This window comes from Pristiophorus japonicus, chromosome 8 (genome assembly GCF_044704955.1).
Source record: "Pristiophorus japonicus isolate sPriJap1 chromosome 8, sPriJap1.hap1, whole genome shotgun sequence".
NCBI lineage: Eukaryota > Metazoa > Chordata > Chondrichthyes > Pristiophoridae > Pristiophorus > Pristiophorus japonicus.
This window is the reverse complement of record NC_091984.1, coordinates 44418056-44489779: the sequence shown is the minus strand read 5'-3', so window position 1 is coordinate 44489779 and position 71724 is coordinate 44418056. Positions and strand designations below refer to the sequence as shown.

General features: G+C 44.1%; 3 protein-coding genes across 4 annotated transcripts in view; all 3 read left to right on the top strand.

Moving 5' to 3' along the window:
* The window catches only part of pigb (phosphatidylinositol glycan anchor biosynthesis, class B), a 38074-nt gene extending 22828 nt beyond the window's left edge, over positions 1-15246 (top strand). The window contains exons 5-12 of the mRNA XM_070886723.1: positions 1-116; positions 3461-3601; positions 4922-4973; positions 5630-5841; positions 8601-8665; positions 9234-9450; positions 12661-12841; positions 13647-15246. The exon at positions 1-116 is cut by the window's left edge and continues 15 nt beyond it. Coding sequence (XP_070742824.1) covers positions 1-116; positions 3461-3601; positions 4922-4973; positions 5630-5841; positions 8601-8665; positions 9234-9450; positions 12661-12841; positions 13647-13778 — 1116 coding nt within the window. The 3' untranslated portion in view covers positions 13779-15246. The remainder of the gene's footprint in view (positions 117-3460; positions 3602-4921; positions 4974-5629; positions 5842-8600; positions 8666-9233; positions 9451-12660; positions 12842-13646) is intronic.
* A 6133-nt stretch (positions 15247-21379) lies between these two features.
* uqcrh (ubiquinol-cytochrome c reductase hinge protein) lies at positions 21380-31996 on the top strand. Of its 2 annotated transcripts, none has more exons than XM_070886721.1 (4): positions 21380-21500; positions 26419-26451; positions 30839-31000; positions 31758-31996. In XM_070886721.1, the coding sequence occupies exons 1-4, from the start codon at positions 21456-21458 to the stop codon at positions 31788-31790; spliced, it is 273 nt and encodes a 90-aa protein (XP_070742822.1). In that variant the 5' UTR covers positions 21380-21455; the 3' UTR covers positions 31791-31996. The 2 variants fall into 2 exon arrangements, with proteins under 2 accessions (XP_070742822.1, XP_070742823.1); XM_070886722.1 differs by having other exon boundaries at positions 21381-21500; positions 26422-26451.
* A 5235-nt stretch (positions 31997-37231) lies between these two features.
* Positions 37232-45956, top strand: nsun4 (NOP2/Sun RNA methyltransferase 4). The gene is made up of 6 exons (XM_070886719.1): positions 37232-37762; positions 37857-38320; positions 40153-40307; positions 40640-40800; positions 43895-44019; positions 45188-45956. Exons 1-6 carry the CDS (start codon positions 37658-37660, stop codon positions 45462-45464), a joined length of 1287 nt encoding a protein of 428 aa, XP_070742820.1. The 5' UTR covers positions 37232-37657; the 3' UTR covers positions 45465-45956.
* The last annotated feature ends 25768 nt before the right edge of the window (positions 45957-71724 follow it).

The window sequence follows — 71724 nt, the reverse complement described above, 5'->3', positions numbered from 1 at the left end:
TGTTCCTGGTTCACCTGGTATTGCAGTACCCGGACTATTACGAATAGTATGGAAGCTGTTCTAACCAGCTTTACACTTTATTACTACCCTTTTCAGGGTACAAAGACTGGGAGTAGGTCAGGAAAATGTTTGCTTATTCTGAACCCTTTTTAAATGCTATTGTATAATTTAGCATAGTATGTTTGTGTTATAGAATGCAAGATTTGTGCTCCTAATGTCCCACACAGATTAGCCTGATCTCAGCTCTACTCTCATGCCAACCTATTGAACAGAGTGCTTTTCCTTAGAGAAAATAGGAGGCGGATTCACTTCCCAACTTTTTTTTTAAAAAGAGTGCTATTGTCCACTGCTATTGAAAATATCATCTGCATGCTCTTTCCTCAAGGGCATGTTTTGTGGACAGGATAAAATGAAGGGTTTATAGAAGATACAAAAAAAGCATCAATTTATAAGAAAAATACAAAGGGAATTACACTGAACTAAGTTTATTGCTGATCAAATATTCTTGTAATCAATTTGTTTACACTGGGGATTCCTGTTCTGGAAGCTAGTCATTATGGAAGACCATAATGGTCTAAAAGGACAAGGGCAGCAGGTACATGGGAACATTACTACCTCCCAAGTTCCCTCCAAGTCACTTGGAAATATATCACTGTTCCTTCATTGTCACATGGCCAAAATACTGGAATTCCTTCCCAAACTGAACTATGGGAGTACCTTCACCATATGACTGCTGCAGTTCAAGAAGGCGGTTCACCACCACCATCTCAAGGGTAATTAGGATTGGGAAATAAATGCCAGCGACATCCACATCTCATGAATGGATTTAAAAACAATGTCCCGGTGACGCATTTATTTTGAGCATTTTGCATAATCAGACATGCATTAGGAATGTGATTGTGAAAAGGTATAATCATTGATGTATTTTGAGTGGGTTTATTTTACAGTCATGTATTTTTTGTATGTGTGAGGGCCATTAATTGGCAAACATAGTATGTGTGATTTGAAAAGTATTGAAAGAACAACTTGAATGCTTTATCACATGATGTGATCCTCGCTTGAGGTTTCTAGGGGATTCTCCAACGGCAAATTGACAAAACCCCAGAGAAATGGTGTAAATGCTAAAAGTGACTGTTTAGAAACATAGAAATCTACAACGCAGAAGGAGGAGGCCATTTCGGCCCATTGTGTCCGCTGCACGGCCCTCGGTCAGCAGCCCTGAAGATTACATATAAACCAATGAACAATGGCGGAAAGGTAAAGAGCACCCAGCCCAACCAGTCCGCCCCACACAACTGCGACACCCCTTACACTGAAACATTCTATACTCCACCGCAAACAGAGCCATGTGATCTCCTGGGAGTGGCAAAAACCAAGTTTAAAAACCCAGGCCAATTGGGGGAAAAAAATCTGGGAAAATTACTCTCCGACTCATCCAGGCGATCGAAACTAGTCCAGAAGATCACTCTGGCCGAATTTGATTCCCTGCAGTACTTACCATCATATCTGCACTGGCCAACAAGAGGATTATCTAGTCTAATCCCAATTACCAGCTCTGGTGCAGGTTATGGCACTTTTAAGTGCCCACCCTTTTAATTGTGGTTAGGGTTTCTGCATCCACCACCCTTCCAGGCAGCGAGTTCCAGATCCCCACAACCCTCTGCGTGAAGATGCCACCTTTAAAATTCCCTCTGAACCTTCCACCAACCACCTTAAAACTCCCTCATAATAGACCCCTCCACCAATGGAAATAGGCTCTTGCTATCCACTTTTTCCAGGCCCCTCAAAATTATGTACACCTCAATGAGGTCTCCTCTCAGCCTCCTCTGTTCCAATGAGAACAAACCCAGCCTATCCAATCTGTCCTCATAACTAAGGTTCTCCATTCCAGGCAGCATCCTAGTAAATCTCCTCTACACCCTCTCTAGTGTAATCATGTCCTGCAGTACTCCAGCTGTGGCCTAACCAGAGTATTATACAATTTAAGCATAACCTCCCTGCTCATGCATTCTATGCCTCAGCCAATAAAGGCAAGCATTCCGTATGCCTTCTTAACTACCTTATCCACCTGGCCTACTTTCAGGGATCTGTGGACAAACACTCCAAGGTCCCTTTGTTCATCTACACTATTAAGTGGCTTACCACTTAATGTGTATACCCTTTCCAATTAGTCCTCCCAAAGTGCATTACCTCACACTCCTCCGAATTAAATTCCGAATTTGCACGGTTTCTACCGATCTTCTCCCTAAGTTACAGTTAGGAGATGAAATGAACCCTATGGAAATTCAGGACTATTGATGGGGACTCATGGGGCTGGATTTTTGAGAGGTTTGCGACCGGGTTTTCGCTGCGATTTAACCCTCCGTGGCGATAACCCGGTTGCAAAGTCCGGGCGAGATCCTCGGGTACCTGTTTGCGGCGGCGCTTCCACGCCGACGTGGAACAACTCTGATTGCGTTTGCGATCGAATTTCAGCATGCACCTGACCCATACGCTGCGCCCTGAACACAAATCAGAAAACCTGCAAAAAAGCTAAGTTAACGCTTTCATTAATTTTTTTGCAGCGATTAATTAGTTAACGGTCTTGTAAATGTTTTTGAAATGTTTTTTGGCATTATCCTCCCCCTCCCAAGGCGCCTCTCTCGCAGCGCTCCCGACCCCGCACTAAAGTTGGCGAGGATCGCGTTTTTGAGCTGAGAACACTTGTGCAACGCCTCCCTTTGCGAGACCCAAATGCCGAAAATTAGGCCTTAAATCGTTAGCACAGCGAAAACATTAATTTTCACTTATCGCTTGCGTATTCACCCCAAAACCCGAAAATCCAGCCCTTGGAGTTTAAAGTCATTACAAGCTCTGTGCAGGAAGTGGTAATATCACTCCCATAAATAATTTGGTTTTCCTCCACTGCTTTCTTTCCACTCCCTTACATTATACTCCTTGCATCTTCACAGTCTAAATTTGTTGAGTTGATATTTTAGTGCACAGACGTCTCTACAGATTCTCATTACAACTTGAGGTTGGTTAGAAGACAGGACCTTCAGTCCACTTCATCCCAGTTTTTTTTCCTGTCCGGACAACACCAGGTGGTTACACTGTGGACTAAATAAAAGTGCGCAGATCAATCTGGATAGAGATTTGAATTTGGGCTCTTAATGAAGAGTCCCACTTCCTAGCATTGTAATTTATTTATTATTTTTTATTTATTTTGCCATTTTTGGGTTAGAGGCCATGGAGTTCAGTTTTTCTCCTTTTGAGGTTTTACTATTGATTAATATCTCTCCTCGAGAGAAGAAATAAAAGTCCCTTGAAAAATTGGTCTTTATTTTTTTGTTCTGCACAAATCACTGTACCTTTTGTGCGATGACGTGTCTATAGTAATGCCATTTTGTTTTTGTGATAACATTTAAGGGCAGCTTTAAGCAGATCTCATTGTGTCTGTTTTTATATTTTCTATCTGCAGTTCAAAATATCTGGCTCTGACTGCTTTTGCAGTTGTTGTGCGCCCCACTGCTGTTATCCTTTGGCTGCCACTGCTATTTTCACATTTCTGGCAGGAACTGAAGAAACTGGATCTACTCTTGCACAAATGTCTACCAGTTGGGTACGTACAAAAGGGGGGAGGATTTTGTCCCATATCAGTCCAGACTTTACAATTTCAGACAAACCAATTCTGTATTTTCTGCTGTTGAATACTATTTGCAACCAGCAACTAGATTACTTTACTGCAGATTCCCTGCATTTGCATTTCACGTCAGGATCAGTTTGTTGAGGAACAGAAAGGAGAAAAAATTAAAACACTAACTGTAAATTATTAGTTGTAAAATGTCAAGTAGGGAGCAGTTTGGCTCTGATCTAGATAAAGATTAGTGGTAAAGCAGTACAGTGCCTCCCATGATTCTGGAATCAACTCACAAAACACTATTGCTGGCATGAGTTGCATTCCCATTTCATATCCACACCATCCAATGTTGGTGGCTCTGTTATTGCTGACTTGCCTGGTTAATAGGGTATAACCCGGAAATGCAGGATGACTATGTTGTCTGCTCTTGGAAAGTAGGTGAAGAGGATGGGTTGAGGCAGAGATATGGCATTAACAGGAACAGCAAGCAATTTCCCACCAATATTTCAAATCAAGTTTGTTTCATGTTCATACTGAGGATTATAGTTCCTGCCTGGACATTCTGGGACTTGACTCCCAGATAACCCTGACATGAGCAGGGATTTCATTTTGGACTTGATGGAAATTACCCAATGCACAGGTATGCTTAGGATTCCAGCTCCCACCGCCTAGGAGGATTGCCTCAAGTACTTTTTGAGAGAATCTGGGTCAGCTGTGCATTAGTCTCGTCCTAAGAGGCGCTCTTGATCCCTGAGGAATCATTGTTTACAGAGCTTGTGGCAAACTCCTCTGTAATTTTTCACGCACAAAACAGAGAAAATCCTCAATGCAGGACCAGGTCTCAGCTGCTCCTGTAAAGGAGTCTGGAGGGTTGTTTAGCTGGGACAGACAATTGTATCTAACATGCGGTGGCAGAGATGTTAGGATGTAGAATCATGTTTCTGATTTTCTGTGTAATGTTCCCACTTTTGGATGTTTTGAGGTGGGGACAGATGTGGGTGGGAGGCTGTTTCCATTGCAGGTTGTGTGCCATTCCTTGTTGATGCTACCAGTCTTCTACCAATATTGTTCTTTTGCACAATTCTCAACAGTTGGTTAGAGTGGCTTAAGCTGACTCATTCATTCTTCGTGGCACAGCCAAGATCATGAACTTTTTGTGCAGAGGAAATCGGGATGGAAATGTGTGTCCTCCAACGCTGAGGCTATGTGTTGGTGTGCCAGTTATTTTTAAGAGAAACCTAATAATTTTTTTCCTAAAAGATGAAATTTATTCCCGCTATGAATATGGTGTTTATTTTACAGGTGCTTAACACTTGGGATTTCTCTGATCATTGACCGAATATTTTATGGTGAGGTAGGGTGGTTTTTCATATTTTTGATTGGTCTTTCAAAAGCTACTGTTGAGCTGCGTAACACAACTATGGTAGTGTGGCTAGCCTACGATAAAGCCACTGGCCTGGCCTACTTTGGAGCAAATTGTAATGTGTTGAGCATCTTATTTTTAATAGATCTGGTGCCTGTTATTTTCAGCTTTATAGATTAAATAATTTTTTGCTTTATTTTTTTAAAAAAACACTCTCAAATTGCTAAGTCTTCTGCTTCAACAAAGCAAACAAAGTAGTGCTCTTAATCTGGCTGCCAGTGCATAAAGGTAGTTAGTGAAGGGATTACTGTCCATTAGTTTCATTGATTCGTTTATAAATGCTAACTGTTCAGTTGTGTATCTATGTAAAATGATGATTCTGTACCACTCATTTCTTTTCCTAGCATTTATATATCTTTTTAAAAAAAAAAAAATCAATGAAGCTGTTTGGATTCAGAAATGTACATAATATGGTACCCCAGTTTTGAAGAAAACATTCTAGGGTAGGGCTACCTAAGATATTTGCCTTTTATCCCCTGTTGATAATATCTATGTTGTTATCTTGTTCCATTTACAACAGCCATAACAGAATATGGTGCCAATTTACATTTTGTTCCTGTCATGCTTTGCTTTTTTCACTCTTTCAGTGGGTTATGGTTCAATGGAATTTCCTCAGATTTAACGTGATTCAGAACATGGGAGCATTCTATGGTGCACACTCGTGGCACTGGTACTTCACTCAGGGATTTCCTGTTATCATGGGAACACATTTGCCCTTCTTCATTCATGGATGTCTGTTGGTGCCCAGGAAGTACAGAGTTTTACTAATAGCGGTGATGTGGACCCTCGTGGTGTATAGGTGTGTACCATTCAGATTAGGGCTCTCTGTGTAAAGTCTAATAGCTATCTGGGATTGAAGGCAGGACTAGAATCCTAATCATTGGTTTGAAACTATTTCAATCTTGAGGTTTTACAGATATTGCAGTCCTGAGCTAAGATTCAACCTTATAACTCCCTCCTTGCTCTCTGATTTTGTTTCTGTAACCACCTTCAGTGGAGTTGCTGCTTTTGTGAAATACTCTGACAGCTAAGAGAAGCACAATATGATCTCCACAAGAAGGTATTAAAGGTGCCTGTTGTTAATGCAAGTTCAATAGAATTCTTTTTCCGAGAAATTCTTTGTCCAGTTTAATATTTGTGTGTAGGTGAAGCTGCATAATCTCACAAATAGGCATTCATAAGTTATTGCCCTATGCAAAAAAATATTTGTTTTTATCCTGTTTATTTACAGATATACCACTTAATGTGATGCTGCAAACCAATCATCATCATAGGCAATCCCTCGGGGTCGAGGATGACTTGCTTCCACACTAAAAATGAGTACTTGGGTGACTGATTAACTCATTTTAAACGGTGGAAGATGCCTGTGCGTGAATTCTTTTAACGTGGAGTAGCTGTTGCACACCAGCCACCACACGGGGTTGACAGAGCAAGGTCTTGGTCCAGTGGCAAGGGGATCCAAAACGATTGGAGACCAGGCTTCGCCGCATGTGCCAATACATATACACAAACTCAAATATACTCCTACTGTCCTCCTTCCTTCCTTCTTCCCACAGGTCCGCTCTCTACATGGAATTCATAGTACACAATGTGAGCCTCACGACCTTACAGCCTCGCTTATTGGCCCGTGCTGCGCCTTCCCTTGGTCTTGTCCACGCTGCTCCACCTCTGGGTTCCAATAAGATGCAAACCAATAAGGTGTAAATCTCTCCTTTCTGATTTAAAGTTTTCCTGTTTCTCCTCCCTCCAATTCTTACTTAAATAGTTGTTTCCCGATCTGGGAACACATGAAGTGAAAGCAAGATTTGGCTACACTGAACGATAGAAGCTTACAGCACAGAACGATTAAAGACAAGACCACTATCCTAATCATGGGTTTCCAAACTATTTGACCCAAAATGTCTCTACCAGGTTTTTGCTAGAGCAATCCATAACTAATCTTTCTGCCCCTGCTGTCTTCCCATAGCCTTTGTATCCTCCTCTCTTTCAGCTATTTATCTACTTTTCTCTTATAATATGCACTGTTCATAATGTAGAAGAATTTGTTGTTTTGAGACTTACTGCACAAATTTAGAATTAGAAATGTAAGGACAGGTTGAGGAGTTACTGTAGATACTTGCTACATAAAGGTGATAATTAGGAGGTAGCTTTACATGAAAACGCATTACTGTCTTTCCTCCTCTTCACAACCATTAGTCTCCAATGTTTTAGTATTAAAAAAAGAAAATAAAGAAATACTTGCATTTATAGCACATCTTTTACAACCTAAAATGCTTTGGAACCAATAAAGTACTTTGGAAGTGTAGCCACTGTTGCAATATAGGAAATGCTTCAGCCAATTTGAGCACAACATGGTCCCATGAACAGCGATTAAATAGATAAAACAGATAAATCTGGTTATGTGTTGTTTGAGGAATAAATGTTGACCAGCACTCTGGGAGAACTCCCCTGCTCTTCATTGAATAGTATCATGGGTTCTTTTACATCCATTTGAGAGGGTAGACAGGGACTCGGTTTAACTTCTCACCTGGAAGACTCCACCTCCAACAATGCAGCACTCCTTCAGTACTGCACTGAAGTGTCAGCGTAGATTATGTGCTCAAATCTCTGGAGAGCAACTTGAACCTACAGCCTTCTGGCTCAGAGTTGAGAGTGCTACCACTGAGCTACAGCAGTTTTAAACACAGTTCTACCTTTGCAGGGTAGTGAAAGTGGAGAAGTTCCTTCACTTTCTTCACCACCTGCACCCTCCCCCACATTATGAAAATAAAATGATTTGGGTAGTGTGTGCTCTTGGCACTGGCAAAAGCCCAATTGGGCATCATGACTCGGCTGGTGCTGGAGCCATATATTGGGCACTGTGTGGCTAAATTGACCTACTAAGACGTAGTTATAACGGGTAACCTACTGTAGTGAATAATCATTCTGTGAGAGCAGGCATGCAAGCAGTTCTCTGCTTTGAAGCAGACACTAGGAGGTACAGGAGTGGTTGAGTTGATTACTTCTTCCCCTTCGCTCACTGCCTCGCTCAATCTGGATGTTGTGGAGAAATTGACATTTGGGGATAAAAACAGAAAATGCTGGAAATACTTAGCAGATCAGGCAGCATCCGATAAGGGGTTATGGGGAGCGGGCAGGGAAGTGGACCTGAGTCCATAATCGGATCAGGCATGATTGTATTAAATGACGGAGCAAGCTCGAGAGGTCGTATGGCCTACTCCTGCTCCTATTTCTTATGTTCTTATTAGAGATAAATAGTTAATGTTTCAGGTCGATGACCCTTTGTTAGAACTAGCGAAAGGCTCTCGACCTGAAATGTTAACTCTGTTTCTCTCTCCACAGATACTGCCTGACCTGCTGAGTATTTGTAGCATTTTCTGTTTTTATTTCAGATTCCAGCATCTGCAATATTTTGCTATTGTATTGATATTTGGGGAAATGTGTGGCACAGCATGCTGATGCACTGACATATAGCATTACCAGGTATGCACATGCATACTTTCAAATATCACCTCTTGAATACCTACATTTAAAAAATATATATATTCTTTATTACAGTTTCTTAAGCCACAAGGAATTCAGATTTATTTATCCAGTAATGCCTCTCTGCATGGTGTTTTGTGGTAAGTATCCTCTTGCTAATTCGACCTCAAATAAGTAACCCACTTGACTTGTGTAACTGTTGCTGTTTAGATTTTAAAACAAAATATCTTCAATTAAAAATGTTTTCCACATGAAATACTTGGCTTTGAAAAATGTAGAATGGATGAGCATTTTTACGATTTTTAAAAGGAAAAATGCTTTTGAATGCTTGTTTCATGTTTTTAAAAAGATATATCTCTTTGACTTCAGCCTGTTTATTTCCAGAGGCAGTTTGATGCAGATATTTGTAACTCTTCCCTGTTGTGACATTATGAATTAGTACTTTATATGGTTTTATATTTCAACTTTCTAACTCGGGTATTGTTGAAATACTCTGAAATTATGCAATTTGTAACTAAAATTTGAATATAAATCTGGTAAATTGCATAACCTATACAAAAGTATGCACTTAACTGGAATAAATAGTTGAAGTTATTTACTCCTGTTTTATGTACAGAAAATGTTATAGGCTTTAGATTTCTTTACATTGGTATTCACTTAAGTAGAGTCGTGTAATAAATGCTTAGTTTCATTCCCTTTTCTGTATAGGCTACTCATTGGCTAATTTGAAAGCATGGAAGAAGCCGGCAGTCTGTTTTCTGCTTTCTTCTAATGTATGCCTAGTTCTGTATACTGGCTTAATTCACCAGCGTGGAACACTGGATGTGATGCAGCATGTTCAACAACTCTGTAAGGACACTCTGCCGGAGAGAGACGAGCCCTCCTTGTTCTTCCTAATGCCCTGCCATTCAACACCATTCTACAGGCATGTTAAGTATTATGCAAAAACAGCTAATATAGAAAGGGAGAGACTACATCTGTATGGGGTTGTAAACCCCTACACATGTATACCAAAGCTTTGCGATATTGGATGCTAGTAAGGTCCGAGTTAGAGGGAGGGACTCATTTTCCATCAAAGTCTGTGACATCTGAACACACATGTGAAGATAACCTGGGAGCAAAAGTTCTGATTTGTGATCTGTATGCACTGTATGTTCATTCTGGATGGATGAACTGCGATGGGGGAATGGCTTTACTAATTGCATTTATCGTCTGATTTTGTGACGTAGGAGAATGAAGCTGCGTTTAAAACAATACAGCTTCAAATAGCCATCACTTTGCTGTAGTCCTAAAAATACAAAGACACTATTTATTTGGTAAAGACTGGTGGTAGAATGGGTTGTAAGTTTGATATTCACCCTCTATTTCTTTAGATAGTTCTCTTATAGTGCATGCGATCCGGTTCTCATTCTAATTTTAGAAGAACTGTAAAGTTGGCAATAATGCCCTCTAGTAATTGCGAGAATCGTGTTACAGCCATGTAATCACCTGATCGTCTCTCTCAGAATAAAGATGGATATTATTTTTCCCCTTCTTCACTTTCCCTCCCACCAACCCCATCCAAAGCCCAGTTCTTGCACTATTGTATGATGGAATCTATAAAATTAATGCTGATCTTCAGCAAATACAGTTGTGTAACTTGTATGTTTTGTTTAAAATTTTAAATGCAAACGTTGAGTGTCAGTGTTAGCTCAGTGGTAGAACTCTTGCCCCTGAATCAGAAGGTTGTGGGTTGAAGCCCCACTCCAGAAACTTGAACACGTAATCTAGGCTGACACTTTAGTGCAGTGCTGAGGGGAGTGTTGCACTGTCTGACATACCGTCTTTCGGATCAGACGTTAAACTGAGACCCTGTCTGCCCTCTCAGGTGGACTTACTATTTGAAGAAGAGCAGGGGTATTCTTGTGTTCTGGCCAATATTTATTTCTCAACCAACATCTTATTGCTGGTTGTGGGATCTTGCTGTGTGCAAGTTAACTGCTGCATTTTCCTGCATTACAACAGTGACTACACTTCAGAAAAGTACTTCATTAGCTGTGAAATGCTTTGGTACATTCTGAAGTACTGTATCAATTCAAGTTATTTTATTCTTTCAGTGCCATATTGGAAATTTGACTGGATGTATTGGAAATGATGTACGGTCTGTCGCTCCCTGGCCATTAATCTAATTGACGTACTTTTTATGTAGCCAGTGGTTTATTTTTTGGAGTGACTGCTGCCAACGACCGGAAGCTGCGTAGAAGCGTACTGCACATTAATTCTTTTTTTTTTTCCAAAGAGCATTTTTGAAGCAGCCCATTCCCTCCTGGAATTTTTCCTTCGGAGTGACTGCTGCCATGCTCAGTGCCAGTATTTGTGTATAGTAAAGACATTCATCATCATCATAGGCAGTCCCTTAGAATCGAGGAAGACTTGCTTCCACTCCTGAAGTGAGTTCTTTGGTGGCTGAACAGTCCAATACGAGAGTTGGGGTTGTCCATGAGGGTCCTGACGTTCCAGGTCCCGAACTTCATGTTAACGGAGTGGAAGATGCCTGTGCGTGAGTTCTTTTAACGTGGGGTGGTCGTTGCACACCGGCTACCACACGGTCTTAGCTGAGCTAGGTCTTGATCCAGTGGCAAGGGGGTCCAAGACGACTGGAGACCAGGCACTGCTATATGGGCCTAGTTGCCTACGGCGAGATGTTGGCCATAGGCTCGGCGCTGGGTAGCGCCCTTGGCCAACTAGAGCATTATGGAAACCCTGCCTGAACATCAATGTAAAGTCAAACAAAACTATGTCTGATTCAGGGTTTCCAGTCATTTTACCACAGTGGCATTTCAACCGTTGTAAATGATTCTATTCCACGTATAGTTTAAAACTGAAACCTCTTTTGTTCAAACATCCCGTATGGAGGTTCAACGCTGACATATACTAGTTTCTGTATTGTAACTTCTATGTAATTATTTTCAAATACTCATCAAGAAACATTATCATTGAGAAAAAGAATTCTAGCTGCATTTTGCTAGCAAAGGATGAAAGTGGCAAAAACCCAGAAAGTAATGCGTTTACAGAAACTTGAAACCTGATACCGGAGAGGCTTGAGCATTCTTAATACTAATGGGCATGTGCTGAACACCTTTCAGGCCAAAGAGCTCCATCACATCCATTGGCTCTTCATATCTACCACTATGTCATTCCCAGTGAAGAATGTGGGCAAATGAGTGGACTTGATCTTGTCATTAGAAGGTGCTGAAAACCTGTCCAGAGTGACTCACCTCCTACTTAGACTGTTTTGTAATTTTGGAGCATTTGACCAGAGGAAATGGAATGAACAGGATATTGGGCCTACTACAAATGCATCTCCAGTCAGTTAAAGGGGGCTTGATAAGGTGAATGCAAAGAGGATGTTTCCACTGATAGGGGAGACTAGAACTAAGGGGCATAATCTTAGAATAAGGGACCGCCGATTTAAAACTGAGATGGGGAGGAATTTCTTCTCAGAGGGTTGTAAATCTGTGGAATTCGCTGCCTCAGAGAGCTGTGGAAGCTGGGTCATTGAATAAATTTAAGACAGAGATAGACAGTTTCTTAACCGATAAGGGAATAAGGGGTTATGGGTAGCAGGCAGGGAAGTGGACCTGAGTCCATGATCGTATTAAATGGTGGAACAGGCTCGAGGGGCCGTATGACTTAATCCTTATGTTCTTATTAACTGTAAAGTGGAGAGAACCAGTCAAGGAAATGGTGATAAGTCCAGATTGCATACACTTCCAATGTAACCCCAAAGTCACATTATCCAAAAAATACAGGAGAACCATCATATTTCAAAGAGAAAATACAGACCTTCTATTCATAAATGGCTGGTCCTGCCTAAAGCGCTGTAATCTTTAAAAACAAATCCCTAATGAGAACTACTTTATTATCTACTTCTTCATGGAAATGGAAAGAAAATTGCAGGGCTGCTCATCAAGGTATTGGCAGAGATCTGGAGTAGGTCTGCAGCTCATTCTTACAGCTGGAAAAGTCACTTGATGTGGGGAGACAAAATAAGGCAGGCAAGAAGGAAATAATTCATACCAAATACTTATTCTCAGTAATTGTGCAGTGCATGAAGCTTGCCTGTCTCACTTAATTCTTTCTCATTTCTCCACAGCCATGTTCACTGCCCAATAAAAATGCACTTTCTGGAATGTCCTCCAGACCTGACTGGAAATAATAGCTATGTTGATGAAGCTGACTTGTTTTTTGAAGAGCCACTTAAGTGGCTGAACATAAGATTTTCTGGTCAAGCCTCCCTTCCTACTCACCTAATATTTTATAATGTAATGGAACAGGTATGTTTGTATGCATATATATTATTTGCCAACTTACCAATGGCGACTTGTTCCAAGGTCATTGGCTGTGCCCCTCCTGATCTAGCTATGGAATGGTGTGGGATGGCTTGATGATGATATTTGTTTTCCTCTTATAGGCATCACTTCCTAATGATGGTGGGGTGGGGTTGGGTTGTAGTGTTACAAATCGAAAGGTATGCATACCTTTCTATACTATACTATACATATAGTATAGAATCTTGCCAGCAGGCTCATTTTTGGAAGATCCTTTGGTTTTGGTGCTTTTTGAGTTCAGGAGTGGGGAATGGTTAGAAATAACTGAGGCTTGATGATATGAAGGCTCAGTGCCACTTTTCATGGCATAACTGAGACTGATGTGAAAAATCACAGCCCAAAACACAGAATCTTTCAGCTGCATTTTTTTTAATTTAAGAATAGTTTTTTCTCTCCTTCCTTTGCTATTTAAATTGCAGCCTTGACTTATACTATAAATGTGACTGTTCTGAAATCAGGGTGAAGCAGGTCCCATTGACTGAGCGGCAGTGAGGAAAGATTTGCAGCACAGCCTATCCTGTCCTTTCAACTAAAATAGGGGAGCATGGAAGTGGGGAAATTAAGAGGAAGTGTATTAAAAGAAATTAACCTTTTATAGATTCGTTGTTTGTAAATCTTCAAGTCAAGCCAACGAGCATTAAAGAGTAAAATGCGAGTGTATTTGTTGACCATAAATTTGAACAAATAGAGTTAAATCTGCTACAGTTTTAAGCATTTTCTAACCTGGAGATTTTTTTCTTTCTCATCAAAGAAAATAGAACCATTCCTAATGACCAGAAACTACGTGAAAACGACAATACTTTTTCACACTCATGTACCAGATGGCCGAATAGGAAGTCACATTCATGTATATGAAAGAGAAAAAAAGATGGATGATAGATGATTTTTGTAACCTGTAAACTTGTATATAAATGTATCTACTATCTCAACTGTTTTATAAATGTGTTCCCGCCCCTCAAAATTTGATGTCTTTATCTGTGTTTCTGGACAATCAAGTTGATGTCCCATGGTATCTGTGTAACTGTACAATGGGAGGCATTGCAGGGAAAATGCCCTGTAAATTGCCTAAAATGTGTTCTCAAAATGAAGTTTCAGCTTAAAGGTAGCCACACACTATGGAGTCAGTAGTTAAACTGAATGCTGGGAAATTTAACTTATTAAAACTATGAAGATATTTATTGGAACAGAACATTCCTTGCCAGTGATAAGATGGCCAATATTAGGACTAAGCTCAGGAATAGCTTGCTAATGGGGCATAAAAATGCCATGCCTTATTTGTTCCTGTGTAGGAACGTTTATTAAGAAATTATTGAGAAGTTATAGGAGTGAAAATGGGACCTGGTATGTCTAGGTATCTATGCTTTATTAACTTTGTCATCTTTCAGGAACTTGTGTGACTGTTAAAAATGATTGACACCATAAAAGGTGAACCTTTCTACTACACGAGACACTCGGATTAGTCAATTCAATGGAGGTATATAAGCAGGTGCTTGGCACATCTCTTGCAGATTCTCTTTGTCTACATTAGATTATCTTTGCTAGTTAGATTCTCTGACGTCTCTAGTCATCTTCTCTAATAATCTTAACCTAGCAGATATAGGGCTGAAAATTAGGTACCGTCCCCAAAGCTGCGAGGCGGGACTTCCTGTGCCAGGTGCAGAAATCCCACCCCGCAAGCTATATTGGGCTTACCGACCCCAAGAGGAAATGGAGCGCAAAATCTCGCACTTCCTCTCAGGGGACGGACCGAGATGCAAAGCAACGCAAATTTTCTAGTGCTACGCGGAGGGATGCGTAACATTGGTGGGAAGACAGGGCCCTCCCTTTCCATTAAAGGGGAGGGCCAAACTGCCAACTCTACAGGAGGGAGGAGGGGCCATCGCTGGACCATCAGGTAGTGGGGTGCCGTGGCAACAGCCCGGCACTCAAGCGGAGTGCCAGGCTGCAAGATCGTGGCACGGACCCCATGAAATGCAGTAAAGAAGGCTGCCATTTAGAAGTAAGTCGGCCATTTAAAAAACATTTCAGCACCGGGCCTCCCCTTTAATTTTTTCCCCACGAGCGGCCTACAGCCCGTGAAGCTGTCGTGGTTCTTTTGTCTCATCATCCTTTTTGTCTCTTAATCTCTCATGCCTTCCACCATATCACAAACCTTCCCTTTTGTTCTTTCCCCCCCTCCCCTTTCCCTGCCGCTACACTTGCTTAAAAACCTGTTGCATCTTTTTCCAGTTCTGACGAAGGGTCACCGACCTGAAACGTTAACTCTGTTTCTCTCTCCATAGATGCTGCCTGACCTCCTGAATATTTTCAGCATTTTCTGTTTTTACTTAATTGTACAAATTGTCTGATATCAAGGAAGGTGAGAGTTAAGCCAGTTCGCTTATGTACACTTACTCATTTGTCAAGTGGAATGGAGGATCCGAGTGGAACAGATAGCCTCGCCAACATTAACTTGATATTCCAGAAACGAATACTGGCATCCCAGGGGATGGAAGAACATCAACCCAACCGCGCTGCTCATATGGACATGGGTGTAGAAACTCCGGAAACATTGCCGATCACCAACATATAGACTGTAATCTATTCAATAGGCTGGCTTTGCAATGATCTTAGTGAGCTAAATCATTAGCTATCTAAGTAGTTAATCCTAAATTAATCTCACCAATTTGCAGTAGTCTCAGACACAATTCAACTATGATTTAAAATTCAGCAATCCAGTTAAATGCTGAATCAGTGATACACTGAGCTGCCTTTACAAACTCTTATTAATTCATAAAGTAACGATTAATTGTGTTCTTCCAATTGCTAGGTAACCCTGTTTATAACTTAATTATTTATAAACTCGGTATTTAAATTTAAGTAGTGATAATTAAGATCTTGTAAATAAATAATTGTTAATGCACAACTTATTGTCTGATTTCTTTGATTTGGCAAGCAAGGGTTAATTCATTCACTCCAGCTTGCAGGCATTCTAATTGATGGTTGGTAAGATAAACAAAATTCAATTTGAACTGGATGACACATTCGGTGAACCAAATTAAGGCATCATTCGTTCCTAGACCTAAGCTGGACAGTTAAACCCCAAACGGTTCCTTGGTGAGGTGTTATGGCAAAGGGGGTTAATAATTCGTCTAATTCATTGATGTATATTTGTCGGGATTCCAAACCCAGAGATCTTACAATATGGGTTGACCAACTGCTTTAGTTTCACTTCCCTTCGGGAGAAAGTGTCTTTTTTGTGTTGTCTATATCCTTGTCGTCTCTCTTCACACCAGAAAAGGTGGACTGTGGGTTGCAGTCCCCTTTGTGGCATGGTTGCCTCTTATAGGGAAGGGTGGGGATATAAATCGTGGAATAAAGCAAAGCATTTCCCTAATTCTCAGAGCCAAAGGCCAAATTTTTAAAAATCCAGTATTGTCCTTTTGATTGAATTCCAGTCAAGCATTACAAGGTAAACATTCATAAATGTGATGAATATTGAAAATAATGAAGTGTCACCTTAAATCCAAACAGGAGCCTTGCCCCGGTAGCACTGAGAAATTATCTTTTCATCGATTAGGTTACAAAACTTTTGAAATATTACTGACTTTTGTAATTCTACTGACTTTTTAAAATGTAATTCAGCATATTTCTTTTTGAGATAAACTTTGGACCTGACCCATAGAGATTGTGATTGAGTTTATATTTTCTCCAAATAGGAAATTGTTGGTATGTTTGAGGTGCATCAAGCATTGTTAATTGTCTGAAACTCTTTTGAGTTAACCTGCAAAAACATAAAACATTAAAACCATGCCACCCGACCTGGGTGACACAGCAGACATTTTCAAGGCCCCTTTTTTTTTTGGTTTTTGGTTTTTTTTTTGGGGCGCTAAAATCAAATTTTTCCAGTGCCCCCTATAAAAGGGGAGGGGGACACTAAAAGCACCGGCAATGAAAACAAATTAAACTTTAAATGTAACCCTGTCATGTTCCAGCTGAGCATCCTCAACTCTGGGGGACTGCTTAAGAAGATCAGCTAAGCTTATTGTTAATTATGTTTGTAAATGCTAATCTTAAAGTATAGTTGGAATTTTAACTCTAAAACTAAAATATTAGACAGAAAGTTGAGCTTTGGTTATTTCAAAGAGTTCTCTAAGTTGTGCTGGAGTGCTAAAGTAATGCAAGCAAAGTCTCCCTTTCTTTATCAAAAAAACTTTGTCCAGCAGAATGGCTTATCTTTGGACCATCAGAAAATTTTAATGAAGCTTCTACGCACTCATTACAATTCTGAAGTTTCATTATTCATTAATTTGAAATAAATATTTGGTTATTTTATTTGTAAAAGGCTTGTACTGTTTTTTGATATCAGACTGATAGCATTGCACTATTTTTAATCATAAATTCCACAATGTGGATTACTGTAATTATCACACAACCTTTGAATAGGCAGAAGTCAAAAAGACAGTTTCTGGATCATGGGGTTAGGGTCTGATATAGGAACTGTTGGAAGGGAAAAATATACTTGAAAGTACTGGAAATTGTTAAGGGGGTTGAATCTGTAGACTGCGAACTAGGGTTAGACACTTCCCTAATATGGAGGCTGTTACAACGATTTACATGCAATCTCGGTGAGTATCTAGTAGAGAGTAATAGAGGCAAACGCATAAAAACAAATTTCTGCCTGGCTTATCGCTATAAGGGGTAGGAAGACCATATTTGAGGCCATATGGGTTGAACTGAAGAACAAAAAAAGGGCAATCAAACTGCTGGGAGTGTACTATAGACCCCCAAATAGTCAGAGGGAGATTGAACAGCAAATATTCCAGTGGGGTTCCACAGGGCTCAGTACCAGGTCCCTTGCTTTTTGTGGTATTTCTCAATGAGTGAACTTGAATGTGGTGGGTATGATTAAGATGTTTGCAGATGATACTAAAATTGGCCGTGTGGTTGATAATGAAGAAGAAAGCTGTAGACTGCAGGAAGTAAAACTGAAGTCAATAGGAATCAGGGGGAAAACTCTCCACTGGCTGGAGTCATACCTAACACAAAGGATGGTGGTTGGAGGTCAATCATCACAACCCCAGGATATTGCTGCAGGAGTTCCTCAGGGCAGTGTCCTCAGCCTAACCATCTTCAGCTGCTTCATCAATGACCTTCCCTCCATCATAAGATCAGAAGTGGGAATGTTCATTGAAGACTACACAGTGCCATTCATAACTCCTCAGATAATAGAGCAATCCATGCCCAAGTCAGCAAGACCTGGACAATCAGGCTTGGGCTGATAAGTGACAAGTAAAATTCGCGCCACACAAGTGCCAGGCAATCTCCAACAAGCAAGAGTCTAACTACAGCCCCTTGACATTCAATGATATTACTATCGTCGAATCCCCCACCATCAACATCCTGAAGGGTCACCATTGACCAGAAACTAAACTGAACCAGCCACATAAATACTGTGGCAACAAGAGCAGGTCAGAGGCTGGGTATTCTGTGGCGAGTGTCTCATCTCCTGACTCCCCAAAGCCTTTCCACCATCTACAAGTCACAAATCAGGAGTGTGATGGAATACTCTCCATTCGCCTGGATAAGTGCAGCTTTAACAACACTCGAGAAGCTCGACACCATCCAGGACAAAGCAGCCCATTTGATTATCACCCCATCCACCACCATAAACATTCATTCCCTCGACCACCAGCGCACCGTGACTGCAGTGTGTACCATCTACAAGATGCACTGCAGCATCTTGCCAAAGCTTCTTCGGCAGGACCTCCTAAACCCGTGACCTCTACCACCTAGAAGTGGACAAGGGCAGCAGGTGCATGGGAACACCACCACCTCCACCTTCCCCTCCAAGTCACATACCATCCTGACTTGGAAGTATATCACTGTTCCTTCATTGTCGCTGGGTCAAAATCCTGGAACTTCCTAACAGCACTGTGGGAGTACCTTCACCACACGGACTGCAGCGGTTCAAGAAGGCAACTCACTACCATGTTTTCAAGGGCAATTAGGGATGGGCAATAAATGATAGCCTTGCCAGCGACGCCCATATCCCACGAATGAATTTAAAAAAAGGTATCAATGGACTGATCAAGTGGGCAGAATAGTGGCTAAAGGAATTCAATCTGGAAAAGTGTGAGGTAATTTGGGGAGGGTTAACAAGGAAAGGAAATACACAATAAATGATAGGACACTGAGAAGTGTAGAGGGACATTGGGATGCATGTTCACAAATCCCTGAAGGTAGCAGGACAGGTAGATAAGATGGTGAAGAAAGCATACAGGATACCTGTCTTTATTATCTGAGGCATAGACTATATAGAATCATAGAAATTCACAGCACAGAAGGAGGCCATTGAGCCCATCTTGTTCGTGTCAGCCGACGAAGAGCTATCCAGCCTAATTCCACTTTCGAGCTCTTGGTCCATAGCCTTGTAGCTTACGGATGCATATCTAACTTCTTTTTAAATGTTGTGAGGGTTTCTGCCTCTACCAACCTTTCAGGCAATGAGTTCCAGACCACCACCATCCTCTGAATGAAACATTTTCCCCTCAAATCCCCTCTAAAACTCTTACCAATGACTTTAAATCTATACCCCCTGGTTGTTGACCCCTCTGCTAAGGGAAATAGGTCATTCCTATCCACTTTATCTGGGGCCCCCATAATTTTATACATCTTAATTAGGTCTTCCCTCAGCCTCCTCTGTTCCAAATAAAAGAGCAGGGAGGTTATGTTTGAACTGTATAAAACACTAGTCACATCAGAGCTAGAGTATTGTGTGCAGTTCTGGTCACCACATTACAGAAAAATGTGAATGCACTAAAGAGGGTACAGAGGAGATTTATGAGGATGTTAGCTAACATTCTCTAGTTTAGGCATGAGGAAAGATTGAATAGGCTGGGGTTGTTTTTGTGATATCTTCTTTACAACATCATAAACATACATATACAAGATGGCTCTATTAGAATTGACCCACTCTAATTTACACTTCCTTCTCAGTCCTGGTGCTGTTAATTTCACACTCTGTTGATTGGTTAAGCAGTTACACAGTAGCTTTCCATGTTCACTCAGGTCCCAGATGCCCAGTTTCCCTCGCTGCAACATTAGCAGCTCGAACTTTCAGCTACGTGACACGCAAAAAATGGAAAAACCTAAATGTGCAAGGGTAAGTCTAACTAATGGTAGATGCTGCTGGATGTTCTGCCACAATAAATTATGGCCCAATATAAATGCACATTTACAAAATGCAAGATTTACGAGGATGTTGCCTGGACTGGAGAATTTTATCTGAGGAAAGATTGGATAGGCTTGGGTTGTTTTCTTTGGAACAGAGAAGGCTGGGGAGACCTAATTTAGGTCTTTAAAATTATGAGAGGCCTAGATAGAGTGGATAGGAAGGACCTATTTCCCTTAGCAGAGGGGTCAATAACCAGGGGGGCATAGATTTAAAGTAAGTGGTAGGAGGTTTAGAGAGGATTTGAGGAGAGTTTTTTTCACCCAGAGGGTGGTGGGGGTCTGTAACTTACTGCCTGAAAGAGTGGTAAAAAGCAGAAACCCTCAAAGCATTTAAAAAGTACTTGGATGTGCACTTGAAGTGCCGACCTACAAGGCTACGATCAAGAGCTGGAAAGTAGGATTAGGCTGGATAGCTCTTGGCCAGATGGGCCGATTGGCCTCCTTCTGTGTTGTAAATTTATATGATTCTATGAGACATTCATTTATAATAGCTTCATTGCTCAACTGAAGGTGTTCTACATAGAATTGGCTTTTCTCTATAATAAGCATTATGCAATGTGCTCATGCTCAAACTGTTATCGATCTCTTGTATACATTAGCGAACGCGAAACCTTGAATCAACTAATTAAAATGATCTCTGCAAGCAAAGTCGTGATTTAAAGCATGTTGCGATGCCAGTACGCACGACTTAAGCAGCAGTAAATCCTTCTTACTTTTATCCTAAACTAAGCAAAATGCTTCTAATTATATATGCACGCAAAACCTCTTAGAGAGCAGTCATCAAACATGTAAACCAGTGATATAAAAACAGAAAATGCTGGAAACACTCAGCAGGTCAGACAGCAACTGTGGAGAGAGAAACAGATTAACGTTTCCGGTTGGTGAGCTTTCATCAGAACCAATCAAACCTAATATGACGTTAGAAACATCACAGTGATGTGTGTACTATTTGGGCATATTTGTTTAATAAATATTGTATGCAAAAGCCTCGTACTCCCTATGTTGACTTTGTGCAGCATTCACAAAGAATAAAAAGACGTGCAATTTACTCTGGCAGCGGTGGGTAGGATTTAGCGCTTGATTAGATTAAAACATACAATACTATTTGATTATTAGCAAAGAAAAGTAACCGCCTAGTGATATTGCCTCTGTAATTGATACACTACATATATTGCTTGAGCAGCTTGGCGTCCTAACCCGGAAGTACACTTGCTGCGCCACTTCCTGCCGGTGAATACACTCTATACCTTTCTGGCAGCATCCGGGTGTTTAGAGCTGGACGTCAATCCAGGCAGGTTGAGCATGCGTAGTATTTTTTGCCGGGTCTGAGCAGAAAGTGGACGCTATGGGCCTGGGGGACGAAGTGATGTTGAACACCGGAGAGCCCGAGGTGAGGCCCAGTGAGAGCAGGGTAGGAGAAGGGGGGATGTGAGCGGGCGAGGCAGTGGAAGCTGGGCTGTGAAAGTTGGCTGTAACTTTGAGCCTGGGCCCGGCGGAAAGCCAAGGACAAGCCTGGGCCGGGAGCACCCAGGAATGAGCGGCGCGGCGTGCCGGGGATTGGGGCCGCTGGGGGTGAGTCCAAGGGCAGAGGCAGGGGTGGTCGAGTTTACAATGCGAGTAAACCCGACTGAACGGAATATGGGACAGTGAGGGGGCCCGGGCCAGTCTGGCCTGGATTTGTCCTTCCTTCCAGATCAGGTCACTAACGTGTAGGGTGACTCTTGGTCCTCCCCACCCGGGCTGACCGACCTGCTGTGTTTTCAGCATTTTGTTTCTAGCTCTTGCAGTATTTTATGCACTGATGTGCATGCTCTCCCCAGCTATTGGGGATGGTCCTGGTGCCAACAATGTTATTTTCAAATCATGCCTTTGTTTCAGTAGCAGTTGTTCGACGTGGAATCTGTTTCTGTAAGGTAAGCAAGGCAGAACTGGAAACCTCGGATATTGCCCAACCATGTTTTTCTTCTTGATCCAATTCTGTAATGTAAGTCTCCCAGCTTCACTCTACCTGAAAGCACAGTTGTGGGGAAATAAATACCCCACCAGTCCAGGAGGTCTTGCACTTTTGAAATAACATTAAAACAAAAAAAGCCAGATGCTTGAAATTTGAAACAAAAACCTAAAATGCTTGAAAGACTCAACTGGTCAGGCAGCATCTGTGGAGATAACAGGCAAGTTAACATTTCCGGTGTAGAACGAGAAGATGCTACAGTTGAACAGTTTTTAAAAAAGGAACAGAATAAAAGGGGATGATGCACACATACTTGACCATCTCCTATTTTCCACTTAAGCACTTTTCAGGTCATTATATTCTTTTTGTGATTTTTGCCTTTCCTTTTTCTGTTCCTTTTTTAAATTGCCTCTAATGAAACTTTTTTTTGGAGAGTTTAATAGATGCAGAAAAGGTGTCTTGAATAATACTTTTTAAAATATGGTAACATTTTAAATTCTAATCTAGCTTGCTGGTAGAACAACTTGCATTTATAAGAATATAAGAACATAAGAAATAGGAACAGGAGTAGGCCCTACTCTGAGCCTGCTCTGCCATTCAATAAGATCATGGCTAATCTGATCGTGTACTCAGCTCCACTTCCCTGTCTGCTTCCCATAACCCATTATTTAAGAAACTGTCTATTTCTGACTTAAATGTATTCAGTGTCCCAGCTTCCACAGCTCTCTGAGGCAGTGAATTCCACAGATTTACAACCCTCTGAGAGAAGAAATTTCTCATCTCAGTTTTAAATGGGAGGCCCCTTATTCCAAGATCATGCCCTCTAGTTCTAGTCTCCTCATCAGTGGAAGCATCCTCTCCGCATCCACCCTGTCAAGCCCCCTCGTAATCTTATACATTTCGATAAGATCACCTCTCATTCTTCTGAATTCCAATGAGTAGAGGCCCAACCTACTCAACCTTTCCTCATAAGTCAACCCCCTCATCTCCGGAATCAACCTAGTGAACCTTCTCTGAACTGCCTCCACAGTAAGTAGATCCTTTTGTAAATATGGAAACCAAAACTGCACGCAGTATTCCAGATGTGGTCTCGCCAATACCCTGTATAGCTGTAGCAAGACTTCCTGCTTTTATACTCCATTCCCTTTGCAATAAAGGTCAAGATTCCATTGGCCTTCCAGATCACTTGCTGTACCTGCATACTATCCTTTTGTTTCATGCACAAGTAATCCCAGGTCCCGCTGTACTGTGGTACTTTGCAATCTTTCTCCATTTAAATAATAACTTGCTCTTTGATTTTTTTTCTGCCAAAGTGCATGACTTCACACTTTCCAACATTATACTCAATCTGCCAAATTTTTGTTCACTCACTTAGCCTGCCTGTCCTTTTGCAGATATTTTGTGTCATCCTCACACATTGCTTTTCCTCCCATCTTTGTATCGTCAGCAAACTTGGCTACATTACACTCAGTCCCTTCTTTCAAGTCGTTAATATAGATTGTAAATAGTTGGGGTCCCGGCACTGATCCCTGCGGCACTCCACTAGTTACTGATTGCCAACCAGACTCTCTGTTTTCTGTTAGTTAGCCAATTCTCTATCCATGCTAATATATTACCCCCAATCCTGTAAACTTTTATCCTGTGCAGTAATCTTTTGTGTGGCACCTTGTCAAATGCCTTCTGGAAGTCCAAATACACCACATCCACTTGTTCCCCTTTATCCACCCTGTTATACAGTGCCTTTAATGTTAAATGTTCTGAAGTGTTTCACGAAAGCATAATCAGACAAAAATCGGCACTGAGCCAGAGGAGATATTGGAGAGGAGGGTTTTAAGGAATGTCATAAAGGATGAAAGGGAATTGAAGAAGTGGATTGGTTTCGGAAGTGAATTTGAGTGTAGGTGACTGAAGGCACGGCCGGTAATAGTGGGGCGAAGGGGGTGTGAACAGAAGGCCGGTGCCAGGAATGGCGAATTCTTGGGGAAGAGGTTACAGGACTGAAGGAGGTTGGAGATGGGAAGGAGGCTGGAGGAACAGGTGCCATTGTGGGGCAACAAAGATGGATGCGCTGTACAGGATACGGACAGCAGAGCTCTGGAAGAGCTGAAATATGCTGATCGGAGAAGATAAGGGGTCAGCCAGGAGAGTATTGGAATAGAGAGAGTCTTGAGGTAACAGAGGCATGGATGAGGTTTTCTGCAGCAGATTGAAGTAAAGGCACATGTGGACATTGTTATGGAGGTGGAAATAGGTAGTCTTTGTGATGGAGAGGATGTGGGATAGGAAGCTTAGCTTGGGGTCAAATCCGACATCAAAACTGATCAGTTTGTTTCAGCCTGAGACAGTGGCCAGGGTCGTCATGGTCATCCTCCTGGGTGTCCTTGTACCCGAATCACTGAAAGTTAACATGTAGATACAGCAAGCAATTATAAAAGTAAATGGTATGTTGGCCTTTATTACAAGAGGATTTGAGTATAAGAGTAAAGATGTCTTGCTGCAATTATATAGGGACCTGGTTAGACCGCAACTGGAGTATTGTGTACAGTTTTGGTCTCTTTACCTAAGGAAGAATATATTAGCCATAGAGGGTGTACAATGAAGGTTCAGCAGACTGATTCCTGGGATGGGGGGAATTTCCTATGAGGAGAGATTGAGTAGACTAGGACTATACCCTTTAGAGTTTAAAAGAATGAGAGGTGATCTCATTGAAACATACAAAATTCCTACAGGGCTTGACAGGGTAGATGCAGGGAGGATGTTTCCCCTGGCTAGAGAGTCCAGAACCAGGGGTCACAGTCTTAGAATAAGGGGTCGGCCATTTCAGACTGAGATGAGGAGAAATTTCTTCACTTGGAGGATGTTGAATCTTTGGAATTACCCCTGGATGTTCAGTCATTGAGTATATTCAAGACCGAGATCAATAGATTTTTGTATATTAAAGGAATCAAGGGATTATGGAGATATTGCAGGAAAGTGGAGTTGAGGGAGAAGATCAGCCATGATCTTATTGAATGGCAGAGCAGGCTCGAGGGGCAGAATGGCCTACTCCTGCTCCTGATTCTTATATTCGCCAACAGTGCCTCTGTTATCCAGTTTAATGGTACTGCTCTTGCTTGATTTCACTCTCGATCATAGCCAGATCCTTTATCAATCGTTTCTCTCCCTACCCCTGCACCATTACCTTGGTAGCCCCGAATAGATCCATCCTTAGCCACCTCTTTCCCATCTGTGCCGCCCTTGGCTGATACCATCAGCTGAGGGGTCAGCATACACGTGTATGCGGATGACTTGTAGTTCTACCCCTCCACTGCCTCTCTTAACCTCTCTGCTGTCTGTGCTTTCAGATATTGTCCAACATCCTGTCTTGGATAAGCCACAATTTCCTCCAACTAAACGCTGGGGAAGACTGAAGCTGTCCTCTTCGGCCCGTCACAATCTCCAAAACTCACCATAGATTGCATCTCCTGTCCCATCCAACTGTCTGAGTGTGACCATGTTTGTTGGCACCTCTGTGTCCTATTAAACCCTAAGCTTGAGTATCATCATCACAAAGTCTTCCACTTCCATAATATTGCTCGCTTCTACTTCTCCCTCAATCCATCTGCTGCTGAAATCCTCACCCATGCCTTTGTCACCATCGGACGTGACTAGTTCAGTGCTCTGCTATCCCGCGTCCCAGCTTTCACTCCCCGAGCTTCAGATTGTATTCTGTCCTGCAGTGTCCCACTTGTCAATGCTGACTTACATTGGCTCATATGAACAGGAGGAGGTCATTTAGTCCCTCGAGTCTGTCCCACCATTCTATTAGATCATGATGGATCTGTACCTCAACTCCATTTACCTGCCTTTACTCCATATTCTTTGATACCCATACCTAACAAAAATTTATCGATCTCAGTCTTGAAAATTTAAATTCACCTAGCAATAACAGACTTGTCTCCAACATGTCATTTGAAATTCTCATCCTTGTGTTTAAATCCCTCCGTGGTCTTAACCTTCTCTATCTTTGTAACTTTCTCCACTGCTATATCCCCCCTTCCCCGAACTCTCCATTGCTCCAACTTTGGCGTCTTCTTCATCTCTTTCTGCCCTCCCCCAATTGCCCCACCATTGGTGGCCTTGCTTTCAACTACCTATACCTCGCTAAACCCCTCATCCTCCCTCCTTTATGACCCTCCTTAAAAACTCACCTCTTTCACCAAGCTTTTGGTCACCCCTCCTAATATCTCTGTTTGGTGTTCATTTTTTCTAGTGAGCCTCTGAAAGGTACTATATAAATGCAAATAGTTGTAACGGATCAATTTGTGATTTATCTCATTTCCTGTTTATTCTTACTAATCACGTTGTTTCTCCTTAGGAGGAGGAGGAGGAGGAGGAGGAAGATTTGGTGGTAAGTGCACAATGATCTGCGTAAATCCTAGCTATCAGAAATTCTCATTTGATTATTAACTGTTCTCGGGATGTGGGCAGGGTCATATTTATTGCTCAACTCTAGTTGTTCTGAACCGCCTGAATCCCTTGTAGTGATGATGTGCCCAAAATAGCTTTAGATGAGAAATTCCAGGATATTGACTCGGCGACAATGAAGGAACAGCGATATTTGGTTTGGTACGTGACTTTGAAGTTATGATCCCATAACATTGCTGTTCTTGTCCTTCTATGTGGTAGAACTCATGAGAAGAAGGTGCTGTCGAGGTAATCTTTGTGAGTTGCTGCACTGCATCCTGTAGATCATATATACCAAAGCCACAGTACATCCATGATGGAAGGGCTGGATATTGAGCCTGGTGATATGTACCAATCAAGTGAACAGCTCTCTCCTGGATGGTGTTGCTGCTGTTGCACCCATCCAGACGAGTGTAGTCCATCGCACTCCTGACCTGAATCTTGGTGGATAAACTTTGCAGAGTCATGAGGTGAGCCACTTGTTGCTGAGTATACTGGCCTCTGCCCACTCCCTTGTGGCTGCGGTGCTGGTATGGCTGGCCCAGTTCACTTCTGGTCAGTAGTGGCCCCAAGATATTGATGATAGAAACATAGAAATTTACAGCGCAGAAGGAGGCCATTTCGGCCCATCGTGTCCGCGCCGGCCGACAAAGCCGCACGACCCTTGGTCAGCAGCCCTGAAGGTTACATATAAACCTATGAACAATGACGGAAAGGCAAAGAGCACCCAGCCCAACTAATCCGCCCCTCACAACTGCAACGCCCCTTATACTGAAACATTCTACACTCTACCTCAACCAAAGCCATGCGATTCTTGGGAGAGGCAAAAACCAGATTAAAAACCCAGGACAATTTAGAGAGAAAAAATCTGGGAAAATCTCTCTGACCCATCCAGGCGATCGAAACGAGTCCAGGAGATCACCCTAGCCGTATTTGATTCCCTGCAGTACTTACCATTATATCTGCGCCGTCCAACAAAAGGTCATCCAGTCTAATCCCAATTACCAGCTCTAGGTCTGTAACCCTGCAGGTTACTGCAGTTTAAGTGCCCATCCAACCATCTCTTTAAAAGTGGTGAGGGTTTCTGCATCCACCACTCTTCCAGGCAGCGAGTTCCAGATCCCCACAACCCTCTGCGTAAAGAAGCCCCCCTCCACCCCCCCAAATCCCCTCTAAACCTTCCACCAACCACCTTAAAACTATGCCCCCTTGTAATATTGCCCTCCACCAATGGAAATAGGCCCTTACTGTCCACTATGTTCAGGCCACTCAAAATTTGTACACCTCAATGAGGTCTCCTCTCATCCTCCTCTGTTCCAATGAGCACAAATCCAGCCTATCCAATCTGTCCTCATAACTAAGATTCTCCATTCCAGGCAGCATCCTAATAAATCTCCTCTGCACCCTCTCTAGTGCAATCATGTCCTTCCTATAATACGCCGACCAGACCTGCACGTAGTACTCCAGCTGTGGCCTAACCAGAGTATTACACAATTTAAGTATAACCTCCCTACTTTTGTATTCTATGCCTCGGCCAATAAAGGCAAGCATTCCGTATGCCTTCTTAACCACCTTATCCACTTGGCTTGCTACTTTCAGGGATCTGTGTACAAGCACTCCAAGGTTCCTTTGTTCATCTACACTATTAAGTGGCCTACCACTTAATGTGTATACCCTTCCCTTATTAGCCCTCCCAAAGTGCATCACCTCACACTTTTCTGAATTAAATTTCATTTGCCACTGCTCTGCCCACCTGACCAGTAAATTGATATCCTCCTGCAGTCCATGACTTTCCTCTTCATTATTAACCACACAGCCAATTTTAGTGTCGTCTGCAAACTTCTTTATTATACTCCCTATATTCAAATCTAAATCGTTGATATATACCACAAAAAGCAAGGGACCCAGTACTGAGCCCTGTGGAACCCCACTGGAAACATCTTCCAGTCACAAACATCCATCAATCATTATCCTTTGCTTCCTACCTTCAAGCCAATTTTGGATCCAACTTGCCATTTTGCCCTGGATCCTATGGGCTTTAACCTTCATGACCAGTCTACCATGTGGGACCTTATCAAAAGCTTTGCTAAAGTCCATATATATTACATTGTACACACTACTCTCATCGACCCTCTTGATTACCTCCTCAAAAAGTTCAATCAGGTTAGTCAAACACGATCTTCCCTTAACAAATCCGTGCTGACTGTTCCTAATTAATCCTTGCCTTTCCAAATGTAGATTTATCCTGTCTTTCAGGATTTTTTCCAATAATTTTCCCACCATTGAGGTTAGGCTGACAGGCCTGTAATTACTCGGCCTATCCCTTTCTCCCTTCTTAAATAAGGGTACCACATTAGCAATCCTCCAATCCTCTGGCACCATGCCCAGATCCAAAGAGGACTGGAAAATGATGGTCAAGGCCTCTGCTATTTCCTCGTTTACTTCAACAGCCTGGGATGCATTTCATCTGGACCTGGGGACTTATCTACTTTCAAAGCTGCTAAACCCCTTACTATTTCCTCTCTCACTATATTTATTTCATCCAGAATATTACATTCCTCCTCGATAGCAGTATCTGCATTGCCCCTTTCCTTTGTGAAAACAGATGCAAAGTATTCGTTAAGAACCTTACCAACATCTTCTGCCTCCACACAAAGATTACCCTCATGGTCTCTAATAGGCCCTACCCTTTCTTTAGTTACCTTCTTACTCTTAATATATTTATAGAACATCTTAGGGTTTTCCTTAATTTTACTGGCCAAGAATTTCTCTTGCTCTCTCTTAGCATTCCTAATATCCTTATTAATGTTGCCTCTTAACTTTCTATATTCCTCCTAAAGATTCTATAGTATTTAGCCATTGGTATATGACAAAAGCTTCATGTTTTTTCTTTATCCTCCCCTGTATGGGCTTGAATTATTATTCCCAACCTTTTTCTTTAAGATATCCTCCTTGAATGCTTCCCACTGTTCCGACACTGATTTACCCACAAGTAGCTGTTTCAAGTCCACTATGGCCAAATCACTCCTTAACTTAGCAAAATTAGCTTTTTCCCAATTCGGGATTTTTATTCCAGGCTTAACCTTGTCCTTGTCCATAACCAACTTGAATCTGACTGAATTATGGTCGCTGGCACACAAGTTCTCTCCCACTAATACCTCTTCAACCTGCCCAGCTTCATTCCCCAAAACTAAATCCAAGACTGCTCCCTCTCGTGTGGACTCGGTTTCATTGTGTCATTAATGGTTAAGGAGGCAAGTTAAAATAGTAATCTCTCATCTCGTTACCAACTCTTGTGTTCATTGTGTAATACAGTTGAAATTATTTGGTATGCTGTGGATATGAAGTGAGACTGTTTTTTAAAAAAAAAAATGGAGTTCAAATTTGTCTGTTGCAATTTATTTCTATTTTACTTCATTTATTTTTACTCCTTGCCTCATTTTTTTTTTCTGCTTCTTGACCTGCAAAAAAAAAATAGAAATGTAGCAGCGGATGGTTGTGGTATTAATCTAAGTCTAAACCAAGCTGCAACAGGATATACTAAAGATTAAATATTTTCAATTAATATTAATTGCCTATGGGCAAGAGGAGAATGTAGATTTGACCTGACATTGCACTCTGAGTCTATGGTTTAACACACAGGTTTTATATTAAACATTATTCTCTTCTCACCACCCTCTTCCTATCAACCTTCAAAGATCTTGTCACTTATTGCATACAAGAAACGGTCATTGATAAGTCTTGGGCCTCTGCTTTTGCTGGTGATTCGTCAAACACTCACGAGCCAAGTGATCCTGATTTCCTGTTCATTTGCCTCCCTCTGTCGTTTGAAATATTTGGTTAAAGTTGAAAATCTCATCTGTTAAGGTGATCATGAACATGATCATACATTCTGTTGTGGCTTTTGCATTGAGCCAGACGTAAGGAAACTTTAAGCTTTCAGACAAAGGCTGAGGGGGTGAAGAAAGGGAATCCATAATTGGTGCAAGCTACTGTCCCATCCCATTTAATTCACTTAATTTTTCCCACAGAGACAAGGCTGGGATTTAAAAACTCACGATGTGGGGCTAGCAGGTTTGAATCCCTTCCCGATCAACTCCTTGGAGTCATACATTTATGAGAATCTAGAAACACAATGTTAACAGTCGCAAACCCAGAACAAATAAAAATGAGAATTAAATCTAATGTTATTGCCCTAAAAATCCACTTTTGCTTGAAAGCAAAAGTTTAAATAGTGGCCAAACGCTTTAAAGTTTTGTATTTAAACACATTACCTAGGTGAGGGTGCTATTTATTTGATTTGTTTAAAACATTCTGTTGTACTTGTGCAGGATCCCTTAACGACTATCAGGGAGGAATGTGCGCAGAATGGGAAGTGTGTGGAACTTCGATCACGACTGGACACCTGTACCGAGCGAGTGAACTCTCGATCACAAACACAAGAGACCTGTACTGAGGAGCTGTTTGACTTCTTGCTTGCCCGGGACCACTGCGTAAGTACATTGTTCTTTGATTGTATAGTAAATACCTATCTTCTCATTTTGGGGAAGAGTTCCAAATTTCCTTACTGGCCTTGTTCACCCTCCTGTCTTTGATTTTGGAAAAGTGCCCTGGTGGCACACACTTCTGGTGTTCCTACTCACAGTACCAATTAGTAATAAAATATGCAGGTTTCTGACTAGTCTCCTCATACAGAAATCTTTCTCGGGTATCTTCCAGAATTTATCAAGGAAGCTTGATCCTTTTTTAAAATGGAACTGAAGGAGAATTAATTAGTAATGAAAATGCTATTTTTGTAATCAGAATTAAACATTGGGAAGTATCGTGGTCAGTATAAATTCTAAAGAATTCCGATTGAATTTAAAAAAAATAGTTCTAGATACATAAAATGATACAGCACAGGAAGCCATTGACCCATTGTGCCTGAGCTGCCCCTTTGAACCAGCTATCCAATTAGTCCCACTCCCCTGCCCGTTCCCCACAACCCTGCAATTTTTTTCTGTTGCAGTTTTTGTTTTAAGAGCAAAATAAATGAAGTACACAAATGTACACCCCTCTATCACTTGAAAAGCAATAAATGCATCTTGGTAAAAGGTTCTGTATTGGATGGACTGGCATTATAAATTTTCTCCCGATTCACTTACAGGATATTCATACACACTGTTCCCAGTCTGCTCTCTGTGCAGTCGGAGTCTGCCCATCCACTCTACTGTCACACAAAGATTAAAACACTTTTTTTTGTTCTTTCAGGTGGCTGAACATATCTTCAGTAAGTTGAAGTGAAGTCCAGTACCAAGATTCAAATCAGTTGTTGGGAACTCAGTTATTTGCTGACTTCTGGCTGTGCTTGTGATACGTGAATCTTTGTGGTCTACTGCATAATGATTCAGACATTGCTTTTGTTAAAGGTTTATTGTGTCTGTAATTGAGTTTGAAGCCAGCAATTGTTTTAGTTGTACTTGTCATTATAAATACATTTATTGAACACAGTTGAATAATCTTGTCTCATTTTATTTATCTTTATTTGTTTAGATTGATGGTTTAGAGTTGAAACAGTCTAATGCTGTTCTGCAATGATAGCTGGGTCCTCTCTTCATCTACAAATGGATTCTCTCTGCTACCATAGTCAAACCAAGCTTCTTAAAATATATATATATTCAATTAGATCATGGCTGATCTGCATCTTAACTCCATTTACCTGTTGAATCATAGAAAATTATGCTACAGAGGAGGCCATTTGGCCCATTGTGTCTGTGCCGGTCGAAAAGAGTTACGGTTCTTTAAGTGCACATCCAAGTACCATTTAAATGTGATGAGGGCTTCTGCCTTTCAGGCAGTGAGTTCCAGACTCTGACCATCCTCTGGGTGAAGAAATGTTTCCTCATCTCCCCTCTAATACTTCTACCAACTACTTTAAATATATGCCCCTGGTTATTGACCCTTCTCCTTCCCACTCTATCTAGGCCCCTCAATTTTATACACCTCAATTAAATCTTCCCTCCGCCTCCTCTGTTGTAAGGGCAACAACCCCAGCCTGTTCAATCTTTCCTCATAGCTAACAGTCCCATATCCCTTGACCTCAGGTGAGGAAAATGGTTTACTTTGACAATCTGCTAAACCATTTTCTTCACAAAGTTAAACAAGGGATATGGAGTTAAGATGCAGATCAGCGATGATCTAATTGGTCGATCAGGCTAGAGGGGCTGAATGGCCTGCTACTGTCCCTATGTTCCTAATGGTGAGGGCTGCAATATGCTTTACTAGTGCTGGCGTTGCAACAGTTGTCATTCAGCCTTCTGAGGAAAGATCTATTTTTACATTCTTTGGGGAAATAATTGCTTCTACATTGAGTTGATGCCCTGTCCTAAATGTGATTTCATATGTGAACAAAGACATCTAGTGTAAGCAATTGAGAACTGCAATTCACAAAGTACAATGTTTTTATGCCTTCAAAATAAAATAAACAATGGATTATCAAAGTTTAATAGCTGCAACATCAGTTGTGGTTAGATAAGGCATAAATCCTCACTTGGCACTTTTCCTCCTGTAAGGGATTCTTGATCTTGGCCTTACTGCCATAATTGCAAAGGCCAGGTACACCTCTACACAGGCTGGGGCAAAACTTGTACTTTTGATGTTTTTAATACTCCTTTTGCCCTGTTATAGTAGTCTGGGTGGTATTAGCCTTTGAAACTGGAGTATTAGGGGAAGGGGATGTATTTAAAAAAACATTTCATGTGTAGTAAGTATCCCACACAGGCCCCCGCACGCACTTTGTGACATTCAAGGTGTTGGGTCATATCTACACAACATACAAGGAATGGATCTGACTGAGCAGGATGGCAAGTAAGTGTAGGAACCAGCAATATTATGAAATTGGGACAGTAATTATTTAAGGTTGCCCTACATTTTGTATGATATTCTTGTTTAACTTCACGTAGAGCCTCAGCAACAAGTAGTCAATCGGTCACAACACTTTGAAGTAAAATACATTGATTTGCTAGTTTTTAACAAGCCCAATCAAATGTTGCGTCATCCACAAAAGTATACTGGGCTGCTACAGAACCCGGTGCCCCCTTCCAAAAACAGACACCAAACTCTTGGCCCAAACCTACCTACCTTCCAGCCTGGAGTCTGGTTGAGTCGCCCAATAGTTCAGTGGCCTGGAGTCGGCGAGATGCCCCGAGCGCTCGTTTTCCACTCTCCGCCCCTGGCACTATGCTAACAAGGCCCAGCCCCAGCATCTAGCTCTGGGTTTTGTGGGACAGGCAGTTAAAAAGCACATGTTCTGGTTCCAGTATTAAGTAGTATCATATAATACTTTGCATTAGCATCAGCCTTGACTCAGAGGTAGCACTCTTGCTTCCGAGTCATAAGGTCATGGGTTTGAGCCCCAATCCAGAGTACACTCAGTACTGCACTGATCAGGTGCCATGTTTTGGATGAGACAACAACAACTTGTATTTATATAGCACCTTTAACATAGTAAAATGTATTAAGGTGCTTCACAGGAGTATTATAAGACAAAACAAATAATTTTTGACACCGAGCCACATAAATTACGGCAGATGACCAAAAGCTTATTAAAGATGTAGGCTTTAAGGAAGGTCTTAAAGGAGGGAAATAGATGTACAGAGGTGGAGAGGTTTAGGGAGGGAGTTCCAGAGCTTAGGGCCTAGGCGGCTGAAGGCACAACCACCGATGGTTGAGCAGTTATAATGAGGGATGTTCAAGAGGGCAGAACTTGAGCGCAGCTATCTCGGGGAGGTGGGGTGGCGCTGGAGGAGATTACATAGATGGGGAGGGATGAGGCTATGGAGGGATTTGTAAACAAGGATAAGAATTTTGAAATCGAGGTGTTGCTTAGCCGGAAGCTGTGTGAGCGGGACTTGGTGTGAGTTAGGATGACAAGTTTATGTAGGGTAGAATGTGGGAGGCCAGCCAGAGTGCGTTGGAGTAGTCGAGTCTAGAGATAACAAAGGTGTGGATGAGGGCTTCAGCTGCAGATGAGCTTAGGCAGGAGTGGAGACGGGCAATGTTATAAGAGGTGGAAATAGGCAGTTTTAATTATGCTGTGGATATGTGGCCGAAAGTTCATTTCAGGGTCAAATATGACATCAAATTGAGCCCCTCTCGGAATTGCTAAGTGAATGTAAATGATCCCATGACACTTTTCAAAGAGCGGGGGTATTCTCCCTGGTGTCCTGGCCAATATTTATCCCTTGACCAACATCATTAAAAAAACTTTTATCTCATTGCTGTTTGTAAGACCGTGCTGTTTGCAAATTGGCTGCTCCATTTCTCTTTCAATGCAACAATGACTACACTTCAAAAGCACTTCTTTGGCTGTAAAAAGCTTTGGGACATCATGAAAGGCACTATATAAATGCAAGTTCTTTAGATAGTTTGTGATATCTGGAGTGTTGATAGCCAGTTTTTAAAATATAGAAAAGAAAGACTTGGATTCATATCACACTTTTCACGACCACCGGACGTCTCAAAGCGTTTACAGCTAATGAAGTACTTTTGGAGTGTAGTCCCTGTTGTAATGTGGGAAGCATAGCAGCCAATTTGCACACAAGCAAGCTCCCACAAACAGCAATGTGATAATGACCAGATAATGTTTTTTGTTAGTTGATTGAGGGATAAATATCGGCCAGGACATGTGCTATGGGATGTTTACATCCACCTACGTCTCATCCGAAAGATGGTACCTCTTGACAGTGCAGTTCTCCCTCAGCACTACACTGGAGTGTCAACTTAGATTTTTTGTGGAGTGGAACTTGATTTCACAACCTTCTGACTCAGAGGCAAGATTGCTACCCACTGAGCCACAGCTGACATCATCATAGGCAGTCCCTCAAAATTGAGGATGACTTGCTTCCACTCTAAAAGTGAGTTCTCAGGTGAATAGGAGAATTACTGTCCCTGTCACATGTGGGACAGACAATCGTTAAAGGAAAGGGTGGGTGGGGAGTCTGGTTTGCTGCACGCTCCTTCCACTGCCTGCGCTTGTTTTCTGCATGCTCTCGGTGACGAGACTCAAGGTGCTCAGCGCCCTTCCAGATGCTCTTCCCCCACTTAGGGCCGTCTTTGGCCAGGGACTCCCAGGTGTCGGTGGGGATGTTGCACTTTATCAGAGGTTTTTGAGGATGTCCTTGAAATGTTTCCTCTGCCCACCTGGGGCTCGCTTGCCGTGTAGGAGTTCTGAGTAGAGCGCTTACTTTGGGAGTCTTGTGTCGGGCATGCAGACAATGTGACTCACCCAACTGAGTGTAGTCAGTGCTTCGATGCTGGGGATGTTGGCCTCATCGAGAACACTAACATTGGTGCGTCTATCCTCCCAGGGAATTTGCAGGATCTTGCGGAGACATCGTTGGTGGTATTTTCCCAGCGATTTGAGGTGTCTGCTGTATATGGTCCACGTCTCTGAGCCATACAGGAGGTCGGGTATCACTACAGCCCTGCAGACTATAAGCTTCTAGGTAGCCAGATAGATGATTCTTAAAATAAGGGCCTTTCCCTTAAGTACATAGACACATACAGTGAGCCACTAAAGATGAGATGTTAAAACATGAGGGTGGTGTATCAGAAAAAAAATTAAGAAACAATTATAAAACTCTAATATTGCACATGTTGGAAACTTTTATAAGCATGGTTATTTACCAAAAAATTTAACACTAATGCATTTATTGTTAACTGGCACAGGAACATATATGTTAGAGGATAACACAAAAGTAAAGGCATTTCAAAAAGACTCCAGCTATGGTTCTGCCCAACAACAACATGCACTTATATAGAACCTTTAGCACAGTATAGCATCCCAACGTGCATCACAGGACTGTAATCAGACAAAAATTGACACCAAGCCAAAGAAGGGGATATTAGGACAAGTGACAAAAAACTTGGTCAAAGAGGTAGATTTTAAAGGAGCATCTTAAAAGAGGGGGGGAGAGGAAGAGAGATTTAAGGAGGGCATTCCAGAGTTTAGGGTCTAGATGGCTGAAAGAATTGCCTACAGTTTTGGGGCAAAGGAAGTGGGGGATGCAGAAGAGCCCAGAGTTAGAGGAACCCAGAGTTCTTGGAGGGTTGTACAGCTGGAGGAGGTTAGAGAGATGTAGAGGTTACAGAGATATAGAGGCACAAATCCATGGAGAGATTCAAACATATGGATGAGAATTTTTTAATTGAGGTGTTGGACTGGGAGTCAATGTAGGCCGGCGAGCACAGGGACGATGGGCGAATGCAACCTGGCGCAAGTTAGGAAACAAGCAGTAGAGATTTGGATGAGCTCAAGTTTAAGGAGGATGAAAAATGGGAGGCTCATCCAGAGCATTGGAATACTCAAGTCTGGAGGTAACAAAAGCATGGATGAGGGTTTTAACAGTAGATGGGTTGAGGCAGGTGCGGAAACGAGCAATGTTACGGAAGTGTAAGTAGGCATGCTTTATACTGGAGAGGATATGTGGTTGGAAGCCCAGCTCAGGGTCAAATAGGATGCCGCCGTTGCGAAGTCTTATTCAACCCGAAACAGTAGTGTTGGGAGGGAGGTGGAACCAATGACGAGGAGATGGAGTTCATGGCGGAGGTTGGAGACAATGACTTCTGTCTTGGCAGTGTTTAATTGGAGGATATTTCGGCTCATCTAGGACAGACGTTGGACAAGCAGTACGGAGACAGACAAGCAGTATAGGGGTTGAGAGATTAGTGGTGAGGTAGTGCTGGGTGTTATCACTGGACATGTGGAACCTGATATAGAGAGACAGACTATGTTTTTCCTCTTTACAAATGCTGACTGAATTGCTGTGCATTTGAAGCCTTTTTCCTTTTTTATATTTCTAACGGCACATATTGTAACGATTCTTAAGATTTCGGATTAAAACCAGCTACATAAAAATCAAAAATCAACTTTTGCTAACAACTGATTTCACAGCTTTCACAGAGGACCGCGAATGCTGGAAATCTGAAAGGAAAACAGAAAATATTGGGAACACTCAGCATCTGTGGAGAGAGAGAGAGAGAGAGAAACGAATGCAGCCCTTGCTTCACACTTGCAATTACAAAGCCCCGGTTTGACTGCAGTCATTGCAGCGCCTCAGGTTACGGGAGGCCAGGCCGGATTTCTGGCGGGGCCGGGGTGAGCGGTGGGCATGGCGGCGTTGGGCGGCTCGAGGTGTCGCCTTAAGACTTTGGCCGAGAGGCTGGGCGAGTGGCAGCGGCTTCTCCTCCGGCGGAGCATTTACAAGAGGAAATGGGTGAGTCGGGGAGGGAGAGGCCGAGTGCGCGGGCTCGGTGCGAACACCGTGAATTGGCATCAATAACCCGCACCCTCTGCTTTCCCACCCCCAGGCTTCGACCCGGCCCAGGGTCCCGAGCACCCAGCTGGCCCTGCAAAGCCTGGACATGAGCTGCGACCCGCACCTCGGCCGCCTCTGGCCCTCCGTCCGCCTCAGTTTACTCTGCGAGCAGAAATACGGTGCGCTGCTCAACGGCTTCGGGGAGACGGAGAGAGCGCTGGAGCAGCTGCAGGCGCAGCAGGCCCAAGACTTTGTGTACGAGGCCGGGAGGCGAGGGCAAGTCCCGAAGCCGGGGCCGGGCGGGAAGTCAAACAGCGGCCCTGAGCCGGGCGCGATCCATGATTTGGCCCCCAATCTGCAAACTCCCGAGTCTGGTCCCGAGCCCTCGGTGCTCAGCGGCGACCCGGCCCAAGAATCGGCTTCCAACCTGGAAATGAAGCAATCTCTGCTCATCAGCCCCAACCTCAAGTGCTTCACCTTTCCCAGGGGAGACACTACACGCTTTAAACCTGCAAGGTACTTTCCGCGGCTTGTTGTAAACCTCGACTGTTGAACGAGACAACTGTGTATTCACTCTGAAGCACTGACTTCAGCTCTGGTAATGGGACCATGTCGAGTTGAAGCCAGCTACTTCCCTACAGGATACGAAGTAGGGAAAATCATGAGGACCCTTCCAACCCACCGTTTTGTGCTCGGTCATAATGTGGAATTGATGGGGTACTCCTCAAGTTCTCGACAAGAAATCTATTCCACTCGTTGCAATGTCATTGGTTCCCATGTGAACCATAATTTCTGGTTGTTTTTTTTCTTTTCAGATCGACCCAATTATAACCCATGATAAGTGGGGAAGTTATGCTAAACCTCCGCGCAGTTCTGGTCGCCGTATTATAAAAAGGATATAGAGGCACTGGAGAGGGTGCAGGAAAGATTTACAAGAATGATACCAGAATTGAGAGGGTATACATATCAGGAAACGACGAACAGGCTGGGTCTCTTTTCTCTTGAAAAGAGAAGGCTGAGGGGTGACCTAATAGAGGTCTTTAAAATTATGAAAGGTTTTGATAGAGTGGACACAGCGAGAATGTTTCCACTTGTGGCGAAGAGCATAAATAGATACTATCAATATACGATAGCCACCAAGAAATCAAATAGGGATTTCAGAAGAATCTTTTTTACCCAGAGAGTGGTGAGAATGTGGAACTCACTACCACAGGGAGTGGTTGAAGCAAATAGTATTGATGCATTTAAGGGGAGGCTAGACAAGCATATGAGGGAATAGAGGGCTATTATGATAGATTTAGATGAGGAAAGATGGGAGGAGTGGAGCATAAATGCCAGCATAGACTGGTTGGGCTGAATGGCCTGTTTTTGTGCCATATATCCTATGTAATCCTTTACATAGGAGACAACTTGCCAGGTTGTCTATCCCCTTAATTAGAGAATCTCTACATGAGTTCCACCCTCCTGATGATAAGCCCTTGTTTCACAGTGTAGTGGCATTGTTCATGATTACCTTCCCCTATGCCTCCATCCTTGTGGGTGATCAGAACCATTTACCTATTGGACAAGCCCTGTCCCACAGAGCTTTCCTGTACTGATTCCTCCTCCTCCTGTGGATCGTCATTCAATTTACTTTCTCGGTTTCATTTTTTTATCTCTATTTGTAGGATAACCCACTTTTGGATAGGATCTTCCAGAAACCTTCCTCCCCACATCTGTTCCAGAAGCAGTCTGCTCTTCCTGAACCTTAGCAGACCTGTTATTGATTGACACAGCTATCTGATGTAGCATGTCTGCTACTGGATACTTTGCAGAATTCCAATATCTTGCACCCGCATAAATGCTGCGTGAACCAGTAACTGTGCTCCTGATATTAATGTACTCCTCTGTGTTACTTTTGATTTAACTAATTAATTAGAACAAATTTTCTCTTGCTTGTCTGGTTTTGTAGATTTCTGGCCTATCCTTTCTCAGTACCAAACTCATGTTCAGTTGAAAATCATCATCTGTCTGTAGAAACCTACTCGTGCCAGCATATCACTCAGTCAGACTCTCGCAGCTCAAATTTTATCATGTTTTAAAACATGATTTAAAAAAAAAAGTAATGGGAAATCGAGTAGAGAAATAATGATGCTAGGGAATGGAGGGCAGTACTAGGATTTTTAAAAAGAGAGGAAGATAAATGCAAAGGTTTAATCTCAAATTAGCCATTAGCTCCCAAGAGCTTTGCGTAGATATTTTCTGAAGACATGGAACTCTCCTACCCTCCCTTTTCTCAAATAGGGGGAGTTGTTCAACTTCTACTATTGTCATAATATATTCTGATCCATTATTCTGTCCCATTTCAGACCAGATGGTTTAAGACTGCTGGAATATTATCTGATGGATGCTGCATCGCTCCTCCCAGTACTCGCTCTGGGTGTCCGGCCAGGTCACACAGTCCTTGATCTCTGTGCAGCTCCTGGTGGGAAGACACTGGCACTATTGCAAACAGAATGTTGTCGTAAGTTAACAGATTATTTTTAGTGGGAAGCGGGAGACACTATTAAGCATCAACATTGCAAAATCCTGAAGACAGTGCAACAAAATGGTGTAACGTTTATAGGGTGCATTCCTAGCTTTTCTGTGAGAGACGTCGATATGCTACCCAAGGTAGAAAAAAAATCAACTTCTGCTAACAACTGGTTATATACCAGCTTTTACAGAGGATTGCTAGAAATTCATAGGATGAGAAAAGGAGAAAATGTTAGTTACAGACTATACCATATTATGAACTGTTTTGTAATGCTAAAGAGTGCGAAGAAATGTTGCTTTTGTTCTTTTGTGTTGGGACAGGACATCTCGCTGCCAATGATATATCCTCATCTCGACTCAACAGGTTACGTAAAATTCTTCACAGTTATGTCCCAAAGAATGTCTGTACAGAGGACAGGCTACGCATCACGTCATTTGATGGCAGGCACTGGGGAGAAATAGAGAGGAATATCTTTGACCGGGTGAGTACGTCATTAAATAACACGTGTTATTGTTTTTTTCCTTTTAAACTCCAATTGCATTGGACAAAAAAATCAGCCAGGATTGATTTATTTTAAAAGATTTCTAACTGAATTTCCAGCTGTCTTTTTAAAACTTCATAAGTGTCTACTCTAACAGCTGACTACTTGATTTCCACTGGTTGGTCAAGAGGTTTAGCTCCAGGTGGCTCTATGGCTCAACTTTACTTCATTTGGATGAGTTTTTCCAGTCATGCACTGTATGGAGGTGAGATTTATCATTTTTTTTTTATATGGAGCAGTGCAGACCAGAAAAGGCCAGTCCACATTGAAGTCATACTGTCTACTGTTAAGCAGCCTCCTTTCTCCTCTGATTCACAACAACATGTTTCAAGTAAGCACAAGACTTCGTAGTGAAGTAAAGGGAACAGACTTTATTGATACACAGAAAGATGATCAGTCTTAATTGTGTACAGAGTGTGGATATTTGGTTTCTGTATCTTTCGAGTACACTCTGATAAACTGTTGAAAATGATGCTCCTTTTATACACCATAGGACTACAACAAAGGAAAATGTCAAGATGAAGAAACTATTTCTCAAATCCTCTGGAAACAGACTATCTATGTAAACAGTTTGCAATTGTTTACCTCTGAACCATTTTCCTTAAATAAGACTTCCTGACTTAACATTCTCTAGCATCTTTGACCAATTCTTCACTGTATCTAATGGATACCTACATCCCATGTTTATTACCCTAAAACTAAACATTAACCAGTCATGAGTGATGTCATCACTAACACTTATTCCCTTACTTAAGCACTTTACATTTCAGAAAACAAGCAATGCCTTCTCCTCAGATACTTTGTTGAAATCTCGACCTCCGATAAACGACTCAGACACCTTCAGCTCCGACAGAAGTTTCTTTAATTTACTTGCTAGCAAGGGAAAGGTCACACTCAGTCAATGGCTAAGTAAACACCTTCGAAATGGTACAATTTCACGAGATATTTATACAGTAAAACCCAAGTTATGGCCTCTCCCTGTGTATTGGCTCTGTCTCGCAGTCAGTGAATACAGATAAAGAGTTAATTACTACATCCTTGTCCTGACATGGTTTCCAGATATTTCCTTTTGTCAGGGTTATTAGTTGGCCAGCCGGCCATCACTCGATGAGAGTGTGGTAATGAGCTATTACCTGCATTGCATTGTCAGGATTGTCCAGTTTCCTGGTCAGTTATCTTTTTGCATCAAATGGATGAGGTCTGTACAAGAGATAATGGCTGGTGGTTTGAGTACTTCGAAAAGGGTGGGGTGGAGTGGAACTGGTGTCGTATAGGCAATAGGAGAGCACCATGGGGAGGTACTTATCTCAGCAGGACTTGCCTCCTAGCTGTCTGGTGGCTATCAGCCATTTCAAGCCAGGTTTAGCTGTTTATGCCAGCAGACTGCTTGTTGCAGAAATTCCTGGAAGGACCAGGACTCCATTTTGTTTTATATTAAAAAGGGCACAAAAATACCGTGTGGTACAGCTTAGATAAAAAATACATTTCCACAACTTCAATGTCATCTTGTTTATATCGGAAAGTCTGACAATGCAGTCCTTTTACGACACTTTCAGGAAAACCTCTTGCTTTAAGATACAGAGTAGTTCGACTGTTAAACTTTTAACTTTCACAATGTCCAACACTTACTTAACCTGTTGAGGCGTGTCCTTCACAGATAATGTTAGTGTACAGCTTTAGAGAATGCATCATTCCAAAGTGGAAAAGATGCATGGAATAAAACATTTGGGTTGGCATGTACTCCATGGAAGGGAACAGTTGGATTGAAATCATTGGCCAGTGTCAAAATACTGTTTCCCTGGCACTTCACGGCATGCATTTTCAAACTCAGGATTGAAGGCCCCAGGGATTCTACCGGAGTGATCCCAGGGAGGTCCATGAGACCTTTTACTCAGGCTTCTGTATTTTTCTTACTAGTTGACTTACTAACACATTATTTCTGTTGGCATGTACTAACAAGACATTTCTTGATGATCGCACTAACCAGCATTGTCTTTCGGAAGTTAAGATGGGGGCCCTGGCACTACATCAGTACTTACAGGGGTCCCTCACAGAGAAAAGTTTGAGAAGCACTGCTTTAAAGGAGCCTTGAATATAATCTAGGCTGACACTCCAGTGCAGTGCTGAGGAAGTGGTGCAGTGTCACAGGTGCTGTCTTTCAAATGAGATGTTAAACTGAGGTCCCGTCTGCCCTCAGGTCTCGGCTGGATGTGAAAGGTCCCATTGTATTATTTTGAAGAGCAGGGAAGTTCTCCCCGGTGTCCTGGCCAATATTTATCCCTCAGCTTCACTTCCCCTGCCCACCCCCCCCCCCCCCCCACCAAAGATTATCTGGTCATTACCATATTGCTGTTTGTAGAAACTTGCTCTGTGCAAATTAGAACAGTGTCCACACTTGAAAAGTACTTCATTGTTTGAGGAGTGCTTTGGGGTATGCTGAGGTCATGAAAGGCACTGTATAAATTCAAGTCTTTTTTTCTTTATATGCTGCCATATAGAATGGTAGAACCAATTCCTACTTATAATTGCCTGTGTGGAAAGTCCCCAGACTCATCCATGGTGTCATAGGGAGGGACCAAGTGGAAGCCAGATGAAAAGAAAATCAGACCGCGTGTTCCCATTGGGCCATTCTCACTCACTTCAGAGTGGCTGGTTGCAAAGACCTGAGTGACGGCCTACCTGCTAACCCATGGTACATTGGACAGGGAACAATTGAACTTTGGGGACTATAAACATTTATTTTATCAGACAGCATCTGTGGAGAAAGAAACCGAGTTAACGTTTCAGGTCAAAGACCCTTTGGGGTCAGGTCATTGACCTGAAACGATCTCTGTTTCTCTTTCCACAGATGCTGCCTGACCCGCTGAGATTTACAGAATTTTCTGCATTTATTTCAGATTCCAGCATCCGCAGTATTTTGATTTTGTAAACATTTATTTTGATCCCTCCAAATTTTTTGAGAAATTTTGGAGACGGGCAACTTCCCTGAAAGGTCAGTCTGTAATAAAGTTGTTCATTTTAATTGTCTTTGCAGGTGTTAGTTGATGTTCCCTGTACAACTGACAGGCACTCGGTACTTGAGGAGGATAACAACATCTTCAGTCGCTTACGGCTCAGAGAGCGGCAAATGCTTCCTTTATTGCAAACCCAGTTGTTGGTGTGAGTATTTCTATTATTTTGTTCTGTCCCCACTCCCCAGTAGCTCAATACTTTGATTTTTTTGTGTATGCCATTGTTTTAGCTCCTATACCTCTCAGATTCTGAACAGATGAAACACAGGCTCCTTTGCTGTGGTGAGCATGTAGCTTACAGTCTATACTGATCATGAACAGGCTGCCAGAAGAGACACACAATCTATATAGCAGTAGTTACAAGTATATTGTTCCCTTTTATCTGTGTGCTCCATACCAACTATATAACAGGGATTGAAAGGAGTGCTTTGGATACAGGGTCAGCAGGCAGGAAATCACAAATAGTGAAAATTAGAAACCACTTCAAGTTCCATCCCTGAACTGTGCTGAGTTTGCTGATCTTGGTGCAGGAGCTGTGCAATTGGGTTCTGTTCCCCTGACCCAGGGAGAAGAAAAAATGTCAGCCAGAGTTTCTATTCCTGATCATTATCCAGTAACTCAATGGAAAGTGCCTCTGTGAACATCAGGTATTGGGATTCGCTGTAATGTTCTCTTCCCCATGCCCACTCATGTCCGTCCCCCCCTCCCTTCATGCCCCCAGTCGCCTTCTTAGCCCCCTCCCCAACTCAGAATTCCTCCTACCCCTGTTAAAATGCCTGTTTTTTGTGCTAATGTCAGTCCTGCCATTTAATGATTTCTTGTTTTCCACTTAAGCACTTTACAGGTCATTCTATTTTTTTAATTTTCCTGTGTATGTGGTTGTGTCTTTTTTCCCCTCCAACCCTCCCTTCCTCTTGCTCTATTCCTTGCTATATGCTGTTCATCTGTAATATCTTCCAGTTCTGAGTAAGGGTCCATACCTGAAATGCCTTGTCTGTTCTCTCCACAGTTGCTGACTGTTCCCAGTATTTTCTGATTTTGTTAAATTGCCTGTTCCACTTTTCAAGCTGTCCTTAATGCTCCAGGGTGATTCCCGAAAATTATATGGGCATATATCCACTTCCCATTGATCTCTGGCAGAGCAGATTTAAAAACCTGCTTTGCCAATATGCAACTTTGCTGCATTGCTAATTAATTCTGCCTGCATTTCCTATGAAGTCCTCAGATTTTATAATCTTGTCTTTCTTACAATAGAGTTTGTTCTATCTTTAAGACAGCGAGTTGATGGTTATCCTTTCTTTGGTTTTCTTTCTCAGTTCTGGTATTCTTGCCACGAAGCCTGGTGGGTCAATCGTGTACTCAACATGTAGCCTGTCCCAGTTGCAAAATGAGTATGTGGTGGAGAGAGCAGTGGATGTGGCAGAGACAGAACATGATGTGGAGCTGCGTCTAGAGGACCTGACTGATATCCGGACCCTTTACGGAGACACGTTTAACTTCTATGGCAATTGTAGAGTCGGGGAACTAGTCCTCCCACATCTCACCGCAAATTATGGGCCAATGTATTTCTGTAAACTGCACAGAATACACTAAAAAAAAATTGTATTTTTTTAACTTAATAAACCAGTAACTGGCTTTATTTTCCTTCTGGGAATTTAACTTGTACATTAAAAAAATAAGGATTAAACCCAATGTGAAAAATAGCAAAACAGTGACTTGGTGCCAGCTGTAAGTCAGTTGAATATGATGACATCAACCACAAAACAAAACTCTTTAAATCCTGAAAGTTGAATCCTGATTGCTATATCCTCTAACTGTGTGTGCTATTTTACATTGACGATAATGGTTATGTGAGTTAAGGTTTTTAATTTACTTGAGGGTTCAAATAACATAACCTTAGTGTATTAAATTGAACTAATATTGTTCTAAATGAGATGAGCTTAGGGCAGTTTCAATTTAATTTATTGTGGGCACAACACAGTCCTCAATTTGGTACTGAATTAATAATTTTGTTCTTTGGAGCCATGAGAATGTCTGTAGGAATTGGAAATGTTACATTGGTGCAATAAAGGGTGCTTTTATAAATTTGGTGTGAAGGCATGTTGGAGTCGAGAGGAGGGAACTTTAGTTTACATTGGATATGAGGGCACTTACTATTGGATGCATTCCAAAGGAATGGTGTTTGTCACTTTGAGCAGTAGCAGGTAATGGTACATTGTATTATACAGTGTAGGCAGGTCCAAGTCTGTACATTGTGACCTGGAAAAAATTCACTAAGACAAAGGGATTTTGTGGAAATGCACTTTCATTTAAATATTATTAATTTCTTGGAGCAGAATTTATGTAGCGTATTCTATGTAGTGAGAATGGAGTTTAAATAGCTCCAGCATTTGATGCAATAAGGTCACTTCCTGTTTTCCTGTTGATCAACTGAAAACCCTGGTAGTCTGGCTTATGGATACCTGGATCGATATCCTGGCCGCTGTGATTATTTGCATGAACCCCTTTGGGGCCCTCTACGCTTGCACGCTGTATACTGGAAACCCACTTGCGTAGTACCCAATGGTGCCGCAATTACGGCCTTCACATGGGCTACGCTTTCCTCGGCTCTGCAGAGAAGGTCAAGGGATCCATTGGTGATGGGGGAAGAGAGAGATCAGGGGGAGAGAGGGGAGATTGAGAAGGGGGTGGTGGGGGGCGAGAGAGGAGATTGGAGGGAAGAAGATCAAAGGCGGGAAAGAAGGTCAGGAACCTCAGGTGCCAGAGAAGGTCAGGAAGGAAGGGCCAAGTGTTGTAAAGAGCACGGAGAGCACAGTGGGGATGGGGGAAAAGAACGTGAACCAGGTCTAAAGGTTGGTGAGAGCGAGAATGTGATCCAGATGGGAAGACGGATCATGTTTTTCCAACCCCACCCCATTTACATTCGCACCACGTTCTCCCCCTAGACTAGGTTGATTTTTAGGAAAGTTCAGTGCATGTGTGGCAAGTGACATAATTGGACTGGATGAAATCCGGAAGTCATGACACTGTCACTATTCACTTCATATCCAATAAACCTGTTAACAATACGTGAACCACATGCAATACTTCATCTATGGGGGATGGGGAGTGAATGGCTAGGAACTTGGTGGGGTGTGTGGTGTATGAATAAAGCGTTTGACCAGATACTGTGAGCTTAAAGTAAAGTGTGACTGTAGTCTTTTATTGCAGGTCTTCAGGAGGCCTCCTTAAGTACAGGTGCTCCCAAGGGATTGTGGGATCCCTTGGGACTCCAGTGGATGAGCCCTCTGGTGGTTAAACAAGGTATTTACAGGTTTACATGTATAACAACAACCCCCCCCCCCCCAAAAGTCAATAGTGTAACTTTACAAGGTGAGTCGATCTGGGGCCTTTCTTTCCTTGGCTGATTGTCTCAGTGCAAATGCTGGTTTTGGTGAGTTGTTTGTTTGGCCCTTGCTGGGCTGTTGTGCAGCTGGCCTTGCTGGGCTGCCTGGTGTGGTGAGTCCTGCAGGGCTGCTGTGGGTGATGGGTTCTGCTTCGTGGTCAACTGCTGTGTCGGTTGCCACTGGTGTGTGTGTTGGGGGGTCAAAAAAGGTAGGGTCTAATGTGGGTTGCTCAGGATAGACTGTGAATCTGAGTTTGGTTTGGTCCAAGTGTTTCCTGTAGATGAGTCCATTTGAAAGTTTGACCCGAAACACCCTACTCTCCTCTTTGGCCATGCCGGAAAGCCACTTGGGACCTTGTCCATAGTTCAACACAAATACAGGATCATTAATCTCAATTTCGTGTAACACATTTGCGCTATCATAATATGTACTTTGTTGAAGCTGCCTTTTCTCTACCTGTTCGTGTAGATCAGCGTGGACTAACGAGAGCCTTGTCTTAAGTGCCCTTTTCATGAGCAGTTCAGCGGGTGGAATCCCAGTGAGCAAGTGGGATCTTGTGCGGTAATAAAGCAGGACTCTGAATAGGCGAGTCTGCAGTGAGCCTTCAGTTACCCTCTTCAAGCTCTGCTTGATTGTTTGCACTGCTCTCTCTGCCTGACCATTGAATGCGTGTTTGAACGGGGCAGATGTGACATGTTTGATCCCATTGCGGGTCATGAACTCTTTGAACTCGGCACTGGTGAAACATGGCCCGTTATCACTCACAAGGACATCAGGCAGGCCGTGCGTGACAAACATGGCCCGCAGGCTTTCAGTGGTGGCGGCGGAAGTGCTTGCCGACATTATCTCGCATTCAATCTATTTGGAGTACACATCTACAACCACTAGGAACATTTTTCCCAAGAATGGGCCTGCATAGTCAACATGGACCCTAGACTATGGTTTGGAGGGCCAAGACCATAAACTCCCTGGGTACATTGCTTAACTGTGAACATGTGTTACAGTTGTGCATACAGGACTCTCGCATCGATACTGGGCCACCACATGGGATCTGGCTATTGCTTTCATCATTGAAATGCCTGGGTGGGTACTGTGGAGATCACTAATGAAAGTATCCCTGCCCTTTTTTGGTACCAATACCCGATTACCCCACAGAAGGCAGTCTGCCTGTATAGATATTTCATCTTTGCGCAGCTGGTACAGCTTTATTTCTTTCTGCATTTCTAATGGGACACTGAACCAGCTCCTGTAAAGTACACAGTTTTTTTTTACTAAGGACAGTAAGGGGTCCTGGCTCGTCCAGGTTCTAATCTGTCGGGCGGTAACAGGTGATTGCTCACTCTCGAATGCTTCCATTACCATAACTAAATCTGTGGACTGTGCCATTTCCACCCCCGTGGTGGGCAATGGCAGTCTCTACTGAGAATGTCGGCACAGTTTTCTGTGCCTGGCCTGTGGCGGATGGCGTAGTATGCGGACAACATGAGCGCCCATCTCTGGATGCGTATTTATCCCCTTTCAGAAAAGAGGGATATCAGTGGCTTATGGTCAGTTTCCAATTCAAATTTGAGCCCAAATAGATATTGATGCATTTTCTTTACCCCATAAACACACGCTAATGCTTCTTTTTCAATCATGCTGTAGGCCCTCTCAGTCTTAGATAGACTTCTGGATGCATAAGCAACTGGTTGCAATTTCCCAGATTCATTAGCTTGTTGCAATACACACCTGACACCGTATGACGATGCATCACATGCTAGTACCAAAGGCTTACATGGATCATACAACACAAGCAATTTGTTTGAGCATAACAGTTTTCTAGCTTTTACAAAGGCCTGTTCTTGGCTTTTACCCCATACCCATCCATCTCTTTTACGCAGTAAGGCGTGCAGTGTTTCTAACAGTGTGCTGAGACCCGGGAAGAAGTTACCAAAGTAGCTCAGGAGTCCTAGAAACGACCGCAGCTCTGCCACGTTCTGTGGCCTCAGTGCATTCTCGATTGTCTCTGTCTTCGAATCGGTGGGCTGATGCCGTCTGCCGCGATTCTTCTCCCCTGGAACTCCATTTCAGACGCCAGGAAAATGCACTTCCAGCATTTTAACCTGAATCCTACGCGATTAAGCCAACTAAGAACCTCCTCCAGGTTGTGCAGATGTTCGACTGTGTCCCGACCTGTAACCAAGATGTCGTCCTGGAAGACCACGGTGCGCGGGATCGACTTCAGTAAGCTTTCCATGTTTCTCTGGAATATCGCCGCGGCTGATCGAATCGCGAACGGGCATCTGTTGTAAATGAAGAGACCCTTGTGTGTGTTGAAGAGACCCTTATGTGTGTTGATGCAGATGAGGCCTTTTGATGATTCCTCCAGCTCCTGCGTCATGTAGGCCGAGGTCAAGTCTAGCTTCGTGAATGTCTTTCCTCCCACCAGCGTTGCAAAAAGGTCGTCTGTCTTTGGTAGTGGTGCAGGGATAAACGATTTATAGTTACTCTGTAATCACCACAGATTCGGATGGTGCTGTCTTCCTTGAGGACTGGAACAATCGGACCGGCCCACTCATTAAATTCGATCGGCAAAATGATGTCCTCTCGTTGCAGCCGGTCCAGCTCGATCTCCACCCTCTCTCATCATGTACGGTACTGCTCTCGCCTTGTGATGGATGGGTCGCGCTCCCGGAATTGGGTGGATCTGCACTTTTGCTCCTTGGAACTTCCTGATGCCTGGTTTGAACAGCCAGGGGCACGTGTTTAGGGCCTGGGCACACGAAGTGTCGTCGACGGGCAAGAGCGCTCGGAAGTCGTCCCAGCTCCCGTGTATCTTCCTCAGCAAGCTCCTGCTGAGCAGCATGGGGCCATCGCCCGGTACCACCCAGAATGGTAACTTGTGCACTGCTCCATCGTAGGAGACCTTTACAGTAGCACTGCCAATTACGGGAATCAGTTCCTTTGTGCAAGTTCTCAGTTTTGTGCGAATGGGAGTCAGGACTGGCCTTAAGGTCTTGCTGCACCATAATTTATCTCAAGTCTTTTTGTTCATAATGGACTGGCACATGCCTGTGTCCAGCTCCATTGACACCAGGAGTCCATTTAATTCCACCATTAGCATTATCGGGGGACACTTTGTGGTAAATGTGTGCACCCCATATACCTCTGCCTCCTCGGCCTGAGACTCTGGTTCGTCGTGATCCGCCGTGGATCTGTCCTCCTCTGCAATGTGGTGGTTTGCAGGCTTAGCAGGGTTTGCAGCTCGCCTGCACATACGTTGGAGGTGTCCCATTGTTCCACAGCCCTTGCAAACGTATCCTTTGAAGCGGCATGAATGGAAATGATGATCACCCCCGCAGCGCCAATAAGGTTTTAATGGCCTAGCATTCATCACCCTTGATGGTGGACTCTGATACATCTGTGAGGTCTGCCCTGTATGTTACGATTCGAAAACAACATTACTTTGTTCACAGTACTTGTAGCAGCACCAGTGACCATACCAAGATTTGCTTGGTATTGTCACTGGTGATGATGAACACCTGGGCTATCGCTATGGCCTTACTCAAGGTTGGGGTCTCTACAGTCAAAAGTTTGCGAAATATTACTTCATGGCCAATGCCAAGTACAAAGAAGTCCCTGAGCATTGCTCCAAATATCCTTCAAATTCGCAATGTCCTGCAAGGCGTCTTAGCTCGGCGACATAGCTCGCCACTTCCTGGCCTTCAGACCTCTTGCACGTGTAGAACCGGTACCTCGCCATCAGAACGCTTTCCTTCGGGTTAAGATGCTCCCGGACCAGTGTGCACAAATTATCATACTATTTCTCTCTGGGTTTCGCTGGAGCAAGCAGATTTTTCATGAGGCCATACGTTGGTGCCCCGCAGACGGTGAGGAGAATCGCCCTTCGTTTGGCAGCGTTCACTTCTCCTTCCAGCTCGTTGGCCATGATGTATTGGCCGAGTCGCTCCACGAAGGTTTCCCAATCATCTCCCTCCGAAAATTTCTCCAGGATGCCCATTGTTGTCTGCATCATTGCGGTTGGGTTCGATATCTATCTCGTTGCCAGTGGTGGTTAAAAAGCATATGGGATCCTAGGCTTTATAAACAGGAGCATAGAGTACAAGAAAGTTATACTAAACCTTTATAAATCACTGGTTAGGCTCTTTTAGAATATTGTATCCAATTCTGGGCATCACACTCGAGAAAGTATGCCAAGGCCTTAGAGAGGGTGCAGAAGAGATTTACTAGAATGGTATCAGGACTGCAGGACTTCAGCCACGTGGAGAGACTGGAGAAGCTGTGATTGTTTTCCTTAGAACAGAGAAGGTTAAGGGGAGATTTAATAGAGGTGTTCAAAATAATGAAAGGTTTTGATAGAGTAAGTAAGGAAAAAGTGTTTCCAGTGGCAGAAGGGTCTGCAACAAGAGGACACAGATTTAAGGTAATTGGCAAAAGAACCACTGGCAAGATGTGGAAAAAATATTTACACAGCAAGTTGTTCTGATCTGGAATGCACTGCCGGAAGGGGCGGTGGGAGCAGATTCAATAGTAACTTTCAAAAGGGAATTGGATAAATTCTTGAAGGGCAAACATTTGCAGGGCTATGGGAAAAGAGTAGGGAATGGAACTAATTGAATAGCTCTTGGGCTAAATGGCCTCCTTCTGTGCTATCTAATTCTATGATTCTATGGGAATATAATGTATTCACTGACATCTATATTACTAACTGGTGATAGTTGACTGCTAATCGAGAAAACATTAATTCTAATATAACTTCTAATAACAGAGCTCTAGTACTCTGCTTTGCAAATTGTGTTCAGAAGCAGTCATATTACTTCTATAAATTTCTTGTACTTCCATCCCTCTCTACTGAATTGCTCCAGTGTTTTTGCTCTCTGTGTTAATTTTGATGAAAAGTAGTGATGCATCAAACCAGTAGAAAGCTGTAATGGACACTATTTCTATCCCAACTCTGAGTCTTGCTCCAATCATCTTGCTTGTTACAAACTATTAAGGCCTTGTTATGAGAAACTCATTGGGGGTGGTGGGGATGTAGCAGGGTGGAGCGTAAGAGAAGGGGAAGTCACATAAAATGAGACTGATTGTTGAACTCAAACTCAGACCTGGAATTAGTTGAATTAAGGGCAAGATTTTGAAATATCACTGCTGACAGGAATGAAAGTATAGAGTTTTCAGTCTTACAACATGGGCGCAGCTTTTAATTGATTTTTCTTAGTGCAGCAGAGTAGGAGGAAACATAGAAACACAGGTGCAGGAGTAGGCCATTCGGCCCTTCTAGTCTGCACCGCCATTCAATGAGTTCATGGCTGAACATGCAACTTCAGTACCCCATTCCTGCTTTCTCACCATACCCCTTGATCCCCCTAGTAGTAAGGACCTAATCTAACTCCTTTTTGAATATATTTAGTGAATTGGCCTCAACAACTTTCTGTGGTAGAGGAGAGGGTAACCCAGGAATGCAGAACTGATGGGAGGCAATACACTCACAATGCAGGTAGTGGATCTACTGCATCAGAGTCAGCAAAATTTATTTTGCCATTCTGATGAAAGGTCATCGACCTAAAATGCTAATTCCATTTCTCTCTCCACAGGCGCTGCCTGAGCTGCTGAGTATTTCCAGCATTTTCTATTTTTATTGTAAACTTCTTTTGGACCTCTGTCTAACTCATCACAGTAGGACTTTGACGATTGCATACTTGTAATGTACTTTGGCTCATTAAGAATTCCTTTCTTTTTATATGAACATGTGAACAATGATGGACAGGAAAAGACCCACTGCTCCATCCAGCCTGTTGCATACAGTTGTAATTTCTTATGTATTACAATACATGCACTCCCTAACCCATCCTGAACCCTATGAACTCCCGGGAGAGGTGAAAAAACAGTTTAAAAACCCGTCAATTTGAGGGGATAAATGCAGAAGGATGATATAGTCAGTGAAATGGTCATTATCAATTTGCTATGAGTCAATACTCTAAAGCCTTGCCCACTGTACAGCTGGATGAATAAAATGTGTATTTATACATTTATATTAAGTGGCATATTATTCCATCTAACATTCATATTGCATGAAACTACTTGAAGTAAAATGATACCCATTTTCATTGGTTGCTTGAGGAAGGAATGTTGTCAACCGGAAGAACTCATTGCATTTCTTCACATAGTGCCCTGTGATCTTTGGTGTCCATGGCAGACTAGGCCTCAGTTTAACGCTTCATTCAAAAGGCAGCACTTCTGACATAGAAGTCCAAAGTTACGAAGTATTATTTTTATTTGTTCCTGGGACGTGGGCGTCACTGGTGAGGCCAGGATTTATTGCCCATCCCTAATTGCCCTTGAGAAGGTGGTGGTGAACCGCCTTCTTGAACCGCTGCAGTCCGAGTGGTGAAGGTACTCCCACAGTGCTGTTAGCGAGGGAGTTGCAGGATTTTGACCCAGCGCCAATGAAGGAACAGTGATTTATTTCCAAGTCAGGATGGTGTGTCACTTGGAGGGGAACTGGGAGGTGATAGTGTTTCTATGCACCTGCTGCCCTTGTCCTAGGTGATAGAAGTTGCGGGTTTGGGAGGTGCTGTTGAAGCCCTGGCGAGTTTCTGCAGTGCAACTTGTAGATGGAACACACTGCAGCCATGGTACAGCGGTGATGGAGGGAGTGACTGTTTAAGGTGGTGGATGGGGTGCCAATCAAGTGGGTTGCTTTTTTCCTGGATGGTGACAAGCTCCTTGAGTGTTGTTAGAGCTGCACTTATCCAGGCAAGTGGAGAGTATTCCATCACACTCCTGATTTGTGACTTGTTGATGGTGGAAAGGCTATGGGGAGTTAGGAGGTGAGACACGTGCCACAGAAAAGCTAGCCTCTGACCTACTCTTGTAGCCACATTATTTATGTGGCTGGTTCAGTTAAGTTTCTGGTCAATGGTGAACCCCAGGATGTTGATGGTGGGAGATTCGGCGATGGTAATGCTGTTGAATGTCAAGGGCGGTGGTTAGACTCTCGCGTGTTGAAGATAGTCATTGCCTGGCACTTGTGTGGCGCGAATGTTACTTGCCGCTTATGAGTTCAAGCCTGAATGCCGTCCAGGTCTTTGCTGTATGCAAGCATGGACTGCTTCATTATCTGAGGAGTTGTGAATGGAACTTAACACCATGCAGTCATCAGCCAACATCCCCACTTTTGACCTTATGATGGAGGGAACGTCATTGATGAAGCAGCTGAAGATGGTTGGGCCTAGGACGCTGCCCTGGGGAATTCCTGCAGTGATGTCCCGGGGCTGAGATGATTGACCTCCAACAACCACAACCATCTTCCTTTGTGCTAGGTATGACTCCAGCCAATGAAGAGTTGTCCCCCTGACTCCCATTGACTTCAATTTTACTAGGGCTCCTTGGTGCCACACTCAGTCAAATGTTGCCTTAATGTCGAAGGCAGTTACTCTCACCTCACCTGGAATTCAGCTCTTTTGTCCATATTTGGACCAAGGCTGTAATGAGGTCTGGAGCCAAGTGGTCCTGACGAACCTAAATTGAGCATCGGTGAGCAGGTTATTGGTGAGTAAGTGCAGCTTAATAGCACTGTTAACAACACCTTCCATCACTTTGCTGATGATTGAAAGTAGACTGATGGAGCAGTAATGGGCTGGATTGGATCCACCTGCTTTTCGTGGACTGGACATACTTGGGCAGGTTTCCACATTGTCGGATAGATGCCAGTGTTGTAGTTGTACTGGAACAGCTTGGCTAGAGATGCCACTAGTTCTGAAGCACAAGTCTTCAGCACGACAGCCGGGATGTTGTCGGGGCCCATAGCCTTTGCTGTATCCAGTGTGCTCAGCCGTTTCTTGATATCACATGGTGTGAATCGAATTGGCTGAAGACTGACTTCTGTGATGTTGGAGGCCTCTGGAGGAGGCTGAGATGGATCATCCACTTGGCAGCTTTGGCTGAAGATGGTAGTAAACGCTTCAGCCTTGTCTGTTGCACTTGCGTGCTGGGCTCTGTCATCATTGAGGATGGTGATATTCATGGAGCCTCCTCCTTCCGTTAGTTGTTTAATTGTCAACTGGATGTTGCAAGATTGCAGTGCTTTGATGTGAACTGTTGGTTGTGGGATTGCTTAGCTCTGTTTATAGCATGCTGCTTCCACTGTTTAGTATGCATGAAGTCCTGTGTTGCAGCTTCCCCAGGTTGGTACCTCATTTTTAGATATACCTGGTGGTACTCAGGGCATGTTTTTCTGTACTCCTCATTAAACCAGGGTTGGACCCCTAACTTGATGGTAATGGTAGAGTGAGTGATATGCTGAGCCATGAGCTTAGAGATTGTTGTTGAATACAATTCTGCTGCTTCTAATGGTCCACAGCACCTCCTGTCCAGTTTTGAGCTGCTAGATCTGTTCTGAATCTATCCCATTTAGCACGGTGGTACTGCCACACAACATGATGGAGGATGTCCTCAGTGTGAAGATACTGTGCAGTGGTGGCTGCTACCAGTACTGTGATGGACAGATGCATCTGTGACAGGTAGATTGGTGAGGATGAGGGCCTAGGTGTTGGTTCTCTCACCACCTGCTGCAGGCCCAGTCTGGCAGCTATATCCTTCATGATTCAGCCAGCTTGGTCAGTAGTGGTACGACTGAGCCATTCTTGGTAATGGAAATTGAAGTTCCCCACCCAGAATACATTCTGTGCCCTTGGTACCTTCAGTGTTTCTTCCAATGCTATTCAACATGGAGGAGTACTGATTCATCAGCTGAGGGCAGGAGGAAGCCTCTCAGCCCCTTGAGCTTGCTCTACTGTTCAATAAGATCATGGCTGATCTTCTACCTCAACTCCACTTTCCCACATTATCCCCATATCCCTTGATTTCCTTATTATCAAAAAAATCTATCGATCTCTGTCTTGAATATGTTCAATTTCTGAGCATCCGCAACGCCTTGGGGTAGAGAACTCCAAAGATTATCACCCTCTGAGTGAAGAAATTTCTCCTCATCTCAGGTCCTAAATGGCCGACCCCTCATTCTGAGACTGTGACCCTTGATTCTAGACTCCCCAGCCAAGGTAAACATTCTCCCTGCATCTACCATGTCAAGCCTTGCAAGAATTTTGTATGTTTCAATGAAATCCCCTCTCATTCTTCTAAACTCTAGAGAATATGAGTCTGCAGAGTGACTTGGATAGGTTAGGTGAGTGGGCAAATGCATGGCAGATGAAGTATAATGTGGATAAATGTGAGGTTATCCACTTTGGTGGTAAAAACAGAGAAACAGACTATTATCTGAATGGTGACAGATTAGGAAAAGGGGAGGTGCAACGAGACCTGGGTGTCATGGTACATCAGTCATTGAAGGTTGGCATGCAGGTACAGCAGGCGGTTAAGAAAGCAAATGGCATGTTGGCCTTCGTAGCGAGGGGATTTGAGTACAGGGGCAGGGAGGTGTTGCTACAGTTGTACAGGGCCTTGGTGAGGCCACACCTGGAGTATTGTGTACAGTTTTGGTCTCCTAACTTGAGGAAGGACATTCTTGCTATTGAGGGAGTGCAGCGAAGGTTCACCAGACTGATTCCCGGGATGGTGGGATTGACCTATCAAGAAAGACTGGATCAACTGGGCTTGTATTCACTGGAGTTCAGAAGAATGAGAGGGGACTTCATAGAAACGTTTAAAATTCTGATGGGTTTAGACAGGTTAGATGCAGGAAGAATGTTCCCAATGTTGTGGAAGTCCAGAACTAGGGGTCACAGTCTAAGGATAAGGGGTAAGCCATTTAGGACCGAGATGAGAAACTTCTTCACCCAGAGAGTGGTGAACCTGTGGAATTCTCTACCACAGAAAGTTGTTGAGGCCAATTCACTAAATATATTCAAAAAGGAGTTAGATGAAGTCCTTACTACTAGGGGGATCAAGGGATATGGCGAGAAAGCAGGAATGGGGTACTGAAGTTGCATGTTCAGCCATGAACTCATTGGATGGCGGTGCAAGCTAGAAGGGCCGAATGGCCTACTCCTGCACCTATTTTCTATGTTTCTATGTAATATAGGCCTAGTCTATTCACTGTCCTCATAAGGCAATCGCCCATTCCAGGAGTCAGGCTGGTGAATCTTCATTGCACTCCCTCAATGGCAAGTGTATCCTTCCTTTGGTAAGGAGTCCGAAACTGTACACAATACTCCAGGTGTGGTCTCACCAGGGCCCTATAAAAGATGTCTTGGGGTACAAATTGTCCCCCACCTGAAATGGGGAAAATGCACCCCGTTTTGATGTTTTTTACCACAGCTGAGGTTCAGGTCGACATTTTTGGGAAATTCCGCTCTTTGTTGTTTTTTGTTTTGATCCGGAAGTCGGTCATAATTGGGGGCGATGCGATTTCACTGCCACGATGATGTAATCGTGGCGCCGTGTCACCACAGCTCTCCACTTCACTTAAAGGGGCGTGCCTCCACGCTTTTAAAACTTCGGCCTACTGAGCCACCAGAGAGGGTTCTGGCCGGACCAGCCAAAAGAGGGGGTGCCAGGCTGCCTGTTGGCGGTCCGGCCGAACCGGGGGCATAATTGTCAGGCTGACATGGCAGTCTGCCGACAAAAAAAAACATGATGGCAGTGGCAGTGCGCCCTCCCCTTTCAGGGAAGCCGCACCACCGCTGCAAAAGGCCACAGCCTCACTGGACCACCAGAGAAAAGGTTGTTTTGGCACCGCCGAACGGGCTGAAGATTTTCCGAGGGGAATGTCGCCATCGGGGTGGGTAGATCGGCAGTGCGCACGGCGATGACGTACTTAACACAGATCGGCAGCAGCAGATAGGCAGCAGGGGGGATTGGGGCACCGCTGCGCAAACTCGGGAGTGCAACTGGGCTAGCAGCGGCCATTCCACCAAAAGTCAGCAACTACTCCACTCCGCAGCGTGGCCGCCGATTTGCGGTGGTAATAGGCCTGAAGGAAAAGCAATTTCTGGCCCCTTTACTCTTATACTCAAATCCTCTTGTAATAAAGGCCAACATATAGTTTGCTTTCCTAATTTCTTGCTGCACCTACATGTTAACTTTCAGTGATTCATGTACAAGGACACTCTGGTCCCTCTGAACACCAACATTTCCCAATCTCTCACCATTTAAAAAATACTGTGCACTTCTATTTTCTTAGCAAAGTGGATAACTTCACATTATTCCACATTATTTTCCATTTGTCATGTTCTTGCCCAGTCACTTAACCTGGCTATATCCCCTTGAAACCTCTTTGCATCTTCCTCTCAACTTACATTCCCACCTAGCTTTGAATCATCAGCAAACTTGGATATATTACATTTGGTCCCCTGATCCAAATCATTGATGTAGATTGTGAATAGCTGAGGCCCAAGCTCTGATCCTTGTGGTACCACACTAGTTACAGCCTGCCAACCTGAAAATGACACGTTTATTCCTACTCTCTGTTATCTGTCCGTTAACCAATCATCAATCCCAAGAGCTCTAATTTTTTAATAACCTCTTGTGTGGTACCTTATTGAATGCCATCTGAAAATCCGAATAGAAAATCCAAATAGTTCCCCCTTATCTATTCTGCTAGCTCCAGCGTCAAATAACTCTAACAGATTTGTCAAACATGATTTCCCTTTCATAAATCCTTGCTGACTTTGCCTAATCCTATTATTATTTTTGAAGTGCACTATTTTCTTCATTTAGCCTCACAGAAGAAATTGTTTCTGATAATGGACCACAATTTTGTTCAGAACAATTTGCACAATTCACGAGCAAAAATGGTGTGAAATATACCAAGGTTCCACCATATCACCCTGCTTCAAATAGTGCAGCAGAGTGCACAGTACAAATTGTAAAATGTGCCCTCATCAACCAGATGTTGGATCCAAATCCAAAGAAATGACAATTGTCATTGGACCACAAATTGTCTAATTTTCTAATTACATATCGTAATACTCCTCATACAACCATTGTTAGAACACCAGCAGAGTTATTTCTCAAATGACAGCCACGAACCAGATTCTCATTGTTAAAACCTAACTTGGCACAGTTATTAGAATAGAAACAATTAAGACAGAAAGAGAATCATGATAGAGGTAGACTAAAAGAGAGAAGAGTGAAATTAAACCAGAAGGTGAGAGTGAAGAACCATCACCATAAATGGTTAAAGTGGTTACCAGGAAGAGTGGTGAAGATATGTGGTCCTCGCACATATATGATTAAAGTGTTTGATCATGGACAGGTTAGGTTTATTCACATTGATCATATTTTATCTACAGACATGGAAGGAGTTGAAGGTTGGAATGATTTGATTATTTCTGACTCATCAGATAGTTTTGATACAAGTAATGTACCAGTAGCATTTCCTACATCAAATATACCGGAAACAAGTCCAAGAGAAAGTCAGAATTTAAGTTGGAGTCCGAGGCAGGCAGACAAACAGTCTGAAGTTGAAGAGAGTTCAAATGTAAATCAAGGGCATCCATTGGAGGAAAACTTTCCTCATGATCTGCCTGGAATGAGTCTAAGTTCGACACCATTTTTGGAAGGTTCTGTTCAAGAGTGGAGGTATCCTCTTCGAAACAGAAAACAAGTGGTTAAGCTTGATTTGTAAATATGGCAAAATAAGTCCATGGGCTAGGTTTTACACTTTTGTGCTTATCACCCAAAAATCGGCGTGGACGGAAAAAATGGGTTTTCAGATTGCCGGCTTCTCGCCCATTCTCAAAGCACCTAGTCTCCATTTTTGAAATTGGGCATTACCGCGAGCGATATGAAATGGGCAGTAGCGTTAAATCTCTCTGACCTTCTGCTGTAAAGTGTCGCCGTCCTTGGCAATGCTCGATTCCTGCGATTCAGAAGGTCAAGGGTCATCATGACATGCGCGGAAGAGAAGACAGAGAGAGAGGGAGCTGAGAGGGACTGAAAGCTGGTTGTGGTGTGTACTTGTTTGGCTATTGTGGGAGGCACGAGGGATATTCACCATACACAGTTGGCACCGAGATTTTGTCCAACAAATAAGATATAACATGGCAGGGATGGGTGGAGGCACTGGAGCTGGTGGCAGAGGGCTCCCAGTGGTCCCGGAGCGCGACACTGCACCCCAAGGTGCCACATCCCCATTGCCAACGACACATGAGAGTCATGAGCAATATCCTGCTTCTGGCTCAGAGCATGTTCCGTCCTCTCCCGTATCCATCCAAGCAGCGGTTCGGCAGTCATCCGCCCCCCCCCCCTCCCCCCCCCAGCCAAAATGAAGCATTGCCTGAGAAGCTCCTCAGTGAGGTGGCTTGGAGTCAGGAGGGGAAGGGGAAGGGGTAGAGGTGGGGAGGAGAAGTGGGGTTGGGTGGGGGGGGGGAGGCAGGGAAGGGTTGGTTTTTACAGATGATTTCAGACAATTGTTCAGTTTAAATGTTTTTTATTTAACAAAACCTTGTTGCGCATTGGCTCAGATAGCTGCACCGTTACAGGCTGGTGATTCCTTAAACTTCAAAGGGTATAATTACACTTAACTTCAATCAACTTAAACTTTAACTGTCACCAAGGTGATGCCCATCATTGATGTATGACCTGCACACCCAGCAGTGTGTCAGCCGTGTAAATACCACCAATGTTCTTTCAGGTAAAGCACTCATTGATGAGCTCCTGACATAAGGCTCTTGCAGCTATCATGCCACCACGGGCCCTTTCATGTGGTCTACAGGGGGGCAGGGGCAAGGCTTCAGCATTAGCCTGATTGTCTGGGTCGATGTCAGATTCCGCCTCCTCGTCCTCCTCTTCCTCGCTGTAGTGAGGTGCGCTGTCAGACTCTTCAGGCAATTCTTGTCCCCTCCTTTTAGCCAAGTTGTGCAGCATGGAGCACACCACCACGAATTGAGCTTACCTGCTCAGGGCGGTATTGGAGGTCACCTCCTGAGTGGTCCAGGCATCTAAGCACTCCAATGGTTTTCTCCATGATATTGCAAGTGGCTCTGCGGCTCTCATTATATCGCCTCTCGGCTTCGGTGTGGGTGTCATGCAGGGGAGTCATCAGCCGGGTGGCAAGGCCTTTGTCACCAAGCATCCAGCATTGATCTTGTGGCTGATTGTTAACCAAGTCAGATATAGTGCTCTCACACAGGATATGAGCATCATGGATGCTGCCCGGAAATTCAGCATTCACTGCCATTATAATTTGCTGGTGGTCGACAATGAGTTGGACATTCAGGGAATGGAATCCCTTGCGGTTCCTGAAAACTTCTGCATTCTGAAAAGGTGCTCGCATTGCGATGTGTGTAAAGTCTATTGCCCCCTGCACCTTGGAGAAGTTTGCAATTCTGGAGAATCCTAGAGCCCTCTCAGTCTGTGCCTCCCTGGTCATGGGGAAGCTGATTCTGCGTGTGTACAGGGCTTCAGTGACCTGTCTAATGCAGCAATGTGTGGCATGCTGAGACAGACCACAAATGTCGCCAGCTGAGGCCTGAAAAGAACCCGACGCGTAGAATGACAGTGCCACGGTGACTTTGACCTTGATGGACAGTGCAGTACTGATGGTGCAGATCTCCCTTTATGAGCTGGCACACCTCAGCGATAACCTCTTTGTGGAAGCGCAATCTCCGAAGGCAGGTGGTGTCGGGCAAGTTGAGTTAAGACCGCTTGTACTTGCGGGGGGTGTAACTCATCAGTCTGGCACATCTTACATTGGGCACATAATGCTGTGGAGTGTACCTTCGGCCTTCTCGAGTCTGCAGCATATAATTGGTCATTAAGAGAGGCTGAGAAAGGACAGGCCCCATTGAAATAGCTCTCTGTTTTCCACCGATTGGTCACAAAGAATGAATGTTCTGATGAAGACACCTATTACATGCCAATCAGTCACAATATGGTCAAGATGTTTGTACAGATGTTCACATCACCTCCAAAGACCTCCAGAGTACATCCGAACTCCCTCGAGGTTGAAGCAGAGCAGCCTTTTAAAGACTGTGAAGTGATGTAGAACATGGCGTCCATAATGCTGTGATTAGTTCTGGTTAGTTCCACTTTTTCCGGGTGGTTTTTTGGGCAAGCGATATTGTGGGCGAGGTGGTGAAAGTGACGCTGGGCGATCTCATGGCTGTTAGTTTCGTAAAACGACAAAAAAAATTGGGCGGTTGGTATTATTGAATCTCGGCGTTAATTCCATGCAGAAATTAACGCTGGGCGATATTATGGGTGTTGATTTTGCCCATTCTGATGATTCCGCCCAAAAAAGTGGGCGGGCGGTATTATTTTTCCCGGCGTTACGCACATGGAGAAAGTAACGCTCACCGATAAGTTTCTGAAAAATGCCCGTCAGTTTCCATTTTGTGGCTAAATGGGCGATATACGGGTGTTATACGTCATTTCAGCAGTAAAATGGATGTTAAGTGGGCGTTAAACATGCAAAAAAAGTGGAAAATCTAGCCCCATATCTTTTGATATGTATAACCATGTAAGTTATGTCTGATGATTGTTTGTTATAATTACTTCTTCATTAAGGAGGGAGAAGTGAAATACATATCACTGGTCGACCGCCTCAAAGACTCCCCCTGTGGGGCTAACGAATACCTCATGACTCTGCGACTCACCCTATCCTGGAACCAGTGCACCACAGTCATCAGTGTGCACACCCCAACACTCAATGCAACAGATGACACCAAAGAGGGTTTTTACTCCAACCTTGAAAAATTCCTGTCCCGCGTCCCCGTGGGCGACAAAATGTTTCTCCTCGGTGACTTCAACGCTAGGGTCAGCAAGGACACAGACCTCTGGGGAGGTGTGATTGGCAGAGAGGGGGCAGGGAAAGCCAACCCCAGCAGTATCCTACTCATGACAAAATGTCTAGAGCATTAACTTGTCATCACCAACTCCTTGTTCCGCTAGAGGGACAAATAAAAGACATCGTGGGAACACCCTCGCTCCAAGCACTGGCACCTGCTCGACTATGTCACCGTCTGAGCTAGGGATCGCAAGGATGTGTGCATCACCCATGCCATGACAGGAACTGACAACTGCCAAATGGACCACTGCCTAATTCGATCACTCATTGACATCAACATAGCCCAAAAGCGGAGGGAGCAGCAGAAGCAGTGCCGCAAAAAAATCAATGCCGGGGCACTTTTAAGGATCCAGCTAAGAGAGCCTTATACAATCAGCACCTCACAGCTAACCTGGCCTGCCTTGATGACCCGGAGATGCAGAATGCCCACAGCGCTTGGTCTGCCCTCCAGGCCTCCATAACCAGTGCCTGCAAAGAGACGCTCAGTCACTCAATCAGGAAACACCAGGACTGGTTTGATGAGAATGATCAGGAGATTCAAGAGCTAATAGATCGCAAGCGCAGAGCATTTCTGAGCCTCAAATAACAACCCAACTTGGGAGCAGCAAAGCAGCATTACAGACAGCTCAAGACTGAGGTCCAACAAAAACCCAGGACTTAAAGAACAGGTGGTGGATGGAGAAAGCACAGGAGATACAGCAGCTGGCCAACAGCCATGATGTGCGAGGATTCTTCATCGCAGTCAAGGGCACCTGCGGCCCAAACATCCACTGCTGGCCAAGAACGGGGAAACACTCATCAAGGACACCGAGGCAGTCAGGGCTCGCCGGAAGGAGCACTTTGAAGATCTCTTCTGTTATGTCTGTAATGTACTTATGAATGACTCCACAAGGCAATGTGTTGTACTCAAACTGTAGTGACCTTGGTCCTTTATTCGTAACTCCAGAGTGAGGCAGCTGCATGGTGGCTACCTTTTTATACAGCCCCTGCCACCAGTTGCACCCTCTAGTTTTGCCAGCATAATATATACACGGTGTAAACCTTATTGATAGCAAATCAGGTAAACAAGTCTCCATCTAGTGCAACTATACAGTGACTACACAGAGAGTATATCTATAGTCTGCATATATAACATCACTCTCCCCAAGTCCTTGTGCCAATTACCTTTGCACTATGTGCTCTGGCTTAGCTCTCCCCAGACTTAAGTGCCAATAGCCCTTACACCTTGGCTGTACTTCGGCTTGGCTCTCTCCCTGTTAACCCCCAAATCCTTTTGTTACAACGTTAGGAAGTAGTTACCAGTTTGGATGGTTCGATGATGCAGTGGAGGTTTCAGTGGGTTCTGGGTGTGGTCCATGTGTCTGTCCATGGCTACATACATCCATTTACAGCCCCTGCCCTGCCACAGCGAGCTCATGCAGCTGGCCCATTACATTAACATATAGGATCAGACGCAGTGCAAGTACAAAGAAATGAAGAAAAATAAACAGTTTGTATCCTGACACCTTGGTTCAGTGACTTGCATTCATTATGTTTTACGGTCGTGCGCCAGGATTGGCTAGATTGCATTCATGGTTCAGTCATGGTCAGTACTGAGGTAGCAGTACAGGTATGCGAGGACGCTGATTCCAGAGCAGCCCGATGGGGTCCTAGTCATCTGATGGCGGTGCTGCGCCCCCTGCTGTTGCCTAGTGGTGGGCAGAGCCACAGATGTGTGTGGCCTCCCTGTCGTCCTTTGAGGGCTGCAGAATCTTCTGCCTGCTCTCTAACGGTGTTGGGAACCTGGCTGTTCCAGGTCCCATTTGGGGAACTCGTTGGTTCTGACCTTTCGCTCCCGGACATGCCCGAGGTAGTGACTGGGTCTGGGGGCTGCACCGTCCCCACCCGGGTGGTGGGCAACGGCGGCCGACTGCGCGTATTGGCGCTGTTTTTGTTTCCAGGTCCGTGACGAATAGTGCCATTGGGTGCCTGCAGTGTGGGATAGACCTGGGGCAGGGCATGAGGATCAGTGACTTTATTCTTGCTACTTTTAGGGACACTCTATTCCCGACATCTCGCAACAATATTTTGTTCACAATCTTAATCGGTTCATTACATTGATTGCCATGCATACAATGTCTCTTTAAGTTCAGGTGGTTGCAGGTCTCCTTTAAGAGAACCCTGCTGGCTTTACCCCAATCAAATCCTTTGTTAGACACCTCGTGTTAGTCCCTCAGCGTTGCAACTCGTGGTGTGGCTGTGGCCATCTTTTTGTTCAGCCACACTGCACCTCACTGCAGCAGGGACGCCATCTTGCCTCTTTCCACGAGGTCGACTGCCTTGATCCTTCTCTACCGCGATTCTGCCACAAAAGCTGGAAGAGTGACTGTGAATTTGATCTTCCTCCCCAGGAGTCCTGCCACTGGAGCCGGGAAGGTACTTTTAGGTCATTCTTGTCGGATCATTGACACGCAGTCATGATGGACGGTCTGAGCCTCAGGTGCTGCGCTGGTCTGTTCTCTGGTGCCTGGCCCAAGCGAAGGTGAGGCTTTGCTCTGCCTCTGAGCATGGGAGCTGGAGTGAAGAGGTCTTCCCATTTCCACTGGATCTTCCCCATCCACCTTCTTCTGAGTAGCCTTGAACCATCACCTGCAACAATCCACAGAGGTAACTTGTGCACCACGCTATTATGGATTACACTTACATCTGCACTACCAAGGACTGGGATCAGCTCCTTGGTGTAGGTGTGCAACTTTTCCTGTACTGGAACCACCAACTCAGGTCGTTTTTCATTCCATAGCCTCTCAAAGGCATCCTGGTTCATCACTGACTGGTTCGCTCCCGTGTCCACTTCCATGAAAACTGGAACACCATTTATCTCAACTTCCATCTCCACTGGAAACAATTGGTGGTGCAGGTATACACTCCATACACTTCTTCTTGGGGCTGAGCTGCCTCTCTGGCTAAATCATCATGGATTCAAAGTCATCGACCGACTCCTCTGCTAGATGGTGAGTTGTATTTCTTTTACACATACGCTGGAGGTGGCCCTTCTTGTTACAAGCTTTGCATACGTACTCAGCAAACTGACACTGGTGAGCCCTAGGGTTTCCTCCGCAATGCCAGCGTGGTGCTACTCGATGAGCACTGTTAGCGCGAATGTACCTTCCAAGAATCACTCGTCACTCAGGGTCGGTCCATACATCAAAACGGTTTATTACGCTGGCGGGGAGATGAAGCAACTGGTGGGTCCAGGTACCTCTCTCCGCCGAACAAAGGGTTTCATGGATTTTTATATGTTTTACAACAGTTTACTACAGTTACATCAGCCCATTTCGGCCAGACACTATCCAATCATATTGATTATAGATTACATATAGATTCAAATAGACCGATAGAAGTGGTCTCTAAACATTAGGTGGCTGCGTGATTGCCTCATGTGTTGCTAAGAGTTATTCATGATCTTGTGACATGGTCCGGGCCCCCCCCCTTATCTTACTGTCCTTGGGTGCTGTCTTTGGGCAGTCTCCTTATCTTAGTCCTGTTACAGAGTCGTATTGTTCTAACATGAACCAGGACGTCTTGTCTAAGGCCTGTTAGCCCGCTGATTGGGAACATCGGCGGAGTTCATGTATATCCGTGTGTGAGAAACACAGCAGTTATCAGGAACTAAGAATGCAGTCTCTTTTCTGCTGGCTGAAATCCCTTGGGGCTTTGCTAAACCACGAACAGCCATCATTATACATTTTACACACGCATTTAATACTACAGTTACATATTTAGTTCTAACATTATGCTACAGGTGCTGTTGCCCTAGGGGAAAATCTTTTCTCTATAAAAAGCACTCTTCGGCGGATTCTGAGTTCTGGAACCCTGAAGTCTGTGCTCTCTGCCCTAGGCAGAGCCACATTCTACAGTCTTGCCTGTGAAAGGCACCATTCTTGTCATGTATGTAACTACAATGTAGCACCACTGTATTACTGTATACACTCAACCTAGATGCACACCTTGACCACAAGGGGTGAACTTGTGGGAAACACTCCTTACCTGATCACACAGGTATAAAAATGGAGGTCCCACGCAGGGTCATCATCTTTGGAGTCCTGTGAATAAAGAGTTAAGGTCACAGAGTGACCTTGTCCCCAGAATGTGCCTCGTGTGGTTTCATACTGTAGAGTAACGACTTTACATTGGCGACAAGAAACGGGAATTTAGGACCCACCGGTAGCACAGAGGAACGTTACTGTGTTGGGGACGACTGGGACGATTTTGTCGAGAGGCTACAGCAAAACTTCATTACGAAAGAATGGCTGGGGGATGCAGCGGCCGACAAGCGAAGGGCTCATCTTTTGACCAGCTGCGGACCAAAGACTTACGCGCTTATGAAGGACTTACTAGCAACCGAAACGCCGGCGGACAAAACCTTTGAAGAACTTAACAAATTGATCGGGGAGCACCTCAAACCGGTGAGTAGCTTACATATGGCCCGACACAGATTCTACACCCACCGACATCGTGAAGGACAGAGCATACTGGACTTCGTAGTGGACCTCCGGCGTTTAGCCAGCCTCTGTAAGTTCACAGATGCCTGCAGGGGGGAGATGCTAAGGGACTTCTTTATCGAGGGCATCAGTCATGCGGGAATTTTCCGCAAATTAATTGAGACCAAGGATTTGACCTTGGAAGCGGCGGCGTTGATAGCTCAAACTTTCATGGCGGGGGAGGAAGAGACGAAAATAATATACGTGCGCAATTCTGCCTCGAACGCAGCGATGGATCAGGGAGTCAACATCATCAATGCGACTCAGAGCCCCGCAGGCAGGTAGGGGCAGTCCAACACTCCCCAGGCAGCAATTGACCCCAGAGTAGTACTTCAACAGAGACAATGGCAGGCTGAACGGACATTCACGCCATCACAGTGGACAATGTGGCCCGGGATGGGGCCATTGACATCCACCAATATGGTACTTAAGAGCAGTCAAAGGGACAGTCAGAGCGGAATGCCTAGCCATAGTCCCTTTGTTCCCAACAATGGAAACTTTAACTCATGCTGGAGGTGTGGGGGAAAACACTCAGCTAGATCTTGCAGATTTCAACAGTTTATCTGCAGGAATTGCAATCTCAGTGACCACTTAGCTCGAATGTGCAGGAAGTCTGCAACCAGACTAATATATGAGCCGGATGGACCAGAAGAGGGTTCTTTGAGGCAGGATGATGTTTGGGGCAAATCGATGGACACCGAGGTTCAGCGGGTCCATGTGGCAAATATTCACAGTTCATACACCAAAACGCCACCAATGATGATGAGGGTTTTATGAAATGGTATCCCAGTATGCATGGAGCTGGACACTGGGGCCAGCCAGTCACTCATGGGCATTCAGCAATTTGAGAAGCTATGGCCACTTAAAGCCAGGAAACCCAAATTAGCACATATTGAGACACAATTACGGACTTACACTAAAGAAATCATTCCGGTGCTAGGCAGTGCAATGTTGGCTGTCACACACAATGGGTTAGTGAATTGGCTGCCGCTCTGGACTGTCCCGGGCAATGGTCTCGCACTGTTGGGGAGGAGCTGGTTAGCCGAGATGAACTGGAAATGGGGGAATGTTCACGCAATGTCATCTGTGGAGTGAAGTTCGTGCTCACAATTCCTACAACAATTCGATTCACTATTCCAACCTGGCATCGGGACTTTCAAAGGCACTAAAGTAGTGATACACATCACCCCGGACGCCAGGCCAGTGCACCACAAAACCAGAGCGGTGCCATATGTGATGCGGGAAAAGATCAAGAGTGAATTGGACCGGCTGTTGAGAGAGGGCATCATCTCACCTGTTGAATTCAGCGACTGGACGAGTCCCATCGTTCCTGTTCTAAAAGCAGATGGCCCTGTCAGGATCGGTGGCGACTACAAGGCCACCATCAATCGGGTGTCCCTACAAGATCAATATCCGCTCCCGAGAGCAAAGGACCTCTTCGCCACGCTGGCAGGTGGCAAGCTGTTCACCAAGTTGGACCTCACTTCAGCCTATATGACCCAGGAACTGGCCGATGAATCTAAACTACTGACCACCATCACCACGCACAAGGGACTGTTCGTTTATAACAGGTGCCCGTTTGGCATTCGATCAGCGGCCGCGATTTTTCAACGAAACATGGAAAGCCTGCTTAAATCCATTCCTGGAACGATCGTATTCCAGGACGACATCCTCATTACGGGTCGAGACACCGAGGAACACCTCCACAACCTGGAGGAGGTGCTATGCTGACTGGACCAGGTAGGCCTGCGACTCAAGAAGTCTAAATGTGTGTTCTTAGCTCCTGGGCAGGAGGATTGCTGCAGATGGGATTCGGCCCACCGAATCCAAAACAGAGGTGATTCGACGAGCACCCAGGCCCTGCAACACATCGGAGTTGCGTTCATTCCTCGGACTGTTGAACTTTTTTGGGAACTTTCTGCCGAACTTCAGCACGTTGTTGGAGCCACTACACATGCTCCTGCATAAGGGTTGCAATTGGTTGTGGGGGGACTGTCAGGAACGGGCTTTTGATCGGGCGCGAAACCTACTTTGTTCAACCAAGTTGCTGACCCTGTACGACCCCTGTAAAAAATTGGTTCTGACATGTGATACATCGTCCTATGGGATTGGGTGCATGTTGCAGCAGGGCAATGCTGAGGGTCAACTACAACCTGTGGCTTATGCCTCCAGGTCGTTCTCTCAAGCAGAACGGAGATATGGAATGATCGAGAAGGAAGCACTTGTATGTGTCTATGGTGTAAAAAAAAATGCATCAGTACCTCTTTGGTGGGCAGTTTGAATTAGAGACGGACCACAAGCCATTAATATCCTTGTTGTCAGATAGCAAGGCTATCAATGTCAACGCATCAGCACGCATACAGCGATGGGCTCTCACGCTGGCTGCTTATGACTACTCCATCCGGCACTGGCCCGGCACTGAAAATTGCGCTGACGTGCTCAGCAGGCTTCCACTGGCTACCACTGAGGGGGCAGCGGAGCAAAGTACCGAGATGGTCATGGCTGTCGATGCCTTTGACAGCTCAGGCTCCTCCATCACAGCCTGCCAGATCAGAATCTGGACAAACAGAGATCCCCTCCTATCCCTCATTAAGAAATGTGTCCTGACTGGGGATTGGGCACCTGCACATGGAGCATGCCCTGAGGAGGTCAGACCATTCCACAGATGGATGGATGAGCTCTCCATCCAAGCCGACTGCCAACTATGGGGCAGCTGGGTAGTTATGCCCCAGAAGGGCAGGGAGGCATTCATCAGGGAACTCCACAGCGAGCACCCAGGCATTGTGCTAATGAAGGCCATTGCCCGGTCACATGTTTGGTGGTCTGGAATTGATTCAGACCTGGAGCTCTGTGTTCGCAGCTGGGTAATGCCACCAGGGAGGACCCGCTCAGCCTGTGGCCCTGGCCCGCCAGGCCATGGTCACACATTCATGTTGGCTACACGGGCCCATTCATGGGTAAGATGTTCCTTATTTTGGTAGATGCGTACTCGAAACAGATCATTCTGAATTCATGCACGTCATCCACCACCGTGGAAAGTCTACGTGCGATCTTTGCAACCAATGGCTTGCCGGACATCCTGGTTAGTGATAATGGCCTATGTTTCACAAGCTACGAATTCCGGGAGTTTATGTCGGGCAATGTCATCAACCATGTCAGGACTGCGCCGTTCAAGCTGGCCTCCAATGGCCAGGTGGAATGTGCGGTCCAAATCATTAAGCAAGGTATGCTCAGGATTCAAGGACCCTCCCTAAAATGCCGCCTATCGTGGCTTCTGCTTGCCTCTCGATCCCGACCGCACTCGCTCATGGGGGTCCCACCCGCAGAGTTACTAATGAAATGGACACTCAAAACTCGGTTGTCCCTCCTTCACCCAGTCCTGCCCAACACAGTTGAGGGCAAGCGCGAGTACCATGACTGTAATTCGAGGGGGAGATGTATAGAAATAAATGATCCTGTATTCATCCTCAATCACACCATGGGGCCCAAATGGCTTGAGGGTATTGTAATTGACAAAGAGGGGAATAGGGTCATCGTGGTAAAACTCAACAATGGTCAGATATGCCGTAAGCATCTGGACCAAGTAAAAAAAGATTCAGCATCGACACGGAGGAACCTGAAGAAGACCATGAGATGGAGATCACAACACCGCCAGTGAACGAGCAACAAGAGCAATCAGAAGAATGCACAGTCCCTGCGGTCAGCCCGGACAGGCTGGAATCATCACAGGTGACAGACACTCACGTTGGTGTTCAACAACCAGAGCCCCAACTGCAGCGCTCCACAAGGGAGCGTAGACCACCTGAAAGACTAAATCTATGATCCCAATAAGACTTTTGGGGGGGGAGTGATGTCATGTATGTAACCACAATCTAACACCACTGTATTAGTGTATACACTCAACCTAGATGCACATCTTGACCACAAGGGGTGAACTTGTGGGAGACACTCCTTACCTGATCACACAGGTATAAAAAGGGAGGTCCCACGCAGGGTCATTGTCTTTGGAGTCCTGTGAATAAAGAGTTAAGGTCACAGAGTGACCTTGTCCCCAGAATGTGGCTCATGTGGTTTCATACTCTAGAGTAAGGACTTTACAATTCTGTGTACAGTACTTGCCGGGTTTGAATCAACAGAATGCATAATTTGCTTGGTGCTGCAGTTCGAGGTCATGTACATTGAAACATAGAAACATAGAA

Coding starts and splice junctions, on each gene's coding strand:
- uqcrh (XM_070886721.1), top strand. CDS start 21,456: ATGGGCCTGGGGGACGAAGTGATGTTGAACACCGGAGAGCCCGAG. Junction 21,501..26,418: donor TGAACACCGGAGAGCCCGAG/GTGAGGCCCAGT, acceptor GTTTCTCCTTAG/GAGGAGGAGGAGGAGGAGGA. Junction 26,452..30,838: donor AGGAGGAGGAAGATTTGGTG/GTAAGTGCACAA, acceptor GTACTTGTGCAG/GATCCCTTAACGACTATCAG.
- nsun4 (XM_070886719.1), top strand. CDS start 37,658: ATGGCGGCGTTGGGCGGCTCGAGGTGTCGCCTTAAGACTTTGGCCGAG. Junction 38,321..40,152: donor ACACGCTTTAAACCTGCAAG/GTACTTTCCGCG, acceptor GTCCCATTTCAG/ACCAGATGGTTTAAGACTGC. Junction 44,020..45,187: donor TTGCAAACCCAGTTGTTGGT/GTGAGTATTTCT, acceptor TTTCTTTCTCAG/TTCTGGTATTCTTGCCACGA.